The sequence below is a fragment of the Pinus tabuliformis genome, chromosome 3_2 (genome assembly GCF_031772625.1).
Source record: "Pinus tabuliformis cultivar Carrire ecotype Pingquan chromosome 3_2, CPIR1, whole genome shotgun sequence".
Classification (NCBI taxonomy): Eukaryota; Viridiplantae; Streptophyta; class Pinopsida; order Pinales; family Pinaceae; genus Pinus; species Pinus tabuliformis.
The window spans coordinates 497,118,317-497,190,405 of record NC_142302.1 but is presented as its reverse complement, the minus strand read 5'-3'; the positions used below and the strand labels follow the sequence as shown (position 1 = coordinate 497,190,405).

General features: G+C 37.8%; 1 protein-coding gene across 1 annotated transcript; it reads left to right on the top strand.

Annotated features, from left to right (window-relative positions):
- The first annotated feature begins 32,764 nt into the window (after window positions 1-32,764).
- On the top strand, window positions 32,765-42,648 carry LOC149181466 (phosphoenolpyruvate carboxykinase (ATP)-like). The gene is made up of 12 exons (XM_089416626.1): window positions 32,765-33,307; window positions 34,038-34,225; window positions 37,085-37,235; window positions 39,469-39,553; window positions 39,911-40,011; window positions 40,231-40,529; window positions 40,640-40,813; window positions 40,960-41,025; window positions 41,307-41,485; window positions 41,571-41,740; window positions 41,867-42,035; window positions 42,203-42,648. Exons 1-12 carry the CDS (start codon window positions 33,126-33,128, stop codon window positions 42,341-42,343), a joined length of 1,905 nt encoding a protein of 634 aa, XP_089272752.1. The 5' UTR covers window positions 32,765-33,125; the 3' UTR covers window positions 42,344-42,648.
- Window positions 42,649-72,089: the final 29,441 nt, after the last annotated feature.

The window sequence follows — 72,089 nt, the reverse complement described above, 5'->3', positions numbered from 1 at the left end:
ATTTGTTGTGTTGATGGAGTACAAGTTCACCAAAGTATCATAAACTTCCTTGGATGTAGACAATTCTAAAAGAAAAGTAATGAGGTGGTCTTTGATGGATTCAAAGAGAATCATTTGAGCTCTAATTTCTCCCTTATTATACTTGGCCACTTCTTGAGCATTGTTTTTATCTGGTGCTGGAACTTTTCCTTCAACAAATTGCATGACTTCATTTTCAATAAGGACTAGATCAATCCTCTTCTTCCAAGCTTTGAAATTAGATGCACCTTCAAGCTTGTTTCCCTCCTTATAGATAGATGCCATTTGATCAGAAGTATTGGACATAGAGAATAGAAGAGTACTTACTTGAAAGTGAGAGAGAGCTGCTACAAGGATGTCTTCAAGAGTGTCAATGAGTTGTGATCTTCAATCTTTCTTCCTTCACCTTAGCTATGATACTATGTTGAGAAACCAAGTGCAATATAGTCTAACACTTAATTTCTCTTATTGATAATTGTGAATATTAAATGTATTATTATTACTTCTTATGTCTTATTCATCAAACAATTATACAATTGTTCAATCATTCAAGAAAGATAGAGATCACAATGAGACAAGAGACACTAGAAATTAGGCTAGTAGCTAAAGCAAAACCCACAAGGGGAAAACCTAACAATCCTTTCCTTATAGAATCAAATCAAATTGAGGGATATCCAATCCAAGACCAAGATCAAACTACCACCAAAGAGGCTAAGTCAAACCCTCATTCAAGTCACCTCTAAAAGTCAAAGTCAATTTTGGTCAAACTATTTCAAATTTGGTCAAACTTCAGAGATTCAAACTTGCAACTAGGGCCACTTGGAGGGCTAGGATGACTTTTCCAAGGAGGGCCGACTTGGTCATCTTGTGGACTTATGACTCAAAATAAAATTTCAGATTTTCTTTCTTTTAAATGTCCAAATGGGACATGATACAAAATAATTTTTCGTTTGACTTAAAATGAATTATTTTGACTCTAACATCAAGAACATGCTTGATAAAATTATAATAAATACATCAATGATAAATATATACATTATGAATACCAAACCTAGTTACAACTTCAACTTCAACTAGTGCAATCTAGAATTTCTTATCATGATTATTACTTGTGAAGATACTATTGTTCCTTGTTAGATTTTGTTTATTGTTCATCAAGCAATTATTAATTTAACCATTCAAGTAAAAGAAAAATAAATATTCCAGTGCACAAGAGACAAGATACACCAGAAATTAGGTCAGTGGCTAGGGAAAAACCCACAAGGGAAAACCCAACAATACTTTCCTTATAGAATCATTTCCAATAAGATAAATCCAAGTCACATCTAACCTAAACAGTAGACCAATCATTCAAGTACCAAGTTAGAACTCCATAGATATTTTCACAAGTTGTCACATGCCTATGCTTAGATGCAACATACCACATGGATATAGTTATCATATTGTCCATAAACTTGTTGCCTTAGATTCTATAAATTTGTTACCTCGAAAACCTTAAAAATCACTACTTCAGAGTCCTTGATCTTGCTGCCTCAGATTCCTTAAATTTGTTGCCTCATAAAAATTAAAAATCACTACTTTAGAGTCCTTGATCTCGCTACCTTAAAGCTTCATAATCTAGTTGCCTCATAGTCCTTTGTAACAGCCCTGGTGAAAATTCCATGTAATAAAAGTTAATAAAAGGCAAAAATAATAACCACGGATGATGGGACACTTATTCCAAGCTAAATGTTGGGCAAAATACTAGTGATGGGGATCATTTAGGATAGTTTAATGGCTAAGGAAATTAGTGAAGGCAATGGCTAAGGTTTTGGAAAGGCAAAACGGAAATTTTGGCACATTTATTTATGAAAATAATGGAAATTAGGAGAAAATGGAGGTGAAAGGTCATAGGTTGCAGTTCAAGAGGAAAATGAAGAAAATAGAGGCCTCATTAATAAAAGGGATTCTGAGGATCAGTGGGTAAGACTTGGTCAGTTCAGTGTTGGAGCTCTCTTCTATTCTCTCTCTCTCATACTCTTGGATACTTAGAGTTTTCTTGGAGCACTATTGGAGAGTGTGGCATACTTGGAGTTTTGGAGCAAGAAGGCAAAGGAAGAACAGGAAAGTGCAAGAGGACGTCGAGATCAGCAACTACAACGGGTTTTGCTTGCAGGTACCAAGTTTCATGTCTATTTTCCTCACTAGTTTTGGCATGCATGACACATGCTTGTGGATTCTTGGTTATGATCTGTCATTGGCATGGATGATTTGCTTGGATTGATAGTAGATTTTCCTAGCCTTTCCATTTCCTAGATAGCCATGGTGTTGTGGGTTTATTTTCTTTGTTTTCTGGTTGGTTCTCATGTTTCCTTTAGCTTGAGTTGAGTTATTAGTTCTTGGAGCCTTGGTTGGGAAAACGCTCTAGAGCCCTATAACGACTTGGATTGAGTTACTAGTCCTATAGCCTTTGTTAGACAAAGGCTCTGGAGCCCTGAAATGGCTTGAGTTGAGTTACTAGTGCTAGAGCCTTGGTTGGACAAATGCTCTGGAGCCTTTGGTGGGTTGAGTTACTAGTCCTAGAGCCTTGGTTGGACAAATGATCTGGAGCCCTTGGTGGGTTGAGTTACTAGTCCTAGAGCCTTGGTTGGACAAACGCTCTGGAGCCTGGTAAAAGTTATGGGTTGAGTTACTAGTCTTGGAGCCTTGGTTGGACAAATGCTCTGGAGCCTTGTATAAGTTGTGGGTTGAGTTACTAGTCCTAGAAGCCAAGTTGGAACAAACGATCTGGAAGCCCTAGAAGTCTAGGATGGAGACCAATCTGATGATGGTTTGTGATGTCCGACTGTGAGATGGAATCATTGTTTGATGGGTTGAGGTGGATGGCCTCTGGAAGCCCTAGATGGTTTGATTGATGTGTTCTATGAGATCCCACATTCATGCTTGGAATATGGCACATGGGTGAATGGTTGAAGAGAGATTTAGCTCAGCCATTCTACAATTAGGTGGAACATGGAAGTCCCATCCCGGGTTTGAATTTTGCATCACTAATGAAAGGTTATTTCTCCTTGTATCTCTATGACCATTATGATGGATTATATGTCGTTTATATGGTTGTGATTTCATTGGTATGTATGTCCCAATTATGTTGGTTATTTACATGTTTTATGGCAACATCCATGAGTGGCTCTCATCGTGTTTTCACTTATAATTGAATGTTCAATGTATCTATGACCTAATGGATGAAATCGCAGCTAATGTGATAAGGAGACAATGCTTCATAGTGAATCCCAGATAAGTATGAGACACATATGCTCAAAGATGTTATTTACACATATAGGTTGCATATTTACAAAGTGTTTGACAAAATGTTTGTCATGGTTAGGCTTGGTTAGGTCAAGCCCTTGATCAAGTTTTGTGTTAGAGGCTTTGCCTTAGTGTCATTTAATTTCTTGGAGAGTATCATCAAGTTCTAGGCATTGGTTTGGATATTAGCCCTGAAAAGTGGCTTAAAACTCGTAGTCTTTAGCATAGAACTGGTTGATAGACACTTTTGTCTATCCCTTGCAGGCACTATGGGAGTGACTATAGGTTTATAGTCAAACTCATGCCTTTTCATGGGAGTGACTCTGGGTCTAATTCATTGAAATGCTAGGTTAACTCAGGGGTTGGGCACCTAGAGTGGTGGATTAGCTCTTGGGGATCCTGAAGCACCTTTGGGATGTTTGTATGGTGTGTTTCCGTCGATTCCACTTCCTTAAGGTTACTTACGAGATCGAATCATATCATAGTGACCTCTCATCACATGTTTACCCTGGCTGTCCAATTTCTTGGGTAGATGTGGGAGGAGGGTGTTATAGAGTGGTTTCGCTCTCCTTGGGCTGTGTGTTGATCATGCTTTCATGTTGGTTGCATATGTGTTCCTTATGAATGTGGTCCATGTGCTTGCTGCATTTGCATGGTGTTGATCTTGGTTGTAGTGATTTCACCATGTGAATGTTGAAGTTGTTGTCATGGAGTATGTCTTCATGTGTGTATGGTTGATTATGCATTGTTATGTACACCAGGGTTCACATGTTATCAAATGCACATGATATGGTTTTTGTTGTCATGCATGAGGTCATGGTTTGTGTAGTTGATATGGTCACGCATTGATGATTGGACTCTAGCTATAATGATTTGTATATGGTTTCATACTCATGTGTTATATGTCTTTATGCAGTTGTTATGCATGTATGGTCTTGGTTATAGTTACACGTGAATAGTAGGTCAAATATGCCTTGTGAAGTCATTGTATGCAATTTAGGTCATCATGATGCTATTGATTGTTATGATGCTAATGTGTTGGCTGAGATAGAGCAAGAGATGAAGACTATCAAAGTGAGGTTGCAACATTAGACTTTGGGGCAAGAGTAGACCGCCATACAAGTATTGCATATTTGGCATGCAGGTATGTAGGTTAAAGATTATTATATGCATTAGGGTTATATACATTAGGCTATGTACATGTCTTTTGATGTTATGGTTACACACCTAATAGATGGTAGTTGATTAGCATAGTCATATGCAGATGAATCAGATAGTCAAGAATGATAGTAACATGTGGTTGTAAGAAATGCTATTGTTGGTTAGGTTAGATAACTTGATGATTATGTTATATGATATGTTGTTGATGAGTATGTTATAGGTTAACTTGTTGTTGCTATATGACAGTTAGCTTGATGATTAGTTTTTATGTTTTTGATAAGCATGATATATAGCTTATTGTTGTTATGTGCTATTAACTTGATGATTAGGATTATTTCATTGAAATCTTGATGTTGTAATTTGGATTGATCATATGCGTGATGGTTATGTTCATTGCATTGAAGATATTGATTTTATATGTATTGTGTTAACATGGTTTGACCTATGCATATGGTTGTGGTTGTGATGTTTAGGTATGAGTCGACATATTTGTGATATGGTGTCACTCTAATCTAAATTGATCATACATATGTGATTGTTAGGAATGAACGACAAATTCTTATGACCTTATGAGGTGAACATGTTAGTTAGTTACTATTATGGATATCATGATTTATGTTTGATTTGATATGTTGTGAAGTTGTATCATGCTAACCTAGCTTTATTTTGTAGAGAAGATAGCCTCCCCTGATATACACTAAGGTATGAGTTTTCTTATGTCGTATATTTGTTGCTTGGTTTTTTTATTATGAGGTCTATTTGGTGTTTGAGTGTTTGGTGCCTATTTGATTTATTTCATGTGGTATGTTTGCAAGTTGGTTGAATGTCTGATGAATTTCATAATATGAGTATGTGTTCCAATTATCTTGCTTTAAGATGGTTTTACTAACACATATGTGTTGAGACAATTAATATGAACTTGAGTGTAGTAGGTGATATTTGTAGCATTATGTCTAATGACTATGAGTTGACTATGGATTATGACATGATTGTTTGCAAAAGTTGATCTCAAATTGATAGATATGATTTTCTTGATATTTGGTACATGTGATTGACATGTGTGAACAGTTGCAGGAAACGTGCTTGGTATTAGCATGATGAGGTAATAATTGATGTGTTTATATAACTAATAGTTAGGTGACATGATGCTATATAGTAAGACTTAGTTGCAGCGGGGCAAAGGTGAAAGAAAGGAATCAGGTAAGAATTGCTTTGGCTATGTTTGGAAACCCTAATTCCAAATGAATGAGTGTGTTGCATATAGGGAGTTTACTTAACCTTGATTTTGTATGACATTATGTGGATATGTGCTAGATTCATGAACATGTACTTGACATGTATATTACCTAGTCTCTAATTACAGGTGAATTTGTCAAAGGATTGGAGTCCCTTGAGAGATGACGTGGATGTGTTCGGTTGCAAGCAATGTGATTGGCACAACAAGATAAGGTAACTGATGTATTGTTATGTTTATTTATGCACTGACAGTTATGCGTTTATGGTAGTATGATGTAGAGAGTTGCATGGAAATAGAGGCTGCCATGAAATCTTGAAGAAGGCTCCAATTGAGTTTCTTTGAGAACCATGGGGATTGAGTCATGGTGTTTGTTGAGAGTCTTGTGCTCTTAGTCTTTTGTGATTTGTTGAGTTTGATTTGTGGTTTGTTTATGTCTAGTGCAAGGGCTTGCCACTTTGTGGTGTCATATTGTTATTGGTTTCAATGGTTTTCTTTTGCTTGCTTCTTGGTTGTTTCTTGTCTTGCCTTTTATGTTTTGAGTCTTGGGAATTGTTTGGAAAAAGGAAATTGAATGGAACTTGAGGAGAGCTATGTGGTACCCAACAGGTAATGTAAGAACTTAGATGAAGCTCTGTGCATGAGTAAGCATAGCAAAAGGTAAGACTATGACAGTCGGTTGGACTGGTTGGGTCCATTGTGGTAAACAGACAGTGGTAGTATGGACATGAGAAAGGTAACCATAAAAGGTAAAGTATGTGGATCTGAGGTGTCTGATGAATTAGCTATGTTGGGAACTATTGTTCTCAATGTCGTGCATGTTGTGCATGAATAAAGGGAGTTCTCTTAACCTTGACCTTGATATCTAGTATTTATGTTGTGATCATGATTGCTTTATGCTAATGATTATATGTATATATGTATGTATGTACGTTGTTGTCTGACAGGGTCATCATGAATCATGATTGTTTTATATATGTGTCTATGTATCTATGTCACTGTCTGACAGGGTCATCAGGAATCGTTCTGGTGGAGGAATGATTGCTTACATAGGCAAATGACTTGAAGAGGTTCCTGGCCTTACGAGGAATCAATTGGGAAGAGTAGTTATGACAAATATACGAGGTCAATATCATGTGGTTATAAGTTGATATTATGTGATTATATTATGTCTATGTTATGGACAGGTTATACCAAGGGATATATCGGTGAAATCAAAGAAGTGTGATCTACAGCATGCTAGGAAAAGCATGAATGAGGCATTGGAAGTAAGGTTTCTTGGTAAGGACAGTGTGGTTTCGGATGTGTGGCATTAATGTTGTGCATATGTTGTATATGTTGTATATGTTGTACATGTTGCATCTGTGATGATTGTGCACATGCAGTATTGTGCATATGTAGTGTGTATACATGTTGTTTATGCAATATTATGTACAGGGTGTTAGTATATATAATGTTGTATGAATGTTTCTCATTTAGTGTTGGGTATATATGGCGTTATGTACGTGTTGGATATATGGTGTTGTGTACACATTGTGCTGTGTGCATGATGGATATGCGGTGTTGTATGCATATGATTCTCTACGCATGTTGGATATGTTGTGATGTGTACAAATGATGCTATGTACATGTTGGATATGCAGCGCTATGTACATGTGGTGTTGTGTGCATGTTGTACATGCGGTAATATGTACATATGGTGTGGTGTGCATGATTGTACAAGTGGTGTTGCGGGCATGTGGTGTTGTGTACATGTTGTACAAGTGGCGTTGTGTGTAGGTGGTGCTGTGTACATGTCGTGCATGTGGCATTGTGTACATGTGGTGTCACGTACATGTCGTGCATGTGGTATTGTGTACACTTTGTAGAAGTGGTGGAGTGTACATGTGGCGTTATGTACACATTGTGTAGGTGGCGTCATGTACATGTGATGTTGTGCACACGTTGTGCAGGTGGTGCGGTGTACAGGTCGTACTGTGTACATGTTGTACATATGGTACTGGTGCACGTGTGGTATTGTGTGCATGTCATACATGCTGTGTTGAGGGCATGTGGTACTATGTATGTGCATTGTGTAGGTGCATGTATTGTGTGGTGTTGTACATCATGTATAGATGTATTATTATGTGTTGTACACTAGGTGTAGCTGCATGTATTATGTTATGTACTAGATGTAGGCATATGTACTGTTTTATATACACTGGGTGTAGGTGTATGTGTTGTATGTCAGGTGTAGGTGCATGTATTGCATGGAGTTGTATGTCGCATGTGGTTAAGGAGAAGGCACTATGTATATGTGCACCTGGTAAAGGAGAAGGCACTGGGTGTTTGTCAGGTGTGGAAATCGATTCGGTGTCCATACGAAATAAGAACACGGGAAGAAGTAAGGATTGATTAAAGGATAAGTATCGGTATATTATTTTAGTTTTATTATGCATGTGATTTATGATTTTGGTATACGATGATTATGTTATCACTTAAGAAAAAATTTCTAAATTCTGAGCATCAGTTTGATTCCAAAGGATTGATGTTAGTCTTGGTCTAGTCTTTCCATGGCTGTTTTAGAGTCTAAGATCTAGAAGAGAGTCTTGTTGGTATGGTCAAATAGGGTCAACACTTTGTTCTTGCCTATCACTGGTCCCACATCACTCCATGTGTCAAACTTGTTTCAAGGTTCTCATGTGCTACGAAACAGTCTAGGAGTTTTCGTAGCACAAAACCCGGAATTTGCACTGACTGCACTACGAAATCAGGGATTCGTGTAGATCCCTGTCAAATGTCATCCAACTATCAAATCTATCAGAATCTGTTAATCTTACATCATCAATTGTCAGTCCATACACCTTGCCTATCACATTCAACTGCTCATTCTCATCATTAGGCTCATTAGGTGTCTTGGTGCGCTCAATTTTCAAATTTCAAAAAAGGAGCCAAGTATTTTCAGTTATGATTATGTATGGGTTCATGCATGAGAAGCAAATTGACAGGAATTTAATCAGAATTCTTTGAAGTCCAAGCGAGACAGCTTCCCTTTCCATTTCAAGAGAGGTAGTGATCGAGATTAAGATGGTGCAAGCTCTTTCAATTTACATCTTGCAGGAATTCCATGGAGATGTCTTCAGAAAAGAAGGATCATAGGTCAGGAAGGTGTCTAAGGAATGAGCCTGTAGGTTTAGATGTTCTCCTGAAGAACAGTGAAGTTGAACAAGCTTTCAAACAGGTTGGCTGTTGGAGATTTTGTGAAAAACTTCAAGGAGGCCACATGCAAGTCACCAAAGAATTTGCTTTCAATTTCACAGGATTAAATTCGAAGGTTGCAGTGCTTGAATTACCAATCTCTCCAGAGGTTATATTTGCAGTCACTAAAATTCCAAGGGGACAGAGGAGGTGGTTTAAAAACTTCAAGTTTGATATGACTCCTTGCAATGAATTATTAAAGCCAGAGTTCATCGATTTAAACTTAAACAAGTCAGTGCCCAGGAGCTTTGTCAAGGATTCATATGCAAATTTGCTTACCTGCACTATGAAAGGAGGTACCATAAGGTGTATTCCCATCACTTCAAAATTCTGCTTCATTTCACTGGAAATATATCTCTGGATTTGCCTTTCTATCTGTTCCATAGCCTAGACAAAATGTGTGACAAGGTTCAGTTGAAGAACAGCCTAAAAGACATACTCAGCTAAGAAAAACTACATAGCAAGTAAGGCTAAATCCTAAAGTTTTGATGTGGATCGCCTTTTGAAGTTTACTTTGAAGAATGGTATCAGTTTATTCACTTTTGAACAGCCTCATGGCATATGGAAAAGTCATTTCAAAGGAAAGAAAACTCAAAGAAGTCAAATTTTGGCATAAAACTGTGTTTTTGAAATCACACAACAGTTTCATAGCGCGCTACGAAACCACTGAAAAAAGCCTATTTCAGCATAAAAGACTCTTTTTTCTGCTTTTCCTAGTCAACTTCCAAAAGGGTTCCTAAACAGCTGAGAACTCAATTTTTAAAACTAAAAGACAATTTTCTTCCTAACATACTTAAATACAAAAACCTCTTTCAGTTTCTTCAAATTCATTATAAGGTGGGAGAAATTTATGGTTAAACTTGCGCTATGAAACTGTTGTAGGTGCAGTTTTTCACAAACGGACTTTTCCTATTTTACACGTGTTTTTCAAAGACATATTCTGGACAGCTGGAGAAGTTTTTTAAAAAACCAAGAGAGGTTTTTGTTCTAGACATCATGGAAAAAAAACACCTCCTTCAGTTTTGTAAAATATGTCACGGATGAGAAGATAAAGGCTCTGTCCCACGTGCTAATTTTCAAAGATCCTGAACCTAAAAACAGGGAAACATGTTCCCTAATTCCTAGGGTTTATCATCAGCAGCAAGGTGACAACGTGGGAGGCTTCAACAAATTCGAATTCATGGAGTTATAGGTGTCAAAAGGAATGTTTAATTCCTAGATAAGGTTGTTGTAATCGTAATGAGGAGTTACACTCCTAATTGTTTTAGGTCTCTAGAACTGCTAGTTAACAATCATTTATATTAAATAGTTGGTTTTAAGTGTCAATAGGTGTCAGGTTAGGTAGAATTCGAATTCTCCTCATCCGAGAGGAAGGAATCTAAGTCATGTAATAAACTCTATATATGGGAGAAGATGTAAGGCACCAAGGGTTGGAAATTTTTCAAAGAACATTCATACTGTGCTTTTGTGTAAGACTGTGTTTTAATGTAATACAGTGATTTGGCTTTGCTCCTTAGGATTCAGAAAGAGTTCAATGTTTAAATTGTCCTATGGTTGTCTTCATTTCATTTCTTGCAGTAGTATGAATGCATGATTACTTAGAACTCATTGGCTATGCTCTAACTTCCTTCATGTATTTGTAGATTGTGTCTTCCTATGTTGAACCCCAGATGCCCTGACTTCCATGTAAAGTTAATATTATTATCATACTGAAGCATTTCTTGACTCCATAAGCCCAATGGATGTTTACTGATCATGTTCAACCATTCATATTTTTCACTTGTTTCATAGAGTTAGCCATCTAATCTTTGTCAAAATCTTTAACCTAGTGAGAGAGCCCTCTCAGGTTGAGGAGGCTAAGCCTCAACCAAAAGTTGGTTTGGAAGAGTTACACAAGGTCTTCCTGGTCAGTAGCTTATTAGGGTTGGGTTTTGTGATAACATTTTGGTGCGTCTGCCGGGAGCCTGAAGTCTATTCATTCCCGAAATAAAGAAGCTGAACTTCTGAAGGTAGCAGGAGCTCAGACATCTTTTCGAGGCTGCAAAACTACCTTGGCGACTCCACACATCAAATAACAAATTGGAAGGTGACTCCACTGCTAGAATATCAGTAGCTTGATGAAGTTTCAAGATGAGTTCCATTGCAAGAATGAATGCCAGGTATGCCCCTATGAATCGGTCTCATATCCCTGGTTTTCCAAATCCTATGCCAAAGATTGATTGGTTAGATGATCTTCCAATATTCAAAGATGAAAAGAAAGACAATGTTGCTCTTCATTTGGTTAGGTTCCATATGCATGTACGCAGTCTTAAGGTTAATTTCCCTGAAGATTGTCTCATGAATATGTTTATGACCACTTTAGAAGGAAAAGCATGGTCTTGGTATAAAGCTTGGAAAATGGTTCATTATATTCTCTTGCTAATTTCCATGATGAATTCTATGAGATGTATAAAGAGTGTCATCCCTCCTTATTGTTGGTCAAAGATTGTTGTAAACATTCTGTGAGTTTTATTCAATATTTGGAGGATTGTTATGATGATGATGAATTCATAGATGAAGAAATTTTAGAAGCTCTTCATAACAATACATTTCAACACCAAGAAGAAAGGATAACATCCCATGAAATGCAACATGAAAATCAGCAGGGGTTTACTTATGAAAATCATATTACATCCTCTGAGATTAATGTAGAGATGCAACAGACTTGTCAGTCTTCAGATCATAATGAAGATGAAATGATTACAAATACCAAGAAGAAATACTGGAAGAAATTTTTTATAACCCTCAGGCAGAGGAAAAGGTTGTTCATTTTTGTAATTCCTTGCAGCAGATTACTTCAAATAATGATCATAATAGTGAGGAAAATTGCATTGTCTATGGGAATCATGTAGAAAGGCAATTGGATAGCATATCAAAGGAATTTTGTGTGGCTGAGAATCAGTTTTCTGAAGATATAGAATGTTATGATGATCATCAAAATAACCATGTCCTCTTTGACCCTATAAATGAATACATGGAAAATTTTTGCCCATCAGTATTTCATTTTCATTTGCATTATGAAGATCATATACATTATAAGTTGATTTGGTCATCTCACTATCATGGTTATTTTGAGGTCGAATGCAGTCAACAGCCTCAAATATCAGAAAAGACAATTGATTGGCTTTATTGGAAATATCATGTTGCCTGACCTAAAGTGGAAATTGCAGCTGATAGGGTAGGTATGAAAATGAAAATAAGCTCAAGGTTGACTGAGCATTTTTCAGTAGATATAGATTTCTTTCTCCTACAGTGATCATCAAGCTTAAGCCCGAGGTGAAGGCCAAAGAAGCTTAAAGGGGATGCTTGTCAAATAAATTTTTGTTTATCATATGAGGATAAAGCACTGGACCTGTGAGTTCTTAGTGTACCACAAGGGCAAACTATCCCAAGTGGAGCCACTGTTATCACTTAAGAAAAAATTTCTAAATTCTGAGCATTAGTTTGATTCCAAAGGATTGATGTTAGTCTTGGTCTAGTCTTTCCATGGTTGTTTTAGAGTCTAAGATCTAGAAGAGAGTCTTGTTGGTATGGTCAAATAGGGTCAACACTCTGTTCTTGCCTATCACTGGTCCCACATCACTCCATGTGTCAAACTTGTTTCAAGGTTCTCATGCGCTACAAAACTGTCTAGGAGTTTTCGTAGCGCAAAACCCAGTCTAGGAGTTTTCATAGCGCAAAACCCAGAATTTGCACTGGCTGCACTACGAAATCAGGGATTCGTGCAGATCCGTGTCAAATGTCATCCAACTATCAAATCTATCAGAATCCGTTAATCTTACATCATCAATTGTCAGTCCATACACCTTGCCTATCACATTCAACTGCTCATTCTCATCATTAGGTTCGTTAGGTGTCTTGGTACGCTCAAGTTTCAAATTTCAAAAAGGAGCCAAGTATTTTCAGTTATGATTATGTATGGGTTCATGCATGAGAAGCAAATTGACAGGCATTTAATTAGAATTCTTTGAAGTCCAAGCGAGGCAACTTCCCTTTCCATTTCAAGCGAGGCAGTGATCGAGATTAAGATGGTGCAAGCTCTTTCAATTTTCATCTTGCAGGAATTCCATGGAGATGTCTACAGAAAACAAGGATCATAGGTCAGGCAGGTGTCTAAGGAATGAGCCTATAGGTTTAGATGTTCTCCTGAAGAATAATGAAGTTGAACAAGCTTTCAAAAAGGTTGGTTGTTGGAGATTTTGTGAAAAACTTCAAGGAGGCCACATGCAAGTCACCAAAGAATTTGCTTTCAATTTCACAGGATTAAATTCGAAGGTTGCAGTGCTTGAATTACCAATCTCTCCAGAGGTTATATCTGCAGTCACTGAAATTCCAAGGGGACAGAGGAGGTGGTTTAAAAACTTCAAGTTTGATATGACTCCTTGCAAGGAATTCTTAAAGCCAGAGTTCATTGATTCAAACTTAAACAAGTCAGTGCCCAGGAGCTTTGTCAAGGATTCATATGCAAATTTGCTTACCTGCACTATGAAGGGAGGTATCATAAGGTGTATTCCCATCACTTCAAACTTCTGCTTCATTTCACTGGAAAGATATCTCTGGATTTTCCTTTCTATCTGTTTCGTAGCCTAGGCAAAATGTGTGACAAGGTTTAGTTGAAGAATAGCCTGAAAGACATACTCAGCTAAGAAAAACTACATAGCAAGTAAGGCTAAATCCTAAAGTTTTGATGTGGATCACCTTTTGAAGTTTACTTTGAAGAATGGTATCAGTTTATTCACTTTTGAACAGCCTCATGGCATATGGAAAAGTCATTTCAAAGGAAATAAAACTCAAAGAAGTCAAATTTTGGCATAAAACTATATTTTTGAAATCACACAACAGTTTCATAGCGCACTATGAAACCACTGAAAAAAGCCTGTTTCAGCATAAAAGACTCTGTTTTCTGCTTTTCCTAGTCAACTTCCAAAAGGGTTCCTAAACAGCTGAGAACTCAATTTTGAAAACTGAAAGAGGATTTTCTTCCTAACATACTGAACTACAAAAATCTCTTTTAGTTTCTTCAAATTCGTTATAAGGTGGGAGAAATTTATGGTTAAACTTGCGCTACGAAATTGCTGTAGGTGCAGCTTTTCACAAACAAACTTTTCCTGTTTTACATGTGTTTTTCAAGGATAGATTCTGGACAGCTGGAGCAGTGTTTTAAAAAAACAAGAGAGGTTTTTGTTCTAGACATCATGGACTAAAAGAACCTCCTTCAGTTTCCTAAAATATGTCATGGATGAGAAGATAAAGGCTCTGTCCCACGTGCTAATTTTCAATGATCCTGAACCTAAAAATAGGGAAACATGTTCCCTAATTCCTAGGGTTTATCATCAGCAGCAAGGTGACAACGTGGGAGGCTTCATCAAATTCGAATTCATGGATTTATAGGTGTCAAAATGAATGTTTAATTCCTAGATAAGGTTTTTGTAATAATAATGAGGAGTTACACTCCTAATTGTTTTAGGTCTCTAGAACTGCTAGTTAACAGTCAGTTATATTAAATAGTTGGTTTTTAAGTGTCAATACGTGTCAGGTCAGGTAGAATTCGAATTCTCCTCATCCTAGAGGAAGGAATCTAATTCATGTAATAAACTCTATATATGGGAGAAGATGTAAGGCACCAAGGGTTGGAAATTTTTCAAAGAACACTCATACTGTGCTTTTGTGTAAGAATGTGTTTTAATGTAATACAGTGATTTGGCTTTGCTCCTTAGGATTCAGAAAGAGTTCAATGTTTAAATTGTCCTATGGTTGTCTTCATTTCATTGCTTCCAGTAGTATGAATGCATGATTACTTAGAACTCATTGGCTATGCTCTAACTTCCTTCATGTATTTGTAGATTGTGTCTTCCTACATATTTTTGATGTATTACTGATATGTTGAACTCCAGATGCCCTGACTTCCATGTAAAGTCAATATTATTGTCATACTGAAGCATTTCTTGACTCCATAAGTCCAATGGATGTTACTGATCATGTTCAACCATTCATATTTTTCACTTGTTTCATAGAGTTAGCCATCTAATCTTTATCAAAATCTTTAACCTAGTGAGAGAGCCCTCACAGGTTGAGGAGGCTAAGCCTCAGCCAAAAGTTGGTTTGAAAGAGTTACACAAGGTCTTCCTGGTCAGCAGCTTATCAAGGTTGGGTTTTGTGATAACAAATTACATGTGAATTATGGTTTTGGTTTATGATGGTTACATGTGATTTATGATTTTGATCTATGATGGTTATGTTTTGAGCTAACCTGATGATATATTTTTATACATGTTGATTTGGTCAAATATGATAGTTTGACTTGTTGTGACAGAAAGCGAATAGGATTGCAAATGTACCTTATTGACGAGTTACTAATGAGGTATGATGTGAATTTATTTCAATTTATTTTAAATCTAATGGAAGTTATGTGCTTGGTACATGAATGCATGAAATTCTCGGTTGAGTGATTGAAATCGACTGCAAGAATTTGCAACACAAAAGGAATTGGAAAATGCAGCAGTATGCTAGTAAAGCGTTCAAGAACATGGCCATTGTGGGACACTGCCACCCAACAGTGTCCATTGATTTCCATGAGCATGCTATGACTGGTATGATGATATTGAGGTAGGGATACACCTTGGTTTTTGTATCTGCTGATGCCAGGAAGCCTTGCCAAGGGATAGACTACCCGGGATGGGGGTTCCAACGGAACTTGGAAGGTGAGTAACAACACAAAAGGGTTGACTGGATTGCCCAAGGGACTCTGTAGCAGAGAAGGGAAGGTCGGGGATGGATTTGTTTTGTTCATGAGAATTTCCAAATGGGATTAGATGCACATTGGGAGTGCGCCCTAGAACAATGAGCCAGTAACTGTTCACCAAGAGGGAAAGTGGTGCGGGATTGCAGCGCTAGACATTGGATGCATCTTTCATTGTGGCACTAGATTATGGACTTCCTGGGAAGGAGGTCGATCCTGGTACTACTTTGAGGGTGGAGGTGTGAGCTTGTGGATTCCCTTGTTGATTGATACGAGCATCATATTCTCTTATTTGCTGGTTTAGTAGATGTGTATATGTGTATACGTGATTATTATAAATACCGTAATGAGTTGTGTTATAAAGCTCCACTATGCGATATGTTGTAATGTTGTCATGATGTTTTTCTTTAGTAGATGGTCGTTGTAAATTGTGCAATGAGCTATGTTATAAAGCTTCATGGGCAATATGTTTTTTTTCTTCAACATTCTTGTTGGTTATAGGTCTCATTGAACAACGAGGATGATGTTCCCCCAAGGGGGAGAGTTCTGTAACAGGTGAAAATTCCATGTAATAAAATTCAATAAAAGACAAAAATAATAACCATGTATGATGGGACACTTATTCCAAGTTGAATGTTGGGAAAAATCTTAGTGATGGGGATCACTTGGGATTGTTTAATGGCTAAGGAAATTGGCAAAGGCTTTGGAAAGGAAAAATGGCATTTTTGGCACATTTATTTATGAAAATAATGGAAATTAGGAGAAAAAGGAGGTGAAAGGTCACAGGTTGCATGTGAGGAGGAAAATGAAGGAAGTAATGGAAAATGAAGAAAATAAAGGCCTCATTAATAAAAAGGCTTTTGAAGATCAATGGGAAAGACTTGGTCGGTTCAATGTTGGAGCTCTCTTATATTCTCTCTCTCTCTCTCAAATTCTTGGATACTTAGAGTTTTCTTGGAGCACTCTTAGAGAGTGTGGCATACTAAGAGTTTTGGAGCAAGAAGGCAAAGGAAGAGCAGGAAACAACAAGAGGACATCGATATCAGTAGCTACAATGGGTTTTTCTTGCAGGTCCCAAGTTGCATGTATGTTTTCCTCACTAGTTTTGGCATGCATGTAGATTATTTGTTATGATCTATCATTGTCATGGAGGATTTTCCTGGATCGACAGTGGATTTTCCTAGCCTTTTCATTTCCTAGATAGCCATGGTGTTGTGGGTTTATTTTCTTTGTTTTCTAGTTGGTTCTCATGTTTCCTTTAGCTTGGGTTGAGTTATTAGTTCCTGGAGCCTTGGTTGGACAAACACTCTGAAGCCCTGTAATGACTTGGGTTGAGTTACTATTCCTAGAGCCTTGGTGGGATAAACACTCTGGAGCCCTAAAACAACTTGGGTTGAGTTACTAATCTTGGGGCCTTGATTGGAGAAATGCTTTGGATCCCGGTAAAAGTTGTGGGTTGAGTTACTAGACTTGGAGCCTTGGTTGGACAAACACTCTGAAGCCGTGTATAAGTTGTGGGTTGAGTTACTAGTCCTGGAGCCGTGTTGGAACAAACGCTCTAAAAGCCCTGGAAGGATAGGATGGAGACCAATCTGATGATGGTTTTATGATGTCTGGCCGTGAAGTGGAATCATTGTTTGATGGGTTGAGGTCGATGGCCTCTGGAAGCCCTGGATGGTTTGATTGATGTGTTTTATGAGATCCCACATTCATGCTTGGAATATTGAATGGGGGTGAATGGCTGAAGGGATATTTGGCTCAAGCATTCTATGGTCGGGTGGAACGTGGAATTCCCATCTCGGGTTTTGATTTTGCATCACTAATGAAAGATTATTTGTCCTTGTATCTCTATGACCATTATGATGGATTATATGTGGTTTATATGGTTGTGATTTCATTGGTATTTATGTCCCAATTATGTTGGTTATTTACATGTCTTATGACTGCAGCCATGAGTGGATCTCATTGCATTTTTACTTATAATTGAATGATCAATGTATCTATGACTTAATGGATGAAATGGAAGCTAATGTGATAAGGATACAATGCTTCATAGTGAATCCCATATAAGTATGAGACCCCTATGCTTAGATCTGTTATTTACACTTGTAGGTTGTATATTTATTGAGTGTTTGACAAAATGTATGTCATGGTTAGGCTTGGTTAGGTCAAGGACCTTGATCAAATTTTGTTTTAGAGGCTTTGCCTTGGTTTCATTTAATGTCTTGGAGAGTCTCATCAAGTTCTAGGCATTGTTTTGGAGGCTAGCCTTGAAAAAGTGGCTTAAATCTCGCAGTTTCTGGCACAAAACTGGCTGATAGAGACTGCAGTCTCTCCCTTGCAGGCACTGTGGGAGTGACTATAGGTTTACAGTCACACTCATGCCTCGTCATGGGAGTAACTCTTGGTCTAATCCATTGATTTGATAGGTTAACTTAGGGGTTGGGCACCTGGAGTGGTGGATTAGCTCCTGGGGTTCCTGAAGCACCTAAGAGATGTATGTATGGTGTGTTTCTATTGATTCCATTTCCTTAAGGTTACTTAGGAGGTCGAATCATATCACAGTGGCCTCTCATTGCATGTTTACCCCGACTGGTCGGTTTCTTGGGTAGATGTGGGAGGAGGGTGTTACATCCTTGATTTCAATGTCTCGAAGTTTCATGGTCTTGCTACCTCAATGCTTCAAATTCATATGCTTTAGATTATACTTCAGATTCGTATATCATAGAATCAAATTTCCTTGCACAGAAAACCATTCTGAATTGGTTTTCAAATGGTGGAAAATAGATGCCAATATATCATTGTTTACATAGATGAAAATGTGCCTCTAATGGTTGAGCTGACTTGTCATCTTAGAGGGTCGACTTGGTCTTCTTGAGGACAAAAATATACTTTTTAAAATTCAAATTTATTTATTTTGTAAATACAAATAATATTTTCTTTCTTGAGCATGAAATCCATGTTATTAATAAAATTATTTTGACCCATGCATGAAAACTATGCTTGATAATAATTGTACAAATGACCAGTATACATTAGGACGACCGAACCTAGTTACAATTTCAACACTCCCTCTTAACTATGGAGGTATTCATAATGCTCATCAGGATATTCTCAAGTTGAAGGTTTCTATAAGAAAGGATCTGGATTGATAAGTGTCATCGATGATAACATCATCATATCTAACAATGTCAAAATACTAAGGCCTTGATAAGTAAGATCTATCTCTCCACTAGATCATAGCACAATGCTAGGACACATTCAATAGGACACAAACTACCTCTTTGAGGCACATACTCCACCTAGATTCACCAGAGTATGTCCTCCATAGGACCATTTCCTACTTATCACAAGGAAATGTCAGTCCACTGAACCATTCTTTCACCGGGTCAATGTACTTGACTTAGGGTGTTAATCCTAATTGGCCACAATACATGACTCAAGAATGTTTGTCCAAGATGCTTATCCAATCCACCATTCTCCTTATTCGTGTCCATGTACTTGAATTATAGTTGTTAGTCCTAGCCATAGTACATGGCACAAGGAGAACTAGGTGTCCATCCTCACTCCCTCTCAATTTGGGAGGAGTAATCCACAAGCCCAAGCTTGTCTCAAAAGTACTCATACTTCCCTTACATCAAAAACCTATTCATTCTTGGAGACATGAAGAATAACATCATCAAAAAGTCTATCAAACATTTTACGGAGCCAAACTGCTTAATTGCACAATTTTTTTCTTTGTAGTGCTTAGTGAAAAAGAATTCTGCTTCACGATCTTCCAAGAAACCATAGAAAATGCCAAGCAAAAACAACCACCAATAGTATTTATTTTTATCATCAATACTGCCATCTTAGTGATCAAATCAAATACATAATAGAACTGATAAGCTTTCATCGTTCAAATTCTAGGAGGATCTTGATTGCATGCTTACCTTGGATAAGGAAGTTTTTACCAAGCTTCTGCCAAACCTTAAGTCTCAAGTAGTAGTGTATCAATCCAAGATTATTCATGTCAAGTTCTGCTCCCAACTCCCTCTGGATGCAACATCTTTTCCTCTAACTCAAGAGTCCTTCTATCATCAGAAAACAAATAATTAAGGCCATTCTTGCTCTTAATCAGTCAATCTCTAGATACAAGGTCTTCTTCAATCATGAGGTTCTCTCAAAATCCATACTCATTGAGCCTTGTCACAACGGGCCAAAGATGTCCCCCGATGGGATTTGAAATCAGATGGAGGGGATAACATCCCATTGTGCCAACCACTCAGTTTCCCCACGAGAAGATGATTCTAATAATAGTATTGAGCTAAATATACCAAATGGATGTTAGGTGAATCTAGTTTGGAGCATGCAAAAAATAGAATTTGATGAGTAAGATTAATCATCAAATATATGATGTGAAATTAGGAGTGGTTCATTGTTGGCTTATTGGAGCTTGACCCAGGTTCGGAGGTGTTTTAGCCAAACAAATCCCGCACTATCGGCCCTTTTGGTAATAGTCCGCGGAGCGCGAACTAAATTCTCACCCGAAGTAGTATGGGAGGGTGCTAGAACCAGGTTTCCGCACCCTAGGGATGTCTTGATGAGGGCTGGAAGGGTCGTGAACCGATCTGTGCACTCGCGCTACTCTACACAACAATTTGGCCTTTGCGGAGCTCGGCGATGAGGCACTTCTTAGATTCTTATTATTAAGGTGTTTCTTATAGATATGATCTAATTCTTAAGGTCTTTAATCAAGAATTCAACAGTTATAACCAGCGCGCGCAACCATAAATCTTACAGATATGCATAAACTCAGAATATAAGCATAAACATATAGATCTGTGACCAAATGCACAATAATTCAGAAACACTTCTTTATTAATCTTCTGTTCAGCACAATCAATTCCACCCTACACATACAACTGCAGGGGTCTGTGTACATATCTGTGGACTCTACCAGGCCTCTGCGCACACAGCTGCAGAGCCTACTCTAACTACTACCACCCACAACTTAGACTTATAGACTGAGAGCACTCTTGCTTCTTACAGACCCATACACTTCAGATATTAATCAAAATCTACCAAAAAAATGACTTCTAAACCTAGAGCCCTGCTCTATTTATACATTCCCATGGTCTACAGACCATGGGCAGGCCGACTCGCTTTCTATTATCTTACATTATTCTCGGGCAAACAACCCTTTGACTTGACTCATTACAATTCGCGCTCCGCGCACTTCGCAGAACCTTTACCATACTTTTACCCAAAATTGTGGGCTTTAAGCCCCAAAACCATTACGCGGGGGATCCGCTGCCCAACAGGCCCCCAACACAATCATTGTGACTCGTCCCGAGTCACTCGGCTGGTGCATTGATCTTCGCGCGGAGGTCATTCAACAACTTCTGTGCTTCGCTTACGTCCGCAACAAATTCTTCTGCCATCTGCTGTACCCGTTGTGCACGAGCCTCTGATGCGTCATTATCAGTTTCACTTTCCGGTTCATATACTGCCTACATGTGTGCTAGCTTTCCCTTGATGTTGGCAGTGACCATGAATGCCTCATCAAGCCAAGGCTGGATGCGTTCTTTAAGGACTGCTTCTTTCTGGCGAGCGACATCAACTTGTGCCTTGAGAGCCTGGGCCTCCCTCATCTTGGCCAATCGCTGAGTAATGGCAATCGTCTGTGCGGTCCCCCAGACATTATCATAGGCCTGCTGCAACTCCCGTGCTTCGGTCTCTAACCGTTGTAATGTTGGGTCTTCCTGTAGTGAAGTGACCATGATAAATGACTAATCTAACAAGCCAATGCACTCTTGTATGGCACATGCTATTGCTTCCCACCCAAATTGGATGACGCGTTACCGCTGCTCTCTAACCTCTAGTGGTGTAGATGGCTGCACCTTGAGTCTCAGCTCTGCGATTTGCAAGCTGAGGTCCAACTGGATCCTCGCTGCTTCCTCCTTCGCTTCGCGGAACCCACTGGCCAACTTGTGGATCTGTATGCCTACAGGTAAATCTGCTGCAATCTCGAGCTCAAGGGCACGACAACATGCTTCCTCAACAATTTGCTCCAACTGTCGATTCTGTGCTACTGCTTCATCATGTTGGAGGCTCAACTGCTCAATGTTAATTCGTTGCTCACTGAGCATTTGTACCGCATGTCCTTCCCTAGCGCGGAGCTCTATCGTTGCACCATCCTGTAGCTGGTATAAGATTTCTCATGGGAGGGCAGCCAAGTTTAATCCAAGTCCCGTGAGCCGGCCTACCACAGCTCTGTCCTCCGCATTGTCCACTGTCAATGCTCCTACTGGGAGTGCGATAGTATTAGCCATTTTGGCCCGCAGTAGTTGCTCAGTTGCTGATGTACCCATAGCTCCATGGGCAGCTACCACTTCCGGTTGTGGGGGTCGTGCTTGAAATTCCTGCAGTTGCGTCCTGAGTACCCCCAACACAGTCTGCTGCTCTGTCAATGCCTCATCGAGCGCCTCCCTGGTGGCTTCGCGAACTGTTTCCTTGATGTCACATAGGTCATCCTCAGTTAGTGTAATAAGCTCTCCGTCCAACTTGGATGCCTTGGTCTTCCTCGGTACCTTGACTGTTTTGTCGTGCACAGTCATTTTAAGGGTGAACAAGTGGTGCTTGGCTCCGCACCTTCCGTCACATTATCCATATTCGGCTTTGTGGTCACATTCAGGCCTCTTTCATCCTCTGTGGTAGCAGCCCTTCCTGTTGTCGCCTTGTCCGTGGTAGCCTGCGCTACTTCCTGGGATGCCCGTACTTCCTCACCGAGATGTTCGTTCCGCTTTTGCTATGTTAGGAACTTAGCGGCAGCCTTCTGTTTTTGGATCATGGTCTCATCACGCCCTACCACATCTGGTCTGCGCCACTCCAGTGGCCAGGTATCGAGCACCACAAAAACAATGTCATCAATGGCGATGAAGGGAAGCATGGTCCACGTCTGCTCTGGATCCTTGCGCGCCCGGATATACACATGGTGCATATCTGCCTTAAAGTCAGCAACGTTTTTCACACTGTCATATACCTCAGCAGATAGGTGAGGTTGCTGGTTGATCCACTATCGTATGTTCACATCCATCAGTATCCAGAAAATATTGACTTCTCAGATTCTTGTGGCATCCTTCGTCGCCCATAGCGACATGTATTTTGCTGCCTCTGGCCAATCCTGGTCTAGGGGAGGAAACTGACTATCCTCGGGCAATTCAGCTATAACCAATAGGATGGATAAGAGCACCCACGCGTAGTGGAAGGTCTTACCCTACTCCTAGGCCTCCCTACAGTTCATCAAGAATTCGTCACGGAGGAAATGCACCCAATTGACCGTACCCCTTCTACGCAGTGCTTAGCTAATGCGATGACCGTTGCTGGTACCTCACTGCCTCGACATTTTCTCATGACCTTTCCTACCAGCAACTGGGTAGCAATGCAGACCCCTTTGTCCTGAATACTAGTAATAACATACCCTCTCTGCTTTTTCTCCAACTTATATTTATTTTTCATGGCTTCCAAAATCGTCAAGTTGCCACTCGTGCCAACTATTTCCGCGGGGTCCCTTCCTTCACAGGGAAGCCAAGAGATCCTATGAATGAGCTCCACTGTGATGGGGATGGGTTTTTCTAGCCATAAGTACCCATCGTGCACCAAGAAGAGCAGTTGCCTGATGACCAATATCGTGATTAGGGCCCAATGAAAATGTGGAATTGACAGGAGGTGGAGTAGCCCGGCCTCCTCCACCCCTCGTAGCCATTTTTGCGGTTGTAGTGTTGTAACGGCCCCCTTCGTGCTTTGTTCCATGAGCTCGCTAGTTTCCAAATGGGGAAACTTCTCAGTATCCGCAAGATCCCAATCTTCAAATTTCATACTAGGAATGCAGCCAATCTTCGTTCCTTCAAACAGAACCCCGTTGGGGAGGGACAAGGTTATAAGTGTGCTTTTAACGACATCCAAATCTTTAGGTACCTTGACCCTCCCTTTCTGTGGAGGGACATACTCAGGCCGTTTCGCTGGAGCCCGTACTGGTTGGATATCTTCTTCCATCTCTTCCGTTGGTTCTATCTCTTTGACAAAGGTCAGAGGATCCTCTTCCTCATCATCTCTCTCAATAGTAACCGTTTTGCTCTTTTCTTCCATCAACAATTTACTGAATCGTGGATTTTTCGGAGACATCCGGACCGGTCCTACTACCTGTGGGTCCTTCTTGGTCCGTGGTGTCTGGGGTGATTTAGGGATCTCGGTTGTACCTCCTTCCTACGACGTAGGGTTTTGTGTAATGTCCTTGGTTATGGATATCATCCTAATTAGGGACTCCTACATATCCTTTGGCAATGCTTGAAACCATAGACTTTCTCTCACGAGTGCCTCATTCATCATGCTCCTGTCTGCTTGATAACGGAACAACTTAATATGCAAAGTGCCAAGGGTTGTTTGGTGACAGGCCACCTATGCTTTATATGCCTCTTTGAATTCAAATTCGACTGTTCCCCCCTTTCATGGCTCATTAATGTGATTTTTGCAGTAGATCCGTTCAACCCTGTGTCTTAATTGCCCGTCGTCCACTCCTCAGTGTCTTAAATGGGACATCTTGTCATGAACAATATCTGCAATGGTCACCTTCCATCCTCCCCACGCGGCAGCACAGTCCCTTGTACGCGGACACGTTCTGTGCTTCATACTGATTTTGTGCACCACGTCCGAGCCGCGCAACCCCCCTACAAACTCCTTTATAGTCCCACGCCCTCTTCCAACTGCGTGGAGCACTGAGACTGGGCCTCCTACGGATAGTTAGGTGGTCGCACCCCTGGTGCGGGAGTTCAATTTTCTTGCTATCCCAGGCTGCGGGCACCTTTCTAGTACCTTTGTATCCGGTAGCCCCTCGCACTCTGTTGTATATGGTACACTCCCCCATTGGTGCGGTCACAGCCATGATAGCAGGGTCGCAGCTCGTTCTAGTACCGTAGTAGGGCCGACCAGGTCTAGTCCCCTTATTCTCAGATTCACGCGGCCCACTTGTGTGACTCTGATTTTCATTTTGCTGATTTCTTCGTTCAACATCATGCTTTTCCTCCTCAGCCGTGCCCATTCTTCATCAAGTTTGCGAAGTTGCAAGCTGCCACACCGAATGGCTTCCTGCAACTACCAAATTCCTTTGCCCAGGTCCTGGCAGTCAGTCCGCACTACAGGGGTGGCAATCAGAGAAATTTTCTCCACCTTCCTACATTCATCGTGTCTGATCGTGAATAGGGCCATCTTCGCACACCCCATTTTGTTTATGGTCCTATAGGCCCATCGAACCCCTGGTACGCGCAGATTTAGTTGGGGCGGTGGTTGCATAGCATACGGCTGCATCCCTCGTTGTAGGTGGGTGCCCAAACTGCTTCGTCCTGGCTGCCCAGACCGCGTTCAATGCTGAGGGCCTCCAACCCATACACGAAACTGCCTTCTACATTCGCGCCCGTTCCACCTAATCTTCCAAGGTGTACCCCACCCTTGTGTAGTTGTCGCGCGTAGCGCCCCTTTTTGCGCATTGTGCCGCTTCTGCTCCCTGATTGTAGTTCCATAGTGGTCTACGAATTCCTCCCCATTTGTTGCGCCGTCATCAGCTAGCAATTTCCTTACTTCGGTTGTCACGCATCGCAGTGATCTAATCATCATATTACAGTTTAGTGTTGTTAATTCATGCAAGTGGTTCTGCCATCGCTCTATCTCTTCATCTAAATCCGACGTGCAGGAACTGTCACGCTCCCATGAGATTCTTCCGTCCGCTGTTGGATTCACCCAATCCTGGTCTTGCGCCATTATCTGGTAGATGCATTCTAGTTCATCATCACTGTCCTTATCACGCACAGGTTCAGTGTAGCGCGCTCCCTCAGCTGGGTCCAACAGAACTATTACACGAAGCGACTTTTTTCGAATATCATCTTCCGTCTTTTTAAGTTGATGACCCCATTCATGTCCGTGGCCCAGTCTATTCCTAGCAACATGGGGTATGGATTACTATCATCAACAATTTCTATTACCTCAAAGTCCGTCTGCGTACTTACGCCTTCAATGTCCACTGTCACCCCTTGCAACCTTCCCATTGGTAAGATATTTTGTTGGTTGGCCATTCGTAATTAAATAGGAGACCATTGCAGCGCGGGCCTGCCCATGCGTTCCCATGTCTATTTTGGTAATACATTCGCATCTGACCCCAAATCCAGGATGACCTGATCCATCTCATACTCACCAATTTGCGCCGTCAATCGCATTTCCCGCCCGGTGTGCAAAGCATGCTTTCCCAGTTTCTGGACCACACGTGGCTCTCCTGACCCTGCACACCTAGTGATCAGCTCTTGTAGTCCCTTAACTGCCTTATTGTCGCATAGCAGCTTCATACATGTCTCTAAAAAGGTAGTAAGCATAGAAGGATCCATTCTTGGCTCAAGTTGATCCTTACTACCTGAAGTAGAGGCCTCCGTGAAGCTCTTCTTAGCTTCCTTAAACGTTTCCTTCACGTGTTCCATCTCAGACTCAGGTTCCTTTGTAGGAGCCTCGCGAACCTTTGAATCTTCTCCGGGTTGTTTCCTCTTATCTTCCCCTGTAGTTGCATCGCTTTTGAGTACCATGTTTATGCTAGGGTCCTCTTCGCGTGGTTCAAACCTCATCATTTAGATATTTTGAGTTGGAGTAGGTTGTAGTACCCCTTTCTCGCGCATTTGGGCAATCAGCATCGAGCAATCTACCATTTCATGATCAAACTGCTCACAGTATGGACAAGATATTCTCGTCGGGTTGGTACAATCGTGAGCGTAGTGCCCCAACCCCTGTAATTATAATAGATCAGCTGTCTGCGCCCTCATCCAGGTCCCATTCCTCCTCTTCCTCATTCCTGTCCTTGGAATCCACCGCGTGCCCTTGCGGCTAGATCGAAACTTCGCATTTCAGTCTGCATTCGATAGGCTGGGGTCCTATCCATCATTAGCTCATAGCTCCGACACGTTCACTCATCGTGACCCACTGATCTACAGAAGTTATAGTATAGTTGTTGTGGAGTCTAGGTATACTTCTACAACAGGTGACAGTTGTCTGTCACGTGCTTTCCTCCTACTTGACATATCGCTTACTAGAGTGCGGACGTCGCACTTGACCCTACTTGTACCTCCAGCATCAATGGCATCGTCCCCCTCCTGCCAAATAGTTCGTGAATATAAGGCAGTGATCCTTGTCGTGACCCTGGCCCTTGCATTTGATACACCACACTTCTTCACGCGACTCTGGTCGGGGCGCCCTATCTTGCTTCAAGCTTTTCATCTCCAAGCATAGGCTTTGTAGTTGCACATGGATTTTTTGAACTCCCAACCTAGGATCTTGTATCGGGGTTTCATGTAACCTCATTGCTATCTCTAATGCTTTAGCCTGGGTTGAGATATTCTGTTGTGACAGTGTTATCCTTAGATGTGGCGTCAAAGATGCCACAAACCACGTGCGGTGTTGCGCATCCACTAGCGTCATGTTAGCTTCGCGAATCATGCTCTTCAAGTGTTGATCCAGATCCCATGGAGTCTCACCTGGAAGCATCACAATTTCCTTAAATCTGATGATTGACTTAGTTTTTGATTTCGGTCAGCTAAACTCTTTGTTTAATGCATCCTGAATCTCCACCATTCCGACATTTGGATGATCGCTAGAGTGCTTAATATACCACAGCAACGCGTGATCCTGCAGCATGCTCACCAAAGTAGCCTTTTTAATGTTATTATCCGTATCGCCTTGGGCTTCCCATACTGCCTTTACCACAAACCATAACTGGTCTAGTTCCTCGTTTCCTACGCCTCTAAATACGGGCAACTTGATCGCACTCGCCATTTCAACCCTTGGAGGTGGTGGAGGAGGGTTAGGTAAAGATGGGACTGATGTAGGTGAAGTGGGTGATGGCGTGGATGGAGGTGGTAACTATGGAATGCGTTGCTTTATCAACTGGACCACACTTCTCGGAGAGAACCCAGCAAGCTCTTCCTCGCTTTCTCGCAAACGTGAGATCAGGGGGCTATTCTCTAATCCTTCGATCCCTTGGTAGCCTCTTTTGCTCTGCGTTACCCCAAACATCAATGTATTGGCATAACCTGTTTTTCCATAACAACATTTTAATCCAGGTATTCAACGATTCGATGTACTTACCTCGTGGTCCCTCGAAAAAACGATGCTCTGCTTTGCTATAGCTCACGGTTGTGTCTATCTCGAACTTAATGATAAACCCTCCTATGATCCAGCCAATGATCTACTGCCCGTGTGATTTTATCTTCAGAGGCCTCTAGTTTGTGCACCAACTCTGGAGTCCTCACGATGGGCTATTCAAGTCTACACCTTCCCTGACTGTCAGCTAGCCTCGCAATCTACTCATACAGTTCCGCTAAGACAGACGCGAAGAAGATCTTGTGGATTTCCGTGTATATGTAGCGATCCAACCACCTCTTCTCAGATATCTGCGAAGTTTTGTTTTCCTGTACCGCGAACTTGTGAAGCTTCTGATCTAGCCAATCTTAAATTTCTTTCTTCGTAGGGTTCCAGCATTTCGACATCAGACATCCCTTAGGCATATCCCGATCCCTGCAATGGAACCATTTGTTGGCTTATTGGGGCCTGACCCAGGTTTGGAAGTGTTTTAGCCAAACAAATCCCACACTACCGGCCCTTTCAGCAATAGTCCACGGAGTGCGGACTGAAGTCTCACCCGAGGTAGTATGGGAGGGTGCTGGAACCAAGTTTCCGCACCCTAGGGATGTCTTGATGAGGATTGGAAGGGTCGCGAACCAATCTGCGCACTCACGCTACTCTGCACAACAGTCTGGCCTTCGCGAAGCTCGGTGATGAGGCACTTCTTAGATTCTTATTATTAAGGTGTTTATTATAGATCTAATCTAATTCTTAAGGTCTTTAATCAAGCATTCAACAGTTATAACCAGTGCGCGCAACCATAAATCTTACAGATATGCATAAACTCAGAATATAAGCATAAACATATAGATCTGCGACCAAATGCACAATAATTCAGAAACACTTATCTTTATTAATCTTCTGTTCAGCACAATCAGTTCCACCCTGCGCACTCAGCTGCAGGGGTCCGCACACACAGCTGCGGACTCTACCAGGCCTCTGCGCACACAGCTGCAGAGCCTACTCTAACTACTACCACCCACGACTTGGACTTACAGACTCAGAGCACTCTTTCTTCTTACAAACCCATACACTTCAGATCTTAATCAAAAGCTACCAAAAAACTGACTTCTAAACCTAGAGCCCTGCTCTATTTATACATTCCCATGGTTTGCGGACCATGGGCAGGCTGACTCACTTTCTATTATCTTACATTATTCTCGAGCGGACAACCCTTTGACTTGACTCATTACAATTCGCGCTCCACACACTTCACATAACCTTTACCATACTTTTACCCAAAATTGTGGCCTTTAAGCCCCAAAACCATTACGCAGGGGATCCGCTGCCCAACATTCATTAAGAGCCCCTTTCCTTTGATAAGGGTCTCATTGATATAACATACATTAGCTATCCAAAGGTGTGCCTTAGAACAAGTAATGAGGATTGAACCCATTGTCATATACCTAGGACATACTTCAACTAGTACATTTAGTCCAACATCTGAACTAGCTTAATTCCAAAATTAATTGTCATCCTTAACTAAACAAATACAAAATTTGACAAAGTCCAAGGTAAGTAGAGGGAAAGTTTGTAGAATTTGTTTTGAAACATAAATTAACCATGCAAATGAATATCCTCTACTAGGAGGGGAGTCGCACACAACCCCTCACTAGGCCCCTTCCCTAGTATGCCATCAGGGAGAGTCTTATAAGATATGCAAGTCATATGACCACCCTTGCAACATTATTGTATATTATAGAAGCATTGATGTTCTCCAATAATTGTCAATTGTGATGTTTGTGGATCTAACACACACAATATGGGGAATTGTGGGCCTTAGTTGAGAAGTTTGAGAACACCTCCTTTCCAACTGAGGAGATTAGTAATTGGTACATAGGTAGGAATGGAGGAATAACATGTCCTACTTTATGCTATAATTGAAATGAGGTGGGACATCTTATGAGGTATAGTCCCCACCTTATAAGCCAAAATGTAACCATTACAGAGCTATTGGACATGCTACATAAGACTACCTTAACCTAATTGAGAAATGGGAGGTGGCTCAAGTGGGCTCAAACAAGACAAAGGAATGTTAACATGGTTAACTATGGGCCTAAACTAATTAGAGAAACTTCAATTCTAAGGATAAATATGGTAACTAGAAAAGGCGCTCATAAAAGAGGGGATGTAGAAGCCAATTTATATTATTTGATAACGAAAACAACCCTTGTTACTTAATAATTTAACGCAACTGAATAGAAGGGAATATATAGAGAAGCATTGAAAATAATGTGTCATGCAACCTCTACTACTCATTAAAGTGACAATCCCACAACTCAAATCCCTATTTCTATGCCTAGAATGGAAGAGAGGAGTTGCAATCCCAATAATGTTTCCAATAATTAGAATGTTTAATAAAGTTTATTCATGATTTATTCAAGGCATTTGTATGAATATTAGAGAGTGGATCCCTTATTAGGAGGTTTTATACTAACTTTAAGTGGTTGATTAAAGGAGAAGAAAACACACCTATGGCTGATGCCCTCTTGAGAGAAGCAAGTAGAGTATAGGGAAGAAGTAGAAAGTTAGAACTAGTCTAGAGATTTATATTGGATTCCAAATTGTGGGATGTGAAGTAAGAGATGTCATGATAGAATTGAGGTATCATGCTAATGTCCTCCCCAAGAAGTAATTTATGTGCATTAATGAGGAAGCCTAGATTTTTACTCTCCTATTTAGTTGTATATGACTAACCATTATAAAGTTTACCAAAATGGGAGATTGGAAAATGTGTAGGTTGACCTAGAAGGGATCAAATCAATTGTGCAATTTGAAGTTAATAAGATTATGGATGAAAATGATCCCTGTCCTTTCTTACTAAGGATTGAATGAGCATTTTGTAATGATGCCATTATTAATTTTAAGAATAGGATGATGCTATTTGATGTGGACGGGACTAGAGTTTTACAAATAGATCCTTATAAGGGACCAATGTATACCAAAACCATTGATGATTTTTTTTTATGGGTTCATGGTTGGTCAAAGTTACAATATGCAATCATGAATGAGAGACAACACTGTTAACCCCATTGTTGATGGTGAGTTGAGTTGGAGAAACATCTACTTATTTAACATTGATTCAAAGGAAGCATCATAGAATTGGCAAGATCACAACCACGAGTTCTCATATAAGCATTGCACTTGAGTGTACGAGCAATTAGATGGATTGGTATAGAATTGAGGGTCCTCCTATATATGACAGGACAAGAGACATTTTGAATTGAATGGAAAAAAATGTTGAAGAAGACAAGTTAATTGCATTCCATATTAATGGTGGGCTATGTACAAGGAGAGCTCAAAAATTTGGTAAGAAGTACATTTGACAATGAGATAACAATTCTTGGTTACAAAATACAAGATTTTTTAGAGGGTTGTTACGACTATTTTGAGATTTGGGCACTTCATTAATGAAAAATTGATCCTAAGTTCCATGTGGAATTTTTCTCAAGAAGGTGGATGAGAGAAGGTTTCTCTTTGTGGTTATGGGTTCATAAGTTTATTTATTCTCTTGGACAAACTCTTAAAGTTTGGTCCCTACATGAGAAAGGAGATGCTATACAAGAGGTTGGGATGTGTTAAACCAAAGCTTTTGTGCCACCTTTCACAATATTGATAAGATTCCCAAGATCATTGTCTGTATTAGAAGGGTTGACATAATTCCTTAGGGTTAGTTTTCTCCCTATGTATATTCACAACATCGAGATTTAATTTTGAAAAGATAGGAATAAGAGATATTTCAAGTGTGGCTCTCTAGCCACAAAATATGCAAAGTGATGATTATGATGATGTCATTAGAATATTATGTCACCTCACTTTTAAAGAAGTTTGAGAGTGATTCTAAGATAAAATTTAAATCCATTTTTGAAAAACACATTAAATTTCACAATTTCATCTATCACATTCACCAAAATAACATTCATAACCTATTGTACTAATTATCTTTATAAATTAACAACTTCCAAGTTTTCAAAAGAAACCCAAAACAATGCTTCATTTTTAAGCATCGATGAACCTACTTGCCCCTAACCATAGTTTTCAAGAGAACAATAAAACAATGCTACAAATTTTCATTTAAGCATTATTTTTTAAAATATCTATTCTCTTTTTAAAATATCCATTTTTTTCAAATAGGTAATATTTAGAAGACAAAAAATTGATAATAACATTTTACAATCACCCCTTCCTCTGATCACAAATCTTCAACTTGTCTCATACATCAATTTAGTGTCACTTCACTTCTCATAGAAATGGTCCTAGATGAATGACTTACCTCTCATGGAAATGGTCCTAGATACCTCTCATGGAAATGGTCCTAGATACCTCTCATGGAAATAGTCCTAGATGAATGACTTACCTCTCATGGAAATGGTCCTAGATAAATGACTTACTTAACCCAATTAAATCCCAAAATGATATCTAATATAATACACTAATAATCTAATTAAAATTAAATAATAATAATAATAAATCTAATTAAATACATGAATTTAACCTATATTACACCTAACCCCAACCACGAACCAAGCAAATGGTTTACCCGAATGCCCCTGTGAGAAAAAATGCAAAAAAATGTACACGATAACGAGCCTTAGACTTGCAGAATTGTGTTCCTTCTTTTGTGTGTTTATATTATTTTTGGCGGAGAGAACTTATCTGCCACCTATGTGTGGCGTACGTCCCAATCCAATGCCAACTACCAATTTGTGGCTGTTACACAGTGAGCATTAAATAATAGAGAAGGAAATCAACCCCCACGGAATATGGTCAGTTAATCTTTCGTTATATCCTCTAATTACCATGACAGGGTTGATTCAGCATTTGGGCAATCGCCCATAGACTGGGTGGTAGGAAGCCATTCGTTTTGAAAAAATACCCTGTTAGTCAAAATACCGCTTAGCAAATTCAAACAACCATATGGCAAAACGATGAACGTGCAACCTGCCTTGTGGGGATTGGGGTCGGGTGTGGGTGTGGGTGCGGGGCACTTGCCTCACCAAGGATTTCTTCCACGTGTTTAGGAGAAACAATTAACCGTATTCCTATAAATGCCTGTCTGTATATTGGGTGCATTCAATTCCTTCAAACTATATTTCACTGGTTTCCATAGGTTGTCAGCTCTGTTTCTCTTTTCGGTTTAAATTCGAACAAGAAAAGGGCGTATATCAGTTGTGTCCGAATAGAATTAAACAGAGTTGGAGTTGATTTTCAGTTTCTGTGATGGCGGAATTGATGGGCACTTCTTCTGGCTTTGCATTGAACAAATCTCCGGACATCTGCCATAATGATTCTTCTGCGCCTCTATTGTCTAAGTCCATCAATAAGCTTTTCTCTTTGCCGAGGAAGGCCCGCAAGTCCTCTGTACACGTTGCAGGCCAAAACCAGAAATTAATCTCAATAAGGTATGTGGATTTGCTTCGTTCCGATTGAATTTAGATCATACAGTTCTTTTTTTCCTGTAGTTTTTATAGAACTCAAACAAATTTTAATTTACATCTGTGGATATTTACAATGATTAATGTATATATACGCACACAGCGCGTTGGGTAATATTTTCATTGGTTTTGAATTCGAGTTAGGTAAGTTTCAGGGCTGAAAGGCAACTCCATGTTTATTAGGCATTCACATATTTACTAGACATCCACATTTTCGCGGTGGCTTAGGAGATCACAGAATCCCTCGTGACTTTTAGATGATGACAGTTTAGCCACCTAATGATTTATGGCACTCTGCAAATCACATCCTTCAAAAGGATCCTACAAAATTACTTCAGGGGGAGATCAAAAGATATCAACAGTAACAGCGCATAAGTGCGCCTTTGCATTCGTATTTCCTGAAGAGATGGACCCTCATTGAATGTATATTATACCAGTACTGCATGAGGTTACATATTTATAATATGTAATATGTTTGTGCAGACCTCCCAAATCCCATGGTGTGAACATGGATGCCTAATAAATAAAGAGTAACACTTAAACCTTCAGCTTTAAAAGCTTAATATAAAAATCTGTCATACATATATGAAAGCATACATTATTCGATAGGTACTCGTCGCTTCTAAATTGCATTACAAAAGCAGCCTGTTTCATCCATATCAAACACATTGATAGAGATTACTTCATTTGTTTGCAGTTCAACATCAGCCTCCATTTCAGGAAGAAATGAGCCGAAGCTAAGATCCAAGGACCTCCAACAGGGAGTTTCAAAGCTCAAAGCCGTTGCTACCAGTCAAATTGCCAAGCAGATTGAGGCCCCTTCTCCTCTCCCAGAAGATGTTGACCTCAAGGCTACCAATGTTCTCTATAATCTCTCTCCAGCAGGTTTGTTGCTCTGTTTAGATGCTTAATTTAAAATAAATTCATTGCCACCAATCCTTTACATAGGCCATCTGTAAGATATATGATTAGACCGATACAATCTACCTAATGAGACAGGTGGATATTCGAGATGAATGATTCTTCGGTTAAAATTTTATATCAGCTATGCAGATTAAGATAAGTTGAAGTCCATAATATAGAGTGCAAATGTGCACAATTTTCATAGGAAGAAGTTTGATCATAGAAAGATTTTATTAGCTTGCTAAAGGATCCCACTAATTTGATATAGGCAGAATTTGATTTACACTGAGCTATGATGAATGATAAATTACTTTGAAATGCAATCAATGATAAAGACCATTCAACTTGCTTAAGTTATGTGTTTCTATAATTATTTTTGATCTTGCCAGTTATCTTAAAAGTAAATCTTTGAAAAAAATGTTTATTTTAAATGAGGAGACGATGCATGAAGCAGCCTTAGTTTATGCATTTGTTTTAGAGAGGATCTTTTAATGTGAAGCAACATCAAAAGCATGACACCGAACCCATCAGCAACCATCAGCAATACTACTGCCAGAGCAAGGGGGGATGCTATCACATCGGATTGAAGACTTTCAACCCAAAGGCAGCTTTTGGATTGACAGATTTTGGTATAATGCCCAATAAACTAATGGCAAGTAATGGCAACAGTGTTCCATGGGGATATGTCCATGGAGTTTGGGATCACATCTTTTGCGCTCCACATGCTGCTTGGACTTGGTGACTTCATTGGGAATGTGTCGTGTCATCTTTTGTTCACCCGTAGTACTTGGGGGCACCCCCTATAGAAAGGGGACGCTCCTGGTAATTAGGGTTGCCCTGGGAATGAACCCTGCTAGGGTGCATCTGCATAAAAACACATAAAATATAGCAGAAAATGTAGTTTTTTCCCTTTAAAGAAAGGTGAGGGTCCCACCACCCTTACCTTACCTTTTCCTTCTCTACTTGACCCATCCAAACCCTAACTTTTGTTGTTTCCCACATACAACACTCTTTGCTTGAGTAAATTAAGGAGGCTGAGGTTGGATTTCTGTGAACAAGAAGCTTTCAAAGGCAGACAAGTTTATTCCATTTTATTTTGATTTGAACTTGAACATTTTACATTGACAAATACAATGATTCTTCTATTTTGAATAACAATTTTCCAAATTGTGTAAGTGCCAGTTGGATTGTTGATATTGGCCTTAATTGTATAAATCTGTGATTAATTATGCATTAAAATCTCTTTTAATTTTTTTGCTTTATCTAGATTTATTATATCTTTTTATATTTAATATTTGGTACGGGACACCTTATATCTAAGAACACCACATCCCCTGAAATGTTCCCTGAAGTTTTCTTGTTTGTCCCCACATCTCGTCATTCTTGTGTCACCTAAACTTGCTGGAACATTGAATGGCAGTCCAGACTCCAAACGTAATATCCACGATTGAGCAAGATAATTACTCCATAGGAAAATCCCTAGATAACCGGATTCGTCCTATAGGCCCCACGAATCCCGAATCCAGCGTGTCCGACGCGATTCTGCCCTGATTCGTGTCCAAAAACCATGACACGTCGTGTCCTTTCCTGACTCGTCGAATCCGAGGTCGTGTCACAATTTTGGCAGCGTGTCCTGTTTTCCAGGACTCGTTAGGCGGCAAAAGTGACCTGCACGGGTATGAAAAGGCCGCATTTGGTCATTACAGCCACGCATATTTTCATTTGGCAAGCGTTTTGGCAGCTTAATGATCAAGTCTAGGCCCTAGTATTGATATGCTATTCATGGTAATGTTAAATTCTTAAAGTAAAAGTGTTGTCACTTTTACTTAAATTTTTAACATTACCATGAAATGACTCAGGATGTTTGAGAGTGGTTCCGACCTCATTGGATTTCATATGGAGAAAGTAGAATTTTAGATTTCATTCAAAATCCAGTAGACTTATCAGTTTTTTCAGGATTTTAGGATTGGGGGATTGCAATGTTTCCATTGAATTTTGTCATGTATTAGGGTATGGAACTCGTATTTAATCAAGAGCACCAATCCCTCTATGTACCTTGATGTTAGTGACATTGGTTGTCGAACACCTGTATCATGACCCTCCTAAAAATGTACGCATCACTCAAACAAAATCTTGACTTGACATGTTATGCTTGTTCTATCTTATGTTAATGCTTAAAGGGTGATATTAATGACAAAGATCCCTATACAGATACAGAGGTAATGACAAAGATACCTCTGGATATTAATGCTTAGAGGGTGATATTAATGACAAAGATCCTGATTTTCCAACAAGACTAAAAAATTAGACATTTCTTGTGGTGGCAAGAGGGCCAAGCATAAGAAATAGATAATAGATTGACATGTATTTGAATTTTGTATGTACTATGCATGCTAATAGCTATAGATGAAGATTTATATTTGAAATCAATAAATTTGTATCATTAATTAAAATTTGTGTAAGAAATATCTAATTTTTAATATATATATATATTTTAATAAAATAATATATAACGAATCCTACGTGTCCTGTTCCGGGTGGTCAACGTATCCGAATCCGACACCACGAATCTCGAATCCTACGTGTCCCGAATCCCCGTGTCAGGTGACTTAGGAAAATCCTTATTGGCATATAAACTTGTGCACTAGCTTTACTGAGTTTGTGTTCACTGCTTAGTGTTCTTATCTTTATTTGGACTTGGTTGAGGCTGCAGAAAACAAAGTTGGCTTTTATTTTTGGTTGCATTGAAGATCGTAGAAAATTTATATGCTGTTTTGTAAAACCCATAGTTATTGTTTAAAAGTTTGTCTATCTTGATATTTTTGGGTATTTGTTTTCCAGAGCTGTATGAATATGCTCTCCATGAAGAGGGATCTTTTGTGACATCAACCGGGGCCCTGGCAACTCTGTCCGGTGCAAGGACTGGAAGATCTCCTAAAGACAAACGTGTTGTTAAGGATGAAGTGACTGCAAATGAGCTTTGGTGGGAAGAGTAAGAATATATAATTCCTTTTTCAGTTCCAGTAGAATACATTTTGATTATCGAACTCTTAAGAAACATCCACCACATTCAACACAAAAACTTCTGTTAAAATCAGGTAGAAGCAAATTTGGCACCTCTATAATGCTTTACAGTGTGGGCTAGTGAAGTATCGTTTTCACCTTTTTGTTATTCATGATAAAGGCATCACAAGCCATTCATACAATCTATGTTTGGTTTTAAATCCGGCCTTCCATTATTCCTTGATTCTAATTGACAATACCCACTCTGGATCAATTTTTGGAGCCACTTCGGCAGAAAACAAAGAATCCAACAAATCATCCATTAGAGGTTCAAGTAATGGATAGGGTATTTAATAAATATTTTATTCAAGCCTCTGATATCAACACATGTTATCTCCCTTATAGGGTTCTAACAGGGCTTGTTTCGCACATAGGTTCAACTTTCTCTTATAAATCCTCTATCAAGCAATGCCTGATCTGTGTTTTCATTTCTTCATTATCTTGCAAGCTCAATTCTTCTGCAAACATCTCCAACAAGCTGTGTGCTTCTGCTTGCACATGTTGTTTGTTAACCGCTTCTCCTCTCTTGGAAACAAGAGGCAGCACGCTTCCTCACCCTTCATGGCCCATCGAAATTCCTTCTAGCCTAAGAGCATGACTAATAAGACAAACTCCATCCTGTCGAATTGTCATGTTCTATAAGCAACAGATGACATGCATCCAATGTAATGGCATTACTCAGAACTCAGTTTTCATACAAGCATGTATTATAATATACAAAGAAAGATCAATTACTATCGACTTATGGCATTTCTTGAACCGTGAAATTTTATATGCATCTGGATTTGGAAAATAGGCCGGATTTGGTATTTGGATCATTTTGAAATTTGTGCTCACCAAATTATTTTCATACCCGTTGTGATTTATCCACTTGGGCTCCAATATTACATATGGTCTAGATGCATTTTTTTTTGTGGGACTCAGTTTTTCAGATATTAATGCCTTCTGCAACAAGTTCTCTCTTGTTTCATTTGAACTCCTGTCTCTGGTGGTTCTTTCTCTTGTGGAGCCAAGTTCTTGTTTGTCTTAGTGACAATTGGTGGCTTTATATCCTTTGTCACAAATATAACAAACTAAGGGCCTCATAAAGCCCCTCCAAATCTGTGTCCTCTTCTTGTCCTCTATATTTATTGTGCCCTTGAGTTTTTTGTCAATATTCTCCATTTGTATGATATTTTCTTGTTTCCTTTTGATTTTTTCCTCTGGCTGATCTAGACATATTTCTTTTATCTCTGAAATTTGGGATAGCCCCTCTCCTATTTGTCGTTTTTTCTTTGCTTGTACTAGAAAGTCTCGTCCATAAAATGTAGTTAACGTCTGCCATCTCATCTTGGATCGGAAAATATAACTCATCTGGTTGTGGCTCGTTCCGGGTCTTTGTGCACATTGGTTGTCATCTGTTCATTGATAAAATGCTTTATATACTCGTGCACTAAGTCGGAGTCCTTTTCTTTTAAATTTTGAAATTGCTTAAACAAGGTCTAATGATGTCTAAGGGTAGCGATTTGTCTTTCATATGCTTCAGAACTTTTCCCCATATTCTCATTTTCTCTATCTCGTGGCTCACCTGATTCTCAGGCAAGTGATCACAACATAAGACTGTACGGGTTTCAACTTTCATCTTTCACATTTAGCTATATTCCCCATGTTGAAAAGATTGCTCAAGCTCTAAAACCCAATCTATCAATGCATCTGGGTCCAAATCTCCTTGAAACTCTGAGACATCAAACTTCATTCAGGCTTTTTGTTTTGATATAATTTCTATGAGCCTCTCCATAGGGTCAATCCCTGAGGTCTGATTATTGCCAACACTACTCTGTCATCAGAATCATCAATTCTTAACCTCCTCTCTATGGCCTTTAGCCGTCAAACTTTGATAGTTTAATAGGAGCATACAAAAGAGGAATAAAATCTTGTTGGAAAGAAACAACTGCCATAATACTGATATGGTAGGTCAGAAAAAGTTACATAACCCAGGCATCACGTTGAAGGTTAACGAACACAGGAAATCTGTTCACGTGGTATGTTTATCGGATCAGCAGTATTTGGACTTGATGAGTGCCTTTAATACTGAATTGAATGGAATTAAAGATTCTCCTAGAATTGAGTTTTCATTGCCTTTTTTTCCAATCACTGACCCTCTGCATTTCTCTTTTTAACAGAGGCTCACCAAACATTGAAATGGACGAACATACATTCCTCATCAATCGAGAAAGGGCAGTGGATTTCTTGACATCACTGGATAAGGTATGCTCACAGTCTGTGCTTATTCAACAAAATCTGAGTTACACATCCGACAGTTGGGAGAATTTACTTCTAACACTAGGGCCTATCTTGTGCATGATCACGATGAATTCACAAAGCATGAATTCATAAGCATGTGGTGACAAGTGTGACCTGATGACCATTTGACCATGCCTGGTTCATCAGGGTGGTAAAATCATTTATACATGAACTACCATGGTTCATTGTATCTGCCTAGTTGCATGATTACATTTGAGGAGAGCATCTAGGTTCATTTTACATAGCTTTCAAGAATTCAGTATAATTTCGCCAACTTTGAACAATAAATTGTGATCGTATTAACATCTTCCTCATATGCAGGTTTTTGTGAACGACCAGTTTTTGAACTGGGATTCAGATCATCGGCTGAAAGTGCGCATCATTTCAGCACGAGCATATCATTCCCTGTTCATGCATAACATGTAAGTCAGCTCCATATTTCAATAGTGTAGGCTTATTCTCTAGTATGTGTGTTGATTTTCCTTTTCTCAGTCTCTTGTTTGGCATCATTTTTTTTATTTTTATTAAGTGTAAAGTGCTTCAACTTCCAAGTTCATATATATTATATCTTGCCGCATTACCTTCCAGGAAGGCATACCTCAAAAGAGTTAGAGCATACATTTTTCTTTGGTTTTTAATAGGTGCATACGTCCTACTCCTGAAGAGCTAGAGAACTTTGGTACTCCAGACTTCACCATTTATAATGCAGGGCAATTTCCATGCAACCGGTTCACTCATTATATGAATTCTACGACAACCATTGATTTAAACCTTACCCGAAAAGAAATTGTAATTCTTGGAACCCAATATGCTGGAGAAATGAAGAAGGGCTTATTCAGTGTGATGCACTACCTAATGCCCAAGAAAGGAATTTTATCTCTTCATTCTGGCTGCAATATGGGAAAGGAAGGAGATGTGAACCTATTCTTTGGACTATCAGGTATTGCAGATTTCAAATTCTAACTGCAATTTGTAGTTGATTTTATGGATTCACGCTTTATATTTGATGTTTTGTAGAACTCAGCAATAACAAAGGCTGTCTATGTGAAGGAACTAGAAAGACTACACTATCAACAGACCCAAACCGGTATTTGATTGGAGATGACGAGCATTGCTGGAGTGACAATGGTATATCAAATATTGAAGGAGGGTGCTATGCAAAATGTATTGACCTTTCAAAGGAGAAAGAACCTGAGATCTGGAATGCAATAAAATTTGGAACCAGTGGGTTTACTATTCTCTGTTTGCTAATTTAAGCCTGGTGATATTGGTTGTATTTCAAGAGAAGTGCAGTTGAGTTCATGGTACATACATAGCTTATTAGATTAAATTCATCTATGAAAATAAGTTTTTCATTGTTTCTGTGGTAGTATTGGAGAATGTTGTATTTGATATGCATACAAGAGAGGTGGATTACTCGGACAAATCCATCACTGGTATCATTTTTGCAACTTGAACTTCTTGATTAATGTGGTCATAAATGCAACTAAAACACGACAATCAATCAAGAACTGTTTTGACTTGCTTATCAGTACACATGAAAATCAGGGTTGGGGTCTCTTCAATTGGCTCTATAATCTAATATAAATTCTAAACAGTTTTTGGTGCGAAATTCACAATTGCCAAATTGTTATGGTTCTCAAACTATTAAAGCTAATATTTATGTTTTCGTTTGTTTTATATAGTAATCTCTCCTTGACATTTCTTTAATTTTCAGAGAATACCAGAGCATCATACCCCATAGAGTTCATTCCAAATGCAAAGATTCCATGTGTGGGGCCTCACCCTAAGAATGTCATTCTACTAGCATGTGATGCTTTTGGTGTTCTGCCACCAGTTAGCAAGCTAACACTGGCCCAAACCATGTATCACTTCATCAGTGGTTACACTGCCTTGGTAAGATTGACTGAGTTCATACATATGATTCCTTTTTCAGTCTCCTTTAGATTGCCTGTGTTCTTGAACGTTTTCATGATTTCAGGTAGCAGGCACCGAAGAAGGAGTTAAGGAGCCACGTGCAACATTTTCTGCTTGTTTTGGAGCAGCGTTCCTTGTGCTGCATCCGGCCAAATATGCAGAAATGCTGGCAGAGAAGATGCAAAAACATGGTACAACGGCTTGGCTGGTTAACACTGGGTGGTCTGGTGGAAGGTACTGTGATACATTCCAGCCAAACTTATATGGCAAGAATTATTTGTAACTAATTGCTTTGGTTTGGACTATATTTTACTTTAATATACAGTCCGTCATGGCTAACTCTTATAAATCATGATGCAGCTATGGTGTGGGACAGAGAATCAAGCTTGCTTATACCCGCAGAATCATAGATGCTATAAACAATGGCAGTTTGCATAATGCAAACTATACAGAAACGCCCGTATTTGGCCTGCATATTCCAGATGCTATTGAGGGTATTCCCTCAGAGATATTGCACCCTGAGAACACGGTATGTCATGATGATGGCTTTGAAGTACATCTCTACATTCTCCATTTTCTTTTCTCTTATCAGTATTCAGATATTAGTATGATCACAAAATCTATAGTTTTCTTTTATTGAGACGCAAATTTTCAAGATTTAAAATGGGCTGAATATATGCACACTCTCTTTTGCAGTGGTCTGACGAGACGGCTTATCAGGAAACTCTGCAAAAGTTGGCAGGTCTCTTTCAGAGCAATTTTAAGAAATTTACAGGTTATAAAATTGGCAACAGTAGTAAGCTTACGGAAGAAATTCTTGCAGCTGGGCCACAATAGGTTTTTATACAATCCTATTAATTATGGGAAACAACATAGTTTGCTGTGGACAATAATAGCAATAAGTACTGTTAGAGCAGAATAAAATATTACTTTCCAAGTTACCTCAAAGGAAACTTGGAAAATCATATTCCATGTATGGTTACAACATGGAATGCAATATTTTATTATGGGCACATGCTCAAATGTTAGCATTTTTGGCTTTTTAAAAAGGAAATCCTTGTATTCTTATTTAATTGATGTAACTCTGTTTCAAAATGGAACTGTTTGTTCCAGGAAGCAATATAAGATGCATTTCACCTCCACTGATTTATGCCAAACTATAGTTCTATCATATGGCTGAGCTGTAATTAAATTATTTGTTTGTATTGATTTACATTTTCAGTTAATGATGGCGGGTTTGTTCTAGCCCTAAACGTGGGAAAGATGGCAGACCACATTTGACCAACTAGACAGTGATCACTTGTAGTTGCAAAAAAACAAATACTTATTCTTGTTAAAAGTAGGAAACATTTCCAACGGTTTCGATTTTTCCTGGCGTTTGTTTTTGGCTTCTTTTTTACAGGAACCAAGCAATCTTGATTTAGACTGCACACTGCGGGTGACCCTGGGTTATTGACGCCTTTGAATCCATCTGTGTCATCGATTTTGGTTGATTTTTTGTATGCTCTGGGCTGGATTTGTCTCCCTGATTTTTTTGGGTATGCTCGGAATTTGTTCAAATCTCTGGCTCTAGGTATCCGACCTCATTCTTGTTAGTACCTGCTACAGCCAGGCTTACTATGACATCCTGGCTTCTACTAATCAATTGTTAGTTTCTCAATACATAAACCATTTCAGATTCTGAATAGATCTTATTTATTCAGATAAATTCGTTGAAAATGATCTTATTTATTTTTCTTGCAAGAAAAAGCATATATATATATTCCATAAAAAAAAATACAAAACTGTAACGTCACTTCCAAAGCGTTAGTGTTATCTGAAGGAATATTGAAAGAATACAAAACTGTAACGTCACTTCCAAAGCGTTAGTGTTATCTGAAGGAATATTGAAAGAATACAAAACTGTAACGTTACTTCCAAAGCCTTAGTGTTATCTGAAGGAATATTGAAAGAGCAAGAATTTTAACTGTAACGTCACTTCCAAAGCGTTAGTGTTATCTGAAGGAATATTGAAAGAATACAAAACTGTAACGTTACTTCCAAAGCCGTAGTGTTATCTGAAGGAATATTGAAAGAGCAAGAATTTTCTCAATATGAACGAGTATAAGTAAGAGTATTGAATTTTGATGTATATTCGTATTTTCAAAAGCTAAGACCCGTTTATATTTAAGTAATGGGTCAAGAAAATATTATGGTTAAGAAAATGATAGTATTTTGGACAGTATTAATGTTGTATGTTATTGTTGCCAAGGTTTCATCATTACTTATTAATTAACAAATATAGAATTTACCATTTGATAGTTATAACAAGATACAAGAGTAGACCCATCTTAATGATGGATGTATTAAATTGAAAAGGATTAAAAAGCAAGGTGCAAACTTCTCAATGCTTAAAAGAACAAGGTTAAGATGAATCTATGTTAAGGGTGACGTCGTGTGAAAAGGGTCTCTTAGGGGAATACACATTCCAACAGTTGCCTAGATCCTTGCTTAGGTATACGAGCTAAATTTCGTATGCAATAAACTACATATTATGATAGTTAAGATTTACAATAGGGTGAACGACGTTTGAGAAGCATCACTTAATATGCTTATAATTTTCTCCTTGCTTAAGATGAAACTAATCCTTGTAAACTTATAACTTTTCCCTTGCTTAAGATGAAATGGTTCTGAACTTTTATATAGGGTATGGAGTATCAAGATATAGATTGAGTATAGAGTATCAAGGCGATCCATTGAAAATAAACCATCGCAATAGGACATAAAGTATTGTTTAACCTACTTTACTTTCTTGGCTTACACCTAACTAGTATCCTCCACTTGATGGCTTCCACTTCCATTGAACTAAATACAAAGAAGGCAAAACCTCACTTAGCTTAATTTCAACCTACTTAACGGGGAAGAAATCAACTACCCTATCCATTCATCTCTATTGAAGAGGAGTCAATTTCCTACGTGAGTAAACCTTCTAATCAAATATTTGGAGTTTACGTGAAATTAAATAGATCATGCTTTATCCTACTTAGTCCTACTATATTTTCTCATTTGATGTTGAAGGAATCGAGATGGTCAACAAAAGCGCATATGTTGCAATGAATACAAATCTTTAAGAGACCTCATAATATGAGTGACTAGTTGAGAACACAATGTTCTAAATTATTTTGACTAGTTAGGCGACGATGAAGTATTTGTTGAAACACCTGTTGGATTGGTGATATTTCAACAATTGTGCACAAGGTTTTTATTAACAATTCCAATCCAATCATTGGTCTCAAATTGCAAAGAGTTCTTAGGTGATATTGAGGTGTTTGTCCCAACATTTTGTTTGATTGGTGAGATATTCATAAAATATGCGCGAGAGCCTTATTCAAAACTTTAGTTTTACCATTAACTCTCAATTTGAAAGATAGCCAAGGACCTCAATAACAACAAATCATTTTTCTCTATGATTGCCAAAAGTTACAAAGGAACCAAGATCCTTGATTTCAACCCACTTAATGGGGAAGGAATAAGTTGCTCTACTTATTCATCTCTATTGAAGAGGAGTCAATTGCCTGCATGAGTAACCTTCTTAAAATGCAGTGGATCATATATTTAGAATTTACTTGACATCAAATAGATCATGCTTTATCCTACTTAGTGCTATTATATTTTCTCCTTTGATGTTGAAGGATTCGAGAGGGTCAATCAAAGTTAATATGTTGCAATAAATTTGTAAGAGCCCTCATAAGGTGAGTGACTAGTTGAGAACACAATGTTCTAAGTTATTATGACTAGTTAGGTGATGATGAAGTATTTGTTGAAACACTTGTTGGATTGGTGATATTTCAACAAGTGTGCACAAATAATAATTCCAGTCCAACCATTAGTCTCTAATTGCATAAGAGTTCTTAGGTGATATTGAGTTGTTTGTCCCATCATTTTGTTTGATTGGTGATATATTCATAAAATATGCGCGAGAGCCTTATTAAAAACTTCAGTTTGACCATTAGTCTCAAATAGAAAGATAGTCAAGGACCTCAACTAGCAACCAAACATTTTTCACTATAATTGTTAAAAGTGACTTAGGAGCCAAGATTCTTGATTTCAAATGATGGTGAGTAGCAATCGATAATGTTTAAATGCGTTGGAAGATTAACTTTGTAATCTTAGGCATTAATGGATTTGTTGTAGGGAATGGAGATAATGATTATGGAAAAATGACACACTATTACCAATATACAATCATTTTGGTGTTGGTTCATAGATAAGCCACTAATGAAATACTTGGAAATGAATTCTCATGGCTTAGAAACCACCAAAAAAAGGTTGTACAAGCCAAATAATACATAGAAGTTATAAAGGGAGGATTTTCTACCGATTCTTTTAATTTTAAATTATTAACATTAAAAGTTCGTGATTTATGCCAACAAAAGAATGAAAATATAAATTTGTAGTTTTGTCTCCATATGTATAGAGAGATTTTACAACTTATACATATTGCATTCACTCCATTATTAATATGTAATATGTCCATTATATATGGGACAAACAACTCAATATCACCTATGATTTCTTGTTAGTGTCTTGAAGATGAACCACACTTGTTGGTTCAAGACGTCAACCCAAATAACACATTGTGATAAATTTGGAAGAATTAAATCAAATTTATTCACACTGTAGAAGCATAAACTCATAAATATAAATACAATTCACCAATTGTTCTTTAGGATTAAATAAATATACATAAAAAGAAAGTAACGTCATTAAAAAAGGTCCATTGGTTAGTGATTGAGGCCTCATTAATGGAGGTCCATTGGTTGATTAGAATTTTGGTAGAAACTAATAGTACAAGCTATATAAATCACTTGTTAGTCAATATTATTGTGTTTAAATCTCCACCCATCTTGGAGGCTTCTCCCTCAAAGAGGCAAGTGAACATTGTATCCAACTTTTAATAGGTTTGCTTACCATTGTTATGTTCCAATTTAGGATTTGTTTTTTTCTTTCCACAACTATATTTCACTATGTTTTACTTTGAATATTCCCTCTAAACTAACAAGGAATGCCATAAGTGGTATCAAAGGACTTCCTTGGCCAACATATACTTCAATTTTACAATTTTTTTAAGGTTAGATATGAGTTTGATGACTTTAAATAGCACATATATTTATTGCTCGGTTGGTAAACATGAAGTTGGGGTAGAATACATGTAGAAATAACAAGAGGCGTTGCTCGGTGGGATACCTTTGTAACCTCAATTGGTACCCCTTTGAGTAGTATTGCACAAGGCAACAATGTATTTAGATTTGTCTTTTATGTACTTCTGGGTATATTGGAAACCCCCCAAGCACACCTAAAACCAATGTTACATAATTTTTTCGGTCATCTTGTTGCATACCGAGGAATTGGAGTTGTGAAAGATTCGATAGAGTACTATTGTTGGAAACCGTTTGATGTATCAAAGAGGTATAGTACATGACCATCCTTTATCCTAGAGAATTTATTCAATGCATTTATAATCAAAGGGGACTAATAAAAATGAGAAGAAATATAAAAAGGAAAAGGAAAAAGAAAAAGAAAAAAGGTTTTGGGTCTTCCAACACCATTGCAGGAGACCTAGATTAGAAGAATCCTTTCATGATGCTTATTCTTGTGGTATCATCTTGTTGTTAGGATTACAACCCTCTTTTTTGTTTTTTCCAAAGAAAAAAATGAGGACCCTATATCATTTTTTCTTTTCTTCCCTAAAAAGATCAAAAAAATTGTAAAATGGAAAAAAAATTAAAATAACTCAGTAAGTCAGAAGTTGAATTATGTTTTTTTTGCACAAATAATTAAAATATGGATCCCAACCCTAACCTCCCAACTTCTTAGTGGGTCTAACTTCTAATTTCTTCTGATCATGTTTGATTCCCGACCACCCGACTACTTGACCTTCTGACCGCATTCTTTGCCTAACCTTTAAGTCTCACCCGACTTGTTTGTAGTTGGGGTCGGAAGTAAGTGCTCCCCATCAATCAATAAACGTCCACTTGATTATTCGACTACCTGAATTATTTACCATCTAATAAAACAATATTTTATTTCCTCGATTTGTGTAATTTTTTGTTTTTTCTTGATTTCCAATAAATTGATTTGAAACTTGTTTTTCCATTTTTCCACGCTTAAACGATTGTTTTCAGTCCTACCATAAAAATCTCCTACTTCGTCTTATTTTATAGAGAAAAACATTTGGATTACTTCACGTGAAATTAATAATCAAGTCATACAAATTATTAATTCACCCATTTTCCGAGTTTATATCAAAATTTGGAACTTCCCAACGCATTTCTAGATTGCATGTTGTTTGAAATTGTCTGGCCTGTTTAAGAGAACTTTGAATTATAGGAAGGAAAAGATTGAGTTTTAGTGACTATATTTAGGAAAAATTATGTTTTTAAAAGGAATGTTGATCTTTATTTCAGGATTTTTACCAAAAAAAACTCATTTTTTCCATTTTGTTTACGGACCATAAAATGGGATTACAACCCTCCTACTCTGTCTCATTTTACAGAGAATGGATTACTTCACGGGAAATTAATAATCAAGTCATACGAATTAATACACCCATTTTCTGAGTTTATATCAAAATCCAGAACTTCCCAACACAATTCTAACTTGCATGTTGTTTGCAACTGTTAGGCATGCTTAAGAGAAATTTTAATTATAAGAAGGAAAAGATTAAGTTTCAGTGACTATGTTAGGTAAAATTATGTTTTTAAAAGGAATGTTGATTTTTATTTTAGGATTTTTTAGCAAAAAAACTCATTTTTTCCATTTTGTTTATAGACCATAAAATGAGATTTCATCTTGTTGTTAGGAGTACAATCCTCTTTTGTTTTTTCCAAAGAAAAAATGAGGACCCTATATCAAATTTTCTTTTACTCCCTAAAAAGATCCATTTTTTTTGTAAATTGAAGAAAACAAAAAATAACTCAGTAAGTTGAAGGTCAGAGGTTAGATTATGTTTTTTTTGCATAAATAATTAAAATATGGAACCCGACCCCAACCTCCCGACTGCCTAGTGGGTCAGACTTTCGATTTATTCTGATCATGTTTGATTCCCGACCACTTGACTACTTGACCTCCCGACTCCATTCTTCGCCCAACCTTTCAATCGCACTCGACTTGTTTGTAGTTGGGGTCGGAAGTAAGTGCTCCTCATCAATCAATAAACATCCACCCGACTATCTAACTACCCGACTTTCCGACCATCTAATAAAATAATCTTTTATTTCCTCAATTTGTGTAATTTTATTTTTTATTGATTGCCAATCAATTCATTTGAAACTTGCTTTTCCATTTTTCCATGCTTAAACGATTGTCTCATTTTACAAAGAAAAATAATTGGATTACTTCGAAAAATTAATAATCAAGTCATATGAATTAATTCACCCATTTTCCAAGTTTATATCAAAATTCAGAACTTCCCAACGCGCTTGCATGTTGTTTGAAACTGTTAGGCTTGTTTAAGAGAAAATTGAATTATAGGAAGGAAAATATTGAGTTTCAGTGACTATATTTAGGTAAAATTATGTTTTTAAAAGGAACATTGATCTTTATTTCAGGATTTTTACCAAAAAAAACTCATTTTTTCCATTTTGTTTATAGGCCATAAAATGGGAAAGAAGGGAAAATCGATTGCAACAAGACAAGCAATCAAGCATATAAAAGGGAAATTGAAAGAGGTAGAGAATACAAAACCCGAGGAATATAAACTCAACCAATCTATGATTTCCGAAAACATAATTGCATCGGGTAGATACTAGGGCTAAAATATTTCCTTATTATGATAAGATTTCTTGAATTTTGGCACATGTGGATATTCCAACACGCACTGTGTCAAATCATAACAAGAATGTTATAGCCTCTTGGAAACCAGAAGTCCTTTCAACCATTTATAAGATCCGTCGTCTTGAAATCCTTCTCTCCACTGAATTCCTCAATAATTTCCAAAACATGTTTTCAAACCATGTGGGGAGAATTATGACAAAGTGATTGAGGATTGGTTATGAGAAGATGAAGAAAGGTTTAAACTTGTTGACGGTGCTGGACCCGCCAACATTCAGGGGATCTCCCCGGTATGAAGTCCCAACTAGACCTCACACCATTTGGTGTAGGAGTCTCGCCCGGTTGCCATTATCTGAAAGGTTTGCCTTAGCTCTTGCTTGTCAACACATGAGAGTGGTCTACTTTGTCTTCGAACAACGAGGTTCGCGTGCCTAGTGAGTGCTTAGTGTTACTTGTGTCAAGGTTCTTTCATCACAGAGGGAGAGGGTGGAAGTGAGTCTCAAGTTGAAAGGGAATAGTCCCAACTCTGTCAGAGACACACAACACAACAGGACATGTGCAACTTCCGGTGGAGTAGTCCACACAGATAAGGCAGTCACAAACACACGGTGAATTGATAACACGTACAACACCCAGTGGAATATTCCACACAAGTGTGACGATCATTATAACAAGTTTATGAGAATGGTTCTGTCAAGTGTCCAACAAGATAGCCCACGCAGGCGAGACAACGTTAACAACTTATACAACACATTTTCGTAAGCATATTTATTAGAACAACTGAAATAGTTCAATTGTCTTAATACAAGTTAAGAAACATGCATTACAAGTGTCCAAAAAATAGTCTTACAAACAAATACAATACATGTGAGAAAATGTGCTAGGTTGTTATCAGGCTTCTGAATTAAGCGAAAATTCCAAGACACATCGGTACACCATTACATCACTAACCCTGATAGCGAGGTGTTGGAGCCACTGCTTGCTCCTCAAAGAAAAGACTACAGACTCTCAAGGCTATGTGGGAGGAGCCAAGGTGAAAAGTCTTTTGCATGTACAAATGAGGGGTATATATAGCCAAGGGTGAAACTGACTCTTGTGACTATTTGAATTCCCTCTTGACTATTTGACTTACATGACTCTTTAACTTTACATGACCCTTCAAATTTACATGTGGGTATCTTGGACTTCCACGATACATTACATTGATTATAACAGTATGGCCTGTAGTAGTGATGTGGCCGAGATGACTCATGACATGACTCGACATGACAGAGTTGGTATGTTCATGCTGCTGGTGGTGTCCATGTCGAGCTATAGTGCTGATGAGTGATGGTGTGATCTTGGTGTACCATAGCTTCACCTTCGCATGACAAGGTGTGCAGAGTCTTCGATAGTATTGGTGTTTGCTTGATGTTGAAAGTGAATGTCTCTCCTTTGCTTGTACTTGGCATGCTCCATGTGTTCGTCCATTCATGAACAAGTCTCCTTGCATGCGCTCCTTGTTCATCCCATTTGTCATCACGCCATGTTTCATCCATGTATTTGTATTTGCAATCACTCATGACGAGACGACATCAAATCGATAAATCTCCTAGTCTACCATGATGCATTATTTTTTGCTTTTGGGTGTAAGTGATCAGGAGAGAGGACAAGGCTCTGAAACTGCGCGAGCACATTTCAGGCCAGAATTCGGGCTCCAGGAATTGCAAATGAAAATTGCGCAGAGGTCACTCAGAGGCTGATATGGTCAGTCCAGATCAAAAGTGATTGTTTGAGGGATTTGGCTAGGCTGGAGGGTAGATTTTCGCAATTTTTCCAAGGAAATAGTGCAGGTAGCAAGGGGACACTGGCAATGAAAAATGCACAGATTCTTTGGGGAAGATGGCAGTGGGATGTGGGAGCTTGTTGGCCAAAATTACGCAGAGCTAGGAGGCTGGTCTGCAGGACATCCCTGTGCAGTTTCTGGGCTGAGCGGGATGCTTTGCAGCTAGGAGACAGCCCATGAAAACTGAGCAGTTTTCAGGAAGAGCAGCAGGTTGACTAACAAAACTGCGCAATTTTTGAGGACAGTGTAGTGACAAGAAATGGGTGTCTATCCGCCATGTCTGTGCAATTTCTTCAGTCAACAAAAGTGGGTGTTCTTGGCTGCTTCTGCGCAATTTGTTGGAGGAGTGAGGCTCGGGGTCATTGCTCGAACAAACTCTCTGGTTGACCAGCTGGAGGCTTGATGGCTTTGCTTGCGAGCAACGCAGATTGAGATGGCTTGCAGAGAAACTTCTACGTTGTTGTGGGTGACAGTCAGTTAGGTTAACTCTAAGATTGCACAGTGCAAACTTCCTCGAAGGCAGTCTCAATTTTTGCGCAATTCTGGGCAACAATACATGATCATTGAGAACTAAAACCGCACAGTGTAGCTCAACGAAGGTCTGGATGTTGGGGGTGGTTTGGTTGACATAGATTTAGAAAAATGACTATTTGTGTGAGTGAGTGAACTTGTGCATACAGGACCTTGTGAACACACACTCAACATGACTCAATGACAAGACACCTCAAATCAACAAGACAACAACACTCAATGTAACTAATCAACGAGTGTGAGTGACAAGCGCGACACTTGTGATAGACCATTGAATGACTGCGATGACACTTGCGCGAAATTGCATACAACTCTGTGTGTGAGTGCGACACATGTTTGCATAGTGAATACATCTTGTACACACAAAGAGGTACCCTGTTCATAGCCTAAACATGGCTGCAAGCATGACATTGTGACCAACATCTAAAAGATGTCCAGTGAATGGTCAAGCAAGGAGGGTGCAAAGACTCAACACGAGCTCACGGGATAAGCCCGAGTGCTTGCAAACATCAAGGAAAAACGCAAGGAAGGCTTTGAAATTGGATTCAGACCAAAATTTTGGAGGGTGTTGCAGCCACTACAACACTTGGCAACACACTAGTTGAATTCCCGCTTCTCTGTTTTGGTCCATTGACAACACAGGGCCTTGGTCTTTTACGGAGTATTGATTCACTATTAGGGTTACTTCGGCTTCCCCACTTACCCCATGGATAGACACAGTTCACCTTTCACCAACTCAGTCAAACACAACAGGAAGTTTCATCTTGATCACAATGTTTCGAAATCGAGAAAGGTAGTTTGGCTCGCAAGCTAAAAAATTTCAAAGTATAAGTTTTCATCTCTAGTGTTGCTCCACTGCCAATAGGCCTGGACAGTACCCCAATAGATTCACATAGGAACACACGCATTGCTCCACTGCCAACGAGCCTGGTCAGTACCCCGGTGGTGTTGCATTCTTCACCTCTCTGCGCAGGAAGCCTTTCTCTTCTTTCCCCTTTGTAATTTTAAGAGGTCTATGCATAGGCATTTATTTATTTTTGGGGCAGAAGAGGGATCCTGAATTATTGAGAGCAGAAGAGGTTGTTCCTTCAGAGAAGCATGTAAGACCTCTGACATAGGTTTGTTCATTTAGATTTTCCCCTTCTCCGTTTCTACTAGTTGGATGAGCTTGAACACATAAAGCAAAAAGCTGAGTACACGTATGGGGTTTCCCGGTGTGGACATAGGTTCATGGTTGGACCCAAGCTCCCCTTACAGATGAATCGTATTTTCCATCAATACTTCATCAACGAAAGGTTATAACCAAGCACAAAGAAGATGGACATAGGACTAGCCAAATGCTGTAGTGTCACAAGACTCTTTGGATCTCAGCCACATACTCATTCAAAAGCCAGAACTCAATAGAGGGAAACACTTATTTAAAAAACCAAAAATAGCATGATACTAAGAAAACAAAACAAAACGAAACAAAATAGTAAGCAAAGAGAAAAGACAATAAGCAGTAAACAAACTATGTACATGGCATGAGGCGCGGCCCCAACCTACTGAAAATAGTGCTTGAGATATTGGTCGTTGACAGGAAGGTTGTCAATCCTCCCATCAAGTGATTGCAGATGGTATGTGTGTGGGCCAAGCTTCTCATGGACCAGTGTCAGACTATCAGGTTCCGCTACCGAAACCTGGTTGTATCCCAAAATACCATTGAGTGAAGATAACATTCCTGCTCTAGATACTGCGTGTAACATAGGCTTCGTTGACGACATAGGGTAGTTGTTTTTGTTCTAGGAGTGGTTCAAGTTTCAGAAATCAATGCATAAGTGGATTCCCCAATAATTATTACGTACATAACTTAAATTAGAAACCCATGTAAAATAATGAACCTTGTAAGTGATCCGAGCATCCAAAAACTTAGTAAGTTCTTTCTGTATAAGGGATTTAAGTGACGAATGTACTTTCCTCAGTTTTTGCTATAATGGATTGACCCCTTCTTTGATTGGAATCACATGTTGTATTATTGGCGTGTCGTATGTACTCAAACCATCATATGCCCACATAGACACATCCTGTGCTGTTTGAACAAGCGGACAAAGACTTGCTGCTCTTGAGGCGTGCAACATGTACCGAGACTAATGAACTTTGGATCGTGGTATATTCCCATATTTATATATTCGTTCATCATGGTGGAACTATGGGTTTTTCTATTTCTTGACCCTTGAAAGATATTTTGCAAGTCATAGAGCCTTTTGAGAGAAACCACACCCTTGGGGATGAGGTTTCCTTTCTTGTCATCAGCTGCAGCTTGCAGGGACTACTAGTGATCATATTTGTCAGTTGTTGCGTCCTTGAAGGCATCAACGATGTCCATGAAGTGCAATATCTCTGGCTGGTAACTGTTGAGATGAGGTGATAAACAATATATGGTGTTACGTACCTGCCTTACCACGATTTTTGTGTCACCTACCACTTTGAGTGCAACAACATTGAAGCTAATGGCCTTTTGCAAGCCCAACACAAGTGCTTTGTATTCAGCAATGTTGTTCATGCACTCGAACTCCAAGCGGCTCGAGATCAAATGTTTCTTGTGTTTTGGGTCAATCAAGACACACCCGGCTCTAGAGCCATCCTGTGTCTTTGATCCATCAAAGTACATGGTCCACAACTCATCTGTACACGGACCGTTCGATGCGCTTGTACTACTGCTACTGTTGCTACTGCTACTTCTACTACTACTGCTACTAGTGTTACAATGTGTTGTACAAGTTTCATTTCCATCATTTGGGCAAGGAAGTGACCCAACTGCATGTCTGGTGGGGTTGGATTTGGCTGTACGAGATAACACCCCAACGTTGTTTCCAAGAGGCAGTTTCCGAACATGAGCTCTGTGAAAGCCAATGATTCATTCTCACCATTGATGGGAGTGATGTTGTGTCTCATGTATCTCTCAGATAACACCCAGATTTGATTTCTTTTTCCCTGATATGGAAGCCACAAGTGTGACCAGTCTATAGCAAAGTACCCATTCAATTTGCTGGACCAGTCTCTGCTGAGCAGTAAGTCATATGATTCCGGTATGTCCAAGATGACAATGTTGATGCATTGGTGAACTCGTTCGTCATGAGATAAACAAATGATCACATCCCAAAGTTCACTAATGGGTGGTATGCATGTCCGATCAAGTTGGATGATCTGCGTAGATGTCTTTCTCCATTGCACATTGATCTTCTTGGCGATGAAGAGTGGCATGACGTTGGCTAATGTGCTATAATAAACCAAATAGTTGTTAACATTGAAGTTAAATATTTTGAATGAAAGCAAGAATGGAGGGAAAAGAAAGTTTTCTTTTTCCATTCGGAGTGTGTTGAGCTTAGTTGTGAGTGAACCGGGAGATGTGCTCGCTCCCTTGCTAGTAGAGGTTGCATTGTTTGCAGGTGTTTTCCCCAGTGCACACAACAGAATATCCCACTGACTTTGAATCTTAGATAACTCGAACAAAGAGATGTTTTCGCGAGTTTTATTCATGTATTCCGCAATGTTGTAGTTAAGAATGGGTAGACTCAACGAGATGTCCGGGGTCAGACTCGTGTTCATACTGTCCGGCGAAGTGTTCTGCAGTTTGCTGCTCATGGATGTACTCTTGTCCGTTGTTGTCTTCTTGGGCTTGCTTTGTGTTTTCTGCTTTTGGACAGTTGGTGGATCAACCTTCCTCAACAGTTCAAGCTTTTATCGCATTTCCCCAAATGTAAGGGGAGCCCCTTGACTTCTGAGATTGTATCGACCATTTTGCTTTTGGGGCTACTTCTCAATGTTCATTTTCTGCGCTACTTGTGAACGTTGATACATATTGATTACTTGCCCAGTGTTGGGTGCCTCATCAGGTGCAACATCTTTGTCATCATCTGTGTCTCTTGGTTGGCACTGTGTACTGCTCACTACTTTTGGCATGCAGTTGCATACTAAGTCTGCAACTCGTTTCCAATCTGAAAAAGACCCTTCTGGGTGATCGTCTCTATGAAATGAGTAAAACTCATCATTCACGCATTGTTCTATCTAGAACACTCGGATGGAGCTCTAAGTAGTTTTAGTCGGGAAGCGGTTGCTGACTAATGACATGCTTCCTTTCTGTTGTCTGGGAGGCCGGCTGCTTGCAAATGTGTCGATCGTTCATTATTTCAGCTTAGATACTTTTGTTGTCAAGTTCTTGACAAGATGAGTAAGGGTTTCAATGTCACTTGCTTCCTTGTCTTTACCCTTGCTCGTCGTAGCATGGGGCTTCTTGCTTGCATATCTGGAGTCTTTTGCAAGTTCATCATCCTTGATGACTCCAATTGCATGCAGGTCCTTCTCTACAGTGATTGCCTCTTCGAAATTTTCTAATAACGTTGGTTTCGCAGCTCGCTTAACGAATTATGCAATACTGGTTGGCAGTGTGGACATGTAGTAGTAAAAAATGATGGAGTCATGAGGTTTCGTGTCCACTGCAAACTTGTTCTATATGCACAAAAGCCTATGATTGAAATCTTTTATCTTTTATTTCGACTCCATCTTCAGACTACCCAACTCTTTGAGCAACATGGTCGGGGTCTTGTCATTAATGATTTTTTCCAAAAACATCCGTTTGAACATGACCCAATTATGGATGGAGTTGACAGGAAGGCTTTGATACCATACTCCTGCATGGTCGTCCAAGGTACACAGAAACAATCTACATGCAACTTCATCATATCGTACCTCAAGTATTTGCAGTTGTAGGTAGTACTTGTCCAAGTGATCTTCTGCCTTCACTGTGATGTCAGGGTCATACTTTGTGAGAATTATCTATGAACGCTTTGGCATCCTGTGCCAAGCACTTGGGAGAGACAATGGTCCCTGAGTCATCCATTCCAAGTTTTGGTCAACCATGTCTTCTTCTTCGTCCTCCTCCTCTTCTTCAAAGTGACGGTTTCGGTTTTGAGTCTGTTGGTTCATCTCCGCCTCCGCCTCCACTCCTCCGCTGCCTTCCCCTCCGCCTCCTGTACCAGAATTTGAGCCCAAGATCATGGGGGTGTCTCATTCTCCCTGTCGGAAGATTGGAGGTTCCTCTTCGTTGTCAACAACTTCTGCCAGACCTTTGAGTGTGGCAAGAACTACTTCTTCCAGTGCTGATACAACAACTCTTGTAGGAGTGGTCATTGGCTTCCTTAATGCGTATGGAAGATCTTGTATTCCTGGGATCAGTCTGATTTCCTTCGCGAACTGACGAGTGATGGGACAGATAGAGAGGATGTGCTAATACAAAATTTCGTGTTCATGTTCGGGAGGTGAGGAGTAACCAACTTCAGAGTTGCACATAGGTGAGAGGGAGTGCGAGTTACTGCCTTGAACAAATGATTGATGAGTGGGGGTGAGAGGACATTTAGCCATAAACAAACGATGATCCTCCTTTTAGCGCCATAAATTTTGACGGTGTTGGACCCGTCAACATTCAGGAGATCTCCCCGGTATAAAGTCCCAACTAGACCTCACACCATTTGGTGTAGGAGTCCCATCCGGCATGATGGATCGATTTCCATTGTCTTAAAGGTTTTCCTTAACTCTTGCTTGTCAACACGTGAGAGTGGTATTCTTTGTCTTCGAACAACAAGGTTCGTGTGCTTGGTAAGTGCTTAGTGTTACTTGTGTCAAGGTTCTTTCACCCTAGAGGGAGAGGGTGGAAGTGAGTCTCAAGTCGAAAGGTAATTGTCCCAACTCTATTAGAGACACATAACACAACAGGACATGCGCAATTTCTAGCAGAGTAGTCCACACGGATTCAGAAGTCACAAACACACAGTGAACGAATAGCACGTACAACAGTTAATGGAATAGTCCACATGGATTTGACAGACACAAACACACGGTGAACAGATAGCACACACAACACCCAATGGAATAGTCCACACGAGTGCGATGATCGTTATAACAAGTTTATGAGAATGGTTTTTTCGAGTGCCTGACGGGATAGCCCACATGAGCAAGAAAACGCTAACAACTTATACAACACATTTTCGTAAGCATATGTATTAGAACAACCAAAATAGTTCAATTGTCTTAATACATGTTAAAGCAACATGCATTACAAGTGTCCAAAGAATTGTACTACAAACATATACAATACATGTGTGAAAACGTGTTGGCATGTTATCAGGCTTCTGAATTAAGTGAAACTTCCAAGACATTGGTACACTATTACATCACTCACCCCGATAGCGAGGCGTTAGAGCCATTGCTCGCTCCTCAAAGAAAAGACTACAAACTCTCAAGGCTATGTGGGAGGAGCCAAGGTGAAAAGTATTTTGCATGTACAAATGAGGGGTATATATAGCCAAGGGTGAAATTGGCTCTTGTGATTGTTCAAATTCCATCATGATTGTTTGACTTACATGACTCTTCAACTTTACATGATTCTTCAACTTTACATGTGGGTCTCTTGGACTTCCACGTTACATTACATTGATTACAACAGTATGGTCCATAGTAGTGATGTGGCAGAGATGACTCATGGCATGAATCGACACGACAAAGCTGGTATCTTCATGCTGTTGGTGGTGTCCATGTCGAGCTGCAGTGCTGCTGAGTGATGGATGTGCTTTTGGTGTATCATAGCTTCATCTTCGCATGGAAAGGTGTGCAGAGTCTGCGATGGTCTTGGTGTTCACTTGATGTTTCACATTCATGTCTCTTCTTTGCTTGTACTTGGCATGCTCCATGTGTTCATCCGTTCACGAACAAGTCTCCTTGCATGCACTCCTTGTTCATCCCATTTGTTGGCGCGCCTTGTCTCTTCCATGTACCTATATCTTTAATCACTCATGATGAGATGACATCAAATCCAAAAATCTCCTAGTCTACCATGATGCATTATCTTTCGCTTTCAAGTGCAGGTGACCGAGAGAGGACAAGGCTCTGAAACTGAGCAGAGCACATTTTAGGCCAGGATGCGGGATTCGGGCACTGCCAATGAAAATTACGCAGAGGTCACTGGGAGGCCGAGATGGTCAGTCCAGATCAAAAGTGACTGTTTGGGGGATTTGGCTAGGATGGAGGGTAGATCTGCGCAATTTTTCCAGGGAGACGGTGTAGGCAACAAGGGGACACTGGTAGTGAAAACTGCACGTATTCTCTGGGGAAGCTGGCAGTGGGCTGTGGGAGCTTGCTAGCCAAAACTGCGTAGAGCTGGGATTGGCTAGCCTTTAGGAAATCCATGCGTAGTTTTTGGGCTGAGCAGGATGCTGAGCAGGATGCTGGGCAGCAGGGAGACAACCCATGAAAACTGCGCAGTTTTCAGGAGGAGCAGCAGGCCATCTAGCAAGGTGACTGGCTGACAAAACTGCACAATATTTTAGGATAGTGTAGTGACAGGCAACGGGTGTCTGTCTGGCATGTCTATACAATTTCTTCAGTCAACGAAAGTGGGCATGCTTGGTTGTTTCTACGCAATTTTTTTTGGAGGAGTGAGGCCTGGGGTCATTGCTCGGTTAAACTCTCCGGTTGACTAGCTGGAGGCTTGATGGATTTTCTTGCGGGCAACACAGATTAAGATGGCTTGCTGAGAAACTTCTGCGCTTTTTTGGGTGACAGTTAGTTAGGTCGACTCCAGGATTGCGCAGTGCAGACTTCCTGGAAGGTAGTCTCAAGTTTTGCACAATTCTGGCTAGCACTACATGATCATTGAGAGCTGAAACTACGTAGTGCAACTCAACGAAGGTTCGACTATTGGGGTTTTCCGGTCAACATAGCTTCAGCAAAATGACTAAGTGTGCGAGCGAGTGAAATTGTGCATACATGACCTTGCGGACACACACTCAACATGACTCGACGACAAGACACCTCGAATCAACAAGACAACAACACTTAGTGTGACTGACTGACAGGTGTGAGGACAAGCACGACACTTGTGATAGAACGTTGGACGACTGCGACGAAACTTGTGCAACATTGCATACAACTCCATGTGTGAGTGCAACAGATGTTTGCATAGCGAATACAACTTGTACACACGAAGAGGGACCAAAGACTCAACACGAGGGTCAAGCGAGGAGGGTGCAAAGACTCAACACGAGCTCACGGGATGAGCCCAAGTGCCTGTAAACATCAAAGAAAATCCTAAGGAAGGCTCTGAAATTGGATGCAGCCCAAAATTTTGGAGGGTGTTGGAGCTGCTACAACAAAACTAAAATCTTCTAAAGAATATCCTATTGTTATTTGTAAGAAACCCTTCAGATTCATCAACAAATTTCTATCTCGTTTGTATGGAGAAAAGGATACCGAACATTGAAAAATGCAATGGATTCCCATAATCCATAGTATCTGACATGACTCAAAGCGTCTTAATTGGGACGATATTTTATCTCAAAACATTACCGAGGCTTTGAAATTATCATTGTTATCTCCTCCTGACTACAAATAAATGTTTTGTATGTCTGCTTTCCTTATGGATATTGTTATTTCTTCTGTCCCATTTCCCCTCATGAAATGGAATTATCCGGTTAATCAACAACTTCCCATTCAGAATTATGCCCCAATCCTATGGGAAAGTAACTTCAAATTCCATCTATATGACATTTTCCATTATGTCATGATTCCTCTCCATGAAATTCTTTTTGGAAAAGCCCCTCCTAGGGTTAGTGAAAATCTCAAAGAAGGCCTAGAATCAATAGGCCAATGGTTTGTAGAAGAATTATTTACTTACATAAGAGTCTATGGTAGTGAGGTTGGTCCTCACCTTTTACCTAGATATATTCTTGAAAGACTTGCTTTAAGGGAAGTGGAAAATCAGGCTTGCTTTGTATGTCCAGACTCTAAAAATGAGCAAACTGCAAAAGAAAATTTGGTCAGTTTTCCCAATTAAATTTGGATAAAGGAATATCAGAGACCATGGACATGTGTACAAAGAAGTAAAAGAACTCCAGTATGTTTGGCTTTCTTCTTTACCTCATTATGAGTATGACTCCCATGGAATTATTGGTAATCGATATAAAGCAATGAGCTATGTTAAAATCTTCACACATTAGGATCCTCCTTTTGATGGGGTTTTCATATCCATTGATGATTTCCAACAAGATTTTGATAGAGAGAAGCTATTAGATGTTGAAGCAAGGGCCAAATTAAAGGAATTAAGAGAAAGTATTTTTGAAGGGTTCCTAAAGGAGAAGAGTCTCCATGTCAATATCTCAGTAGAAGAACTTAAAACTTTTGAGTTTTTTCAATTTAATTTCAAACATATTACTTCAGATTCTCCCTCTACCTCTCAAGAAGAGCAAGAAAGTCAAATTCAAAAAGCAACAAATGTTTCTGTTACAAGTAAAGAAGTGATTGCAGGAGAATAAATAATTAGAAAGTGAGATCAACATGTCAAAAGAGATGAATAAAAAAGTTAGTTAAGAACAAAAGATGCTACAACCACATAAGTTCTTGAGAAAAAGAAAGAGCCAGAAACAAGAATGTCAATAGACAAACAAATATTACATGATTACGAGATTATTGTTATTAATTCTCTTGAAGACACAGAGTAGAGGCAGTCATAGAACATGATAGGTAAAGAAATGGAAGCTGATGTAGAAAAGTATAAACAAACAACTGATGTTACTTTTTATGGAAAATATAAAGAGACATTGGAGCAACAAGCAAAGGTTGATAAATCTGCAGTACTTCAAACATCTCCTAATACTTCAATGACACCTATTTCAACTAATATTCCTTGGGATTATTTTCTATTTAAACATGTTTCTAAACTCAAAACAATATCTGATATTGTTCCTTCCTTAACATAATATTACTTTAATTCCCAGACTAAGTTAGTTGTGAGGAAAAATAAGAAAAGAAAGTTTGATTCTCTTGAAACTATTTATAAATATAATTGGCAAGCTTCAGACAATGTTAAAGAGAAAACATAGGAATCTTCACAAGCCCTAGGTACTTTTGTAAATTACAATCAGTATCATCTTAATGAGCTTACAACTTCTTATGACAACAATTTACAAAGAATTAAAGAATTATAGACAGTTAAAGAAGGGAAAGGTATTTAAGGAAGACATTAGGGAAATTTTGAGGTCTAAAATGGATCTCCTAAGGAAATTATAAAATCATAGTGGAAATAATAAAATAATAGTAGATAACATTATCAAATTTTAGAGGGAAAAAAATATTTTTTTTTTCAACTCGTATTTTCAAATTATCTCCCTACAGGTTTACTTAAATTTCGAGAGGAAACACTCGTTGGATGAAAATTTTGATTCCTCATCCAAGGAGTACTCATGTTGCATACTTTTGATGGACCCTACTACACGAAAAATGAGAAATACATGAAAAACGTGATTGCAATCACGTTTTTTTTCATGCATTTCTCATTTTTCATGTAGCAGGGTCCATCGAAAGTATGCAACATCGGTACTCCTTGGATGAGGAATTAAATTTTGCATCCAACAAGTACTCCCACTCGAAATTTGAACAAAACGTTAGGGAGATAAGTTGAAAATACGAGTTGAAAAAATAGTTTTATTATTTTATAATTTTTTAATCTTTTTACTTTTTTAATCCAAAAATGGTGAATCATCCCCCATGGTTGACATCATCATCTTGATTCCTATTGGTTCTTATAAAGTTTATTTTGGTTGTACATTTTTCTTAGGAGACCCATTTTAGACCTCAAAACTCCTTTAATGAAATTGACAAATATATTCTGCAACTCTTGTTCAAAGATTCACAATTGAAAGAGAGTCTACAAATCAATTAAATGAATTAGAATTAAAACATACCCAACATATTCAAGAATTGAGAAAAGTTCATGAAGATCAAAGCTGAATCTTGAAAGAAGAAGCTGGAAGTAATATTGAAATAATGACTACAACTTTGAGAGAGCAAATTGATTCTCTTCAAAATCAACTCAGTCAAAGTCATGGAGAAATTCAAAGTTTGGAATTTTTCAGAGAACAAGCATTACAAATCAACCTAATACTAAAAAAGAGTCAATCCAAGTTTTACAAGCAAATGGATAAAACCTCAAGATTTCATTAAGAGATTTTAAACCTTAATGAAATGATTTATTCCCTAGTAGAAGGAGATAAATATTTGAAAGTAAGATTTTTGTCTATTCTTGAATGGGAAAAAGAATTTCAATCATAAGTAATTCCAAAGGTTTCCAAGAATGACGAAAAACTTATGCATGCATCCTTAAGTTGCAGAGAGACAGAAGCCAAAGAAATTAGGGAATGGGCCAAGAAAGCCTTGGAACAATGTTTATCAATATGGGAGAAGGACATTATTTCATTGAAGAATTTGATCTTTCAGGTTCTAATCCATTAAAAGAAGTTCTTACAGGAGAACTTCAACAACCACCACAAGACATCATTACCAGATACCAAAGAGAAATAGGTGAAATCAAGCTCTGGGCGCAACAAACTTTCCAAAAGTTCCCGCCGTTCCCTTTCTAACAAATCAAACTTATTTCTAAATTAGGATCAAATATCAGTAAATGAAGAAAATAATCCAGAAGCTAATTTCAAATTGCCAAGTCAGCGCAGATAATTTTCATCTGATTCATTTCTCAATTGTTTCTTAGATATATTCAAAATGGATGAGTCATATCCAAACCAATTGTAATGTCCCCTAATAATAATAATATTAATAATCAATAATAAATAATATATTATAATATTAAAATAAGTAAATAAATAAGTAAATAATAAAAAAAAGATAATAATGATAAATAAATATTAAAAAATAAAGAAAAGATAATAATAGTTAAAAAACAATAAATAATAAAGAAAATATTATAATAGTAAATAAATAATAAATAATGAAAAAATATAATAATAATAAATAATAAATTGGTGTTTTAAATAAATACATACAAAAGTAAACTATAGAAATAAGTAAAATTAAATAAAAGTAAAAAAGAATAAAATAAGAAAGAGTTAAATTAAGAGAAATATTAAAATAAGTAAAACTTAAAATAAAGAAATAAAAATTGTAAGTTGATACATGGAATGTGTGCATGCACCCCCTTTCCATTTTTAGGTTCTATTTAATGGACAATGAGGAAGATGAGATTCACCATTCCTTCACCCATTTTCTTGGGAGAAAAGCGTTGTGAGACAAATGATTATTTGGCAGTGGTACATTGATTGAGGGCTCGAGGTTGGCCAGCTGTAGAAAGATTATGTGCAGCTGAGCCTACACTTGGGTGGAAAGTCGTCCCCAAAACTTTGTTGTGGTTAGCGGTATTCAAATATTGTTCAACTCTGAAATCACAAGTAAGAAATATTATCGCCACATATAAGACATCTATGCTCGTGTTTTTGGAAATTCTATGTTAATTAGTGGAATGATTATGTGTTGATTATTAATTACATGATTGCATATTTTAATTTTGGAGTTGTTACATATGGTATTAGCGCTGGGTTACAACCCTAAGACCTATAGCTTTGACATACAATTTTAGTTAAAATCTATATGAAAGTTCATTATTACCCTTGTTAAAAATATTAATAAATTTTTTAATTAAAAATAAATATAAACAAATTTTCTTTCATTTCATATATATATATATATAATATTTTTATTTAAAAAAATTATGTTCTTTTATTTAATTAGAAAATTAGTAACTTGTTCATGCTCTTTATTTTTAGATATCACTGAAATTATGGATTAAGAGATATACTTACTATTCAAAAGCAACTTAATTAGAATGTTGTGGGGCACATGTAGCATTAAAGTAGGGCTGAGTGAAAAAGCGGTTGGTAGGCATTATCTATTCCACGGAATTGACGACAAAAAAATTTACTCTAAAATTAGCTGTTTTGCAAGAACCTCTGAAATTTTAAATAAAACTTAGAAATAAACGTATCCATTTATGGCTGTTGAGATTCAAAAAAGAATATTCAGGGTTTATTGTTTTATTGTATTAGTGGATTCTTTTTTTTCCACTACCCAAGACTTTACCCAAAATGCTATGCTTTTTCCGAGAACATGCATTTTTATTTATTTTCCTTAAAAAAATGTTTTAGTGTATAAAGTTGATTAATATTATAAATAAATATTAATATTGATAAATAAACACTATTTCTTGTCTATCCCGTCTATGGCCAAGTCAACTCTTATGTTCGAAGTGACAACTCAGCTATATGAGGAAAATTAAGAAAAAAAAAAAGAGTTTACTTAATGAAATTGAAAAGTGAATAAAACTAATTGTTTTATTTTATAATTTATATGCTATTATAATTATATGAAATATTAATTAAAAAAATGAGATGAAACAATTTCATATAGGTATATTTTATAAATACACAATAAATGTGTGAATTTAATTTATAATATAATAAATTTATAAAAACTTTGTGTAATAAAATTTGGATAGTAAAAAGGAGGGAGAAAATGTAAGTTTATGGTTTAAAGGAGTATTTTATATATATTATTTTAATTTGATATTTTTTATTTGGTTTAAAAACAAAAAGATAAAGAGTAGATTTTTGAGTTGTATATAATAAAATCATGAATTGTTTTTTATGTTTGAATTTTTTACTTAAAGTATAATTTGTCATTTTAATATAGAGAGAAACACATGGATATATGTATTAGTGATTGCATGAATAGTTAAGGTTATGCTAACTTTCTAGTGAATTTGAGGTTATTAAGTTGTTCTATTGACTTGCTCTGAGAATGTCGCCTCTTGAAGAGGGAAGGAGTGATAATAAAGGGTTAATTATAGACATTAAGGCTAGGGCATTAGATATGAAATATTGTATCATCACTTAATTCATTTACCTAACGTCTGCAAGTCAGGAAAGTAAAGATGACACTAACTATTTATACAAGATGTGAGGAACTTATAGGTGATTAAATTAAGAAAATAGAAGTGCAATTCCACAAGAGTAAATGGAAAAAGAAAAATAGTATATTGTCAAGGGCTTTAAGAATAAAAGGAAAGTTCCAAGTTGATCCCTAAAGTTGGTGGTAATATTTGAATAAAGTTATCTTATGCAAGAAGGGAAAATGATGAACTTGTCAATTTTCTAGTGAAGATATTGCAATCCTCCTAACCATAACCAACTTGGAATGATGATGGTGAATAGCAAAAAACTTATAGAAAGACACTCTAAGGGAGTGAGTGGAAGTTTGATAAACAAGTATTAGAAGCCAATGACAATTAGTAAACTATCCTACCACATAATAGAAGTTTTTATTATCACAAGAAAGTAACTTAATACTCTTGAGGTGGCACATGAATAAGTAACCATTTCAAAATATTGTTGTTAAAACATAGAATTCTTTTGCTAGGAGACAAGATGGGAATCAATATAAGGTATAATGGAAGATGGCCCATATCGAGAAGAAATTATTTTCAATCAACCAATGAAGTTAAAGGATTAGATAATAGTGACGATAATTTTTAAGGAAGTTGTAGGAATTATGGTAACATTAGATTATAGTGGTAATAATACCTAATGCATTTATGTATGGTGGAATAAAGAGTGAAAAATAATATATTTGGGAATATTTTGCAAATGGAAAAAAAGGGGTACAATGCCTTAACATAAACATAGTATTTCATGATAAGTCCAAGATTACTGATAAACGAGCAGGGCGCCAATGTTAATAACAACAATATGAAATTTTAGGATTGAAGTAGCTAATTAAGTTCATTTAGTTCTTTAAAGTGTATAACATTAAAGTGTGAAGGGAAATGTGACAATGTACTAATGTCTAAAGCTAATTTATGAGACCTATATTAAGTGGCAAGTTCTCTTAAGGATTTTGAGGAGTGGATTGAATGATAAAATTGGTAAGGGTCAAAGTGATGACCTATATAATTTAGAAGTGTCAAGATAGGGAGTTTTGGTCACTTGTTATTTGTAGTGATAACAACTATTTAACTTTGGAAAGGAATAAACTATACCGAGCATGAAGCATAGGAAGAAATACAATTAGAATTTCTATAATGATTCTTTGAGAAGGGTAACACATAATTTGAAAAAAGAGGTGAGAATCAACTAATAAAGGGTGTACTTGAATAAATTTCACTCATTATTTCATGAGTGGATTGGTGATCTATTGATACTTCATATAAAACAACTTACTAGTTCGTGCCATTAGTATTGAAAGAAATTATTGCCAAACATTAGGCATACCAAAATTTTGTGGATGATAATGGTGGTAGTGGTTCCAAGTGTTTCAAATTCTAAACTAAAGATTCAATGAGTGAAAAATAAATTCTAAGAATCACTAGTCCGACTTGAAGATGGGTGAATATATGATAAAAGAGATCAAGTGGGGAATTGATGAGATAAACAAATATTTTTAGGATGAAAAATGGCAATTACGCAAGTGATGGATAAATCCCCAAGGTTCAACAAGCCCTCATGCAAGTGGATTAATCATGACAACAACTTAAACAAGGATGACCTAGTGTGTGTGTGTCGTGGAGGAGAATGATACTAGAATGGATAAGCAAATATGTATAGTGATCATGGATTTTTAATTTTGATATTGATGATTTAAGGAATGGTAGTACAACCAACAATATATTGATGATGAATTTCACTAAATTTCCTTGGGGAAAGATGAATACATGACTAGAAGTTAAAGCTCAAGATAATGAGATTCATTTGAAATTTAACGATGTACCTAAATGACTATACCTACTATGTAACTTGTCAACTTCCTAGTTGAAAGAAGTGGAATTGATTATTGAAAAGTAGGTGGTATCTTGATGAAAACATGGCACAATGGTGTTAATGAGGTAGCCTAGATCCTAGATGGATGTTGAATGTTCTTATTCCATAATTAGTATTCGATAAAATGAAATTGATTTTTCTGATGATCATGACAATAATGTTTATAGTGTATTATTGTTTTATATTTGATAAGTATTGAGATGATTCTCATATTGATGATGTTTCATGATATGATGGTATGAGGATAATGATGCACATATGGTTCTTATTTATATAGTTGTTAAGATAATATTGTTGTATGCTTATGATGAATATGGTATGCATAGGGATTATGTTGTTATGACATGAGGTATATTGACATGTGGTTCATTTATTATGTGATGATATGCCTTTGATGTTGATACGTTGATGTTATAACTTATGAGGATATTATGATGTGAAGCATGTGGTAATTGTATGCAGATTTTATGACATGAGAATGTGGTGATTAACAATGATATTATGTTATCATGATGACATGCAAGAGTTGACATGTAGATTATTTTCTAGGATGTTATGATTATGACTAATGCATTAGACGCATGTTGAGATGTGGTGATTAACAGGAACTCCATAATTGGGCTGAGAGGGCCGGGTTTATTTGATGATATTGTGGGGGCCCATACCTGTGAGGGAGAATATGTAACACCATATGGGATGGGAGCATACTCAATTGATACTACATATGCCAGTGGTTACTTTGTCTTGTGTATCTCTTGATGGATAGCTCTTGAGGGGCTATGGGACCATCTTGAGGAGGTCAAGTGCTTGATATTGGATTGGGATTCCAAAGTCTGGTGGGGGTGTAAGGACTTTGATACTTGGGGCTACGCACCTTACTGAGTGTGGAGGGAGTGGGCTAGCCTTTCAAGATGCTTGGAGTACTACTTCATGGAGTACTAAGCTGGGTGCATACCTTGGGGCAGATGAGGTCTGAGCCAGACGCGAGCCTTGGGGCCAGCCTTGAGCTATGGTACACACTGATGAAGCTTATGCCTAGTTCCGAAAGTGGGAAAAATGACAAAGATTCCTTGAGATTTCCCAAGTGTTGTGGAAACTTTCAATGCCTGCTGGTTATACTAGTTCAACAGAGGGTGTAGGGAAAATTTGAAGTAATAAATAACTAAATAAATAAAATGTTAAATGATTCAACTTAACTTCGGGACGAAGTTCCTTAAAGAGGGGGAGTATGTAATATACCATAGTATTAATAATAATAAATAATATAATATTAAAATAAGTAAATAAATAATAAACAATAAAGAAAAGATAATAATGGTAAATAAATAGTAAAAGAAAAGAAAAGATAATAATTGTAAATAAATAATAAATAAATAGTAAAAGATAATAATAGTAAATAGATAATAAATAATGAAGAGAATATAATAATAATAAATAAATAAAATAGAAAATAATAAATTGGAGTTCTAAATAAATATATATAAGAGTAAACTATAAAAATAGTAAAAATAATTAAAGTTAACAAAAATTAAAAATGATAAAATAAGAAAGAGTTAAATTAAGAGAAATATTAAATTAAGTAAAACTTAAAATAAATAAATAAAAGTTGCATGTTGACACATGGAATGTGTGCATGCAGACCCCTTTCTATTTTTTGGTCTATTTAATGGACGATGAGGAAGATGAGATTCATCATTCTTTCATCCATTCTCTTGGGAGAAAAGTGTTGTGAGACAAAGGATTCCCTGGCAGTAGTACGTTGATTGAGGGCTCAGAGGTGGCCAACTGTAAAAAGATTATGTGTAGCTGAGCCTACAGTTGGGTGGAGAGTCATCCCCAAAACTTTGTTGCGGTTAGCGGGATTCAAATAGCGTTCAACTCTGAAATCACAAGTAAGGAATATCATCGCCACAGGTAAGTCGTCTCTGCTCATGTTTTTGGAAATTCTATGTTAATTAGTGGAATAGTTGTGTGTTGATTATTAATCACATGATTGATCTAATTAGTTGCATATTTTAATTTTGGGTTTGTTACACCAATGCACTACATCTACTACTTAACGTGGAGGATACATACTATGAGGATGAGGAAGAAAGATGAACAACTTAACATCTTTTTAGGAAATAATCAGTTGAAAAGGATGAAACTTTTATTTTTAGAAGCATGTCTTTATTAGAGAAGATATTTATGAGTTTCTAGTTTTATTTGCCAAACATACTTATCTTATTTTTGAATTATTTATATGACCTCTTATGTTGGAGTAGAGGTCAAGAAATTGTGAAAGCTCAAAACTTGTATTTTTCAATCAAATTTTGTAGTAGCGACTTTTTTGAAGACTAATTTCCGAATCAAATGTGCTTTTGAGATATGTGCTTAATGTATGGTCATATTTTTAATTATTTAATGGATGCCTCTGGTATTTATCTTTAACTTGTGCATATTTATTTTTGAATGAATATTTGATTATTCTGTTTAACATTTCTTAGGATTTGTTGCAGTCTATATCTATTATCAACAAATGTTTATGAATTGTTAACTTTTTTATATATTCCCGTTTGATTGTTGAAATCTAATATTCAAAAGGTAGAATATAAGTTGCTCTTATTTTCGAGATAGTATTTTTTACCGTTTTTTATTATTTCTAGTTAATGCGTGCATATTAATTTTAGAAAAACAAACAAAAATTATTTTGAAAAAGAAGGGAAATATTATAAACATCTTTTTGAGATTTTTGTATAAAAACTCTCTAAAAATAAACGTGTGGCAATCTGGACCTAAATTCCAGCCATATTCAAACAAACATGATTTCTTGTGATTTGTTATGTTTGAATGAATTCCCTACACCCTATCCTAGTTGTTGTTCAAATCAGCTTCATCCAACAAGAAATTTGTTTATTTTTTTGTAGATCATTGTAAATATTTAAAATATGTCATATTTTTTTCCCTATTTTAAAGTTTGTTTTATTATCTCTCTCACTTTTAAGTTCAATTTAGTTTAGAAAAGGCAATCGAGCCTTATTTCTAGAGAGTGTACAACCATCTCAACGAAAAAGGTTTTGATGGGGACACTGACTTCAATATCACCTCTCTTAAACAACGAAGGAAGAATTGACTTTTGGATTCATTCAAGAATGAACAAAAGTAACTTACAAGTTACAATGTCCCTAAATGTATGTTGAGTTCCATAAAAAATAAGCCAGGATTAATAAGATAATGCAGTACAATATTTATTCAAAAACAGAAAACAAAATTAACTTGAAACGCCCCTAAAATATGTCAAAGTTCAATCAAAGGTGGCCTAGATCAATAAGATAATGCAACACAACATGACTATATAGATTTAAACAATGATGGATCTAAAGAAAGTAGGGCTTAATGATTCTGTTAATTTTCTTGTTTGTAGTGGGTGTCGTCAAATGCTATAATTTGTCAGCGTCGTTTGCTATGTATGGTATACAGAGTAAGGCACTCTTTATGTTTTTCAAATTTCCATGCTTCTTCTGGATATCATTTTGCAATTGCTTTATGAGGCACATGTGATGAAAACCTTGTTTATTTGAAGGTCTGCATGGTGGCTCATTTGTCCATGTGGGGATTAGGCAAGTGATATTCTTGTCTTGGCCACTAATAGTCGGCTAATTTTCTCACCACTTTGAGTTTGAAAATGGTGTAGTTATTCTAAATTTCCAGATAAATTATCAGTCATGATCTTCAAATAAAAAATAAAAGGAGTCATTTATAGAGGCGGAGGAATTGCCCAGACGACCAAAAGTGGTTGGAATCTAGGCAAAAAAATTTCAAAAAATCTTGTGGAGGCAGTGTTTGAAACATGTTTTTGATGGTGGAAATGGATTCAACACCATCAAAAACTTATAAGGCACCTAAAATTATGAAATTTTACATATTTTACTTGGATTTACAAAAATCCCAGCCGGATTTTTTCAAAATATAGCCGAAATTTCCATAACTTTCAAGGAAAAAAATCATAATTGTTAGACTAAGGCAAAATACAATGTGGACTTGTAAAACACAAGGTGACAAATTTCGACTTAAATTATGGAAAGTTAATCATGACAATGACATTGTTCCATACTTTGGCCAGTACAACTTAAAGTAGAATATATTGTTTGTCGAATAAGCTTGGAGTTATGTTAGAGCTCGAAGTTTCAACAAACTTTATATAAAATTTCCACCCACTAAAGTCCACTAGTCCATTTTTCTAAGATTATTATCTTTTCCTTCAACACAGCCTGGTAATTATATAAAACTATCCTCATACCATGTAGAGAACATGGTTACTGAGTAAATTTGGAATTATATTTATGTTCTATGCATGACCAGAATCCATTGAAAAATTCTCATATCTAATTTTCTGCATTTATTAGTCTGGAAATTACAGGTAGTTTTCTTCCCATTGAGAGTTAAGCTCAATTGTGGTCTTTTTTCTTTAAAGTTAATTTTGATTGAAATCCTGGTAGATATTTTTTCAGAATTGGCAAATTTTAGTTGTGTAATTTATAGAATTTTAGTGACTCAAGAATATTTTAAAATTTCAGTTGCATAATATGTAAAGTCCAAGAGATTCAAAAATTTCTTAAAGGCTACATTTATATTCATTTAAAAAATATTTTAAACAAGAAGAAATCACAAAAGTACCAAAATGGCTGAAATCCACTTCCTAGAAATTAAATCCCTGTTGATGATGCTTTACCCACCAACATGTCAA

Bases quoted from the DNA above. Each gene is read 5' to 3' on its own strand.
- LOC149181466 (XM_089416626.1), top strand. From the start codon at position 33,126: ATGGCGGAATTGATGGGCACTTCTTCTGGCTTTGCATTGAACAAATCT. The intron at 40,012-40,230 runs GTAAGTCAGCTC...GGTTTTTAATAG, and splicing joins TCCCTGTTCATGCATAACAT to GTGCATACGTCCTACTCCTG. The intron at 41,026-41,306 runs GTATCATTTTTG...TTTAATTTTCAG, and splicing joins CTCGGACAAATCCATCACTG to AGAATACCAGAGCATCATAC.